General features: G+C 35.1%; 2 protein-coding genes across 2 annotated transcripts; one reads left to right on the top strand and one right to left on the bottom strand.

Annotated features, from left to right (window-relative positions):
* Positions 1 to 12,956: 12,956 nt before the first annotated feature.
* On the top strand, positions 12,957 to 17,518 carry CSN2 (casein beta). Its single transcript, XM_025922138.2, has 7 exons — positions 12,957 to 13,013; positions 13,726 to 13,752; positions 13,850 to 13,876; positions 14,923 to 14,946; positions 15,043 to 15,087; positions 16,389 to 16,910; positions 17,513 to 17,518. The coding sequence occupies exons 1-7, from the start codon at positions 12,963 to 12,965 to the stop codon at positions 17,516 to 17,518; spliced, it is 702 nt and encodes a 233-aa protein (XP_025777923.2). The 5' UTR covers positions 12,957 to 12,962.
* Positions 17,519 to 27,633: 10,115 nt separating this feature from the next.
* On the bottom strand, positions 27,634 to 42,508 carry CSN1S1 (casein alpha s1). The gene is made up of 18 exons (XM_086702924.1): positions 42,438 to 42,508; positions 40,982 to 41,044; positions 39,382 to 39,414; positions 38,893 to 38,913; positions 38,436 to 38,474; positions 37,903 to 37,926; positions 37,249 to 37,272; positions 37,121 to 37,162; positions 35,893 to 35,916; positions 34,600 to 34,632; positions 33,768 to 33,791; positions 33,583 to 33,627; positions 32,540 to 32,581; positions 31,157 to 31,174; positions 30,679 to 30,720; positions 29,521 to 29,679; positions 28,860 to 28,901; positions 27,634 to 28,024 (listed from the first exon to the last, which is right to left on the bottom strand). Exons 2-16 carry the CDS (start codon positions 41,030 to 41,032, stop codon positions 29,521 to 29,523), a joined length of 621 nt encoding a protein of 206 aa, XP_086559050.1. The 5' UTR covers positions 41,033 to 41,044; positions 42,438 to 42,508; the 3' UTR covers positions 27,634 to 28,024; positions 28,860 to 28,901.
* Between the last annotated feature and the right edge of the window lie 29,581 nt (positions 42,509 to 72,089).

The following is a 72,089-nucleotide window of genomic DNA, read 5'->3' on the forward strand; positions in this document are numbered from 1 at the left end:
AAGAGCACCAGTTCCTGCCAGGGAACTTGCTCGCTCCGCGCAAACACCCAACTCTGCGCTTCTGCGGAGCCAAACCTCCGGCAGCTGATCTGACTCCCTCCTGCTGCCACAGGGCCCCTCCTGAAGTGGAACACCTAAGGAGAAGCAAGCTAAGCCTGCCCCTCCTGCCCCCGTGCACCTTGCCTACCCACCCCAGCTAAGACGCCAGATCCCCAGCATCACAAGCCTGGCAGTGTGCAAGTAGCCCAGACAGGCCACCCCACCCCACAGTGAATCCCGCCCCTAGGAGAGGGGAAGAGAAGGCACACACCAGTCTGACTGTGGACACAGCGGTGGGCTGGGGGCAGACATCAGGTCTGACTGCGGCTCCGCCCACCAACTCCAGTTATACACCACAGCACAGGGGAAGTGCCCTGCAGGTCCTCACCACGCCAGGGACTATCCAAAATGACCAAGCGGAAGAATTCCCCTCAGAAGAATCTCCAGGAAATAACAACAGCTAATGAGCTGATCAAAAAGGATTTAAATAATATAACAGAAAGCGAATTTAGAATAATAGTCATAAAACTAATCGCTGGGCTTGAAAACAGTATAGCTGACAGCAGAGAATCTCTTGCTACAGAGATCAAGGGACTAAGGAACAGTCACGAGGAGCTGAAAAAAGCTTTAAACGAAATGCATAACAAAATGGAAACCACCACGGCTCGGATTGAAGAGGCAGAGGAGAGAATAGGTGAACTAGAAGATAAAGTTATGGAAAAAGAGGAAGCTGAGAAAAAGAGAGATAAAAAAATCCAGGAGTATGAGGGGAAAATTAGAGAACTAAGTGATACACTAAAAAGAAATAATATACGCATAATAGGTATCCCAGAGGAGGAAGAGAGAGGGAAAGGTGCTGAAGGGGTACTTGAAGAAATCATAGCTGAGAACTTCCCTGAAGTGGGGAAGGAAAAAGGCATTGAAATCCAAGAGGCACAGAGAACTCCCTTCAGACGTAACTTGAATCGATCTTCGGCACGACATATCATAGTGAAACTGGCAAAATACAAGGATAAAGAGAAAATTCTGAAAGCAGCAAGGGGTAAACGTGCCCTCACATATAAAGGGAGACCTATAAGACTCGTGACTGATCTCTCTTTTGAAACTTGGCAGGCCAGAAAGAATTGGCACGAGATTTTCAGTGTGCTAGACAGAAAAAATATGCAGCCGAGAATCCTTTATCCAGCAAGTCTGTCATTTAGGATAGAAGGAGAGATAAAGGTCTTCCCAAACAAACAAAAACTGAAGGAATTTGTCACCACTAAACCAGCCCTCCAAGAGATCCTAAGGGGGACCCTGTGAGACAAAGTACCAGAGACATCACTACAAGAATAAAACATACAGACATCACAATGACTCTAAACCCATATCTTTCTATAATAACACTGAATGTAAATGGATTAAATGCGCCAACCAAAAGACATAGGGTATCAGAATGGATAAAAAAACAAGACCCATCTATTTGCTGTCTACAAGAGACTCATTTTAGACCTGAGGACACCTTTAGATTGAGAGTGAGGGGATGGAGAACTATTTATCATGCGACTGGAAGCCAAAAGAAAGCTGGAGTAGCCATACTTCTATCAGACAAACTAGACTTTCAATTAAAGGCTGTAACAAGAGATGAAGAAGGACATTATATAATAGTGACAGGGTCTATCCATCAGGAAGAGCTAACAATTATAAATGTCTATGCGCCGAATACCGGAGCGCCCAAATATATAAAACAATTACTCATAAACATAAGCAACCTTATTGATAAGAATGTGGTAATTGCAGGGGACTTTAACACCCCACTTACAGAAATGGATAGATCATCTAGACACACGGTCAATAAAGAAACAAGGGCCCTGAATGAGACATTGGATCAGATGGACTTGACAGATATATTTAGAACTCTGCATCCCAAAGCAACAGAATATACTTTCTTCTCGAGTGCACATGGAACATTCTCCAAGATAGATCATATACTGGGTCACAAAACAGCCCTTCATAAGTTTACAAGAATTGAAATCATACCATGCATACTTTCAGACCACAATGCTATGAAGCTTGAAATCAACCACAGAAAAAAGTCTGGAAAACCTCCAAAAACATGGAGGTTAAAGAACACCCTACTAACGAATGAGTGGGTCAACCAGGCAATTAGAGAAGAAATTAAAAAATATATGGAGGGGCGCCTGGGTGGCGCAGTCGGTTAAGCGTCCGACTTCAGCCAGGTCACGATCTCGCGGTCCGTGAGTTCGAGCCCCGCGTCGGGCTCTGGGCTGATGGCTCAGAGCCTGGAGCCTGTTTCCGATTCTGTGTCTCCCTCTCTCTCTGCCCCTCCCCCGTTCATGCTCTGTCTCTCTCTGTCCCAAAAATAAATAAACGTTTGAAAAAAAAAAATTTATAAAAAATATATGGAAACAAACGAAAATGAAAACACAACAATCCAAACGCTTTGGGACGCAGCAAAGGCAGTCCTGAGAGGAAAATACATTGCAATCCAGGCCTATCTCAAGAAACAAGAAAAATCCCAAATACAAAATCTAACAGCACACCTAAAGGAAATAGAAGCAGAACAGCAAAGGCAGCCTAAACCCAGCAGAAGAAGAGAAATAATAAAGATCAGAGCAGAAATAAACAATATAGAATCTAAAAAAACTGTAGAGCAGATCAACGAAACCAAGAGTTGGTTTTTTGAAAAAATAAACAAAATTGACAAACCTCTAGCCAGGCTTCTCAAAAAGAAAAGGGAGATGACCCAAATAGATAAAATCATGAATGAAAATGGAATGATTACAACCAATCCCTCAGAGATACAAACAATTATCAGGGAATACTATGAAAAATTATATGCCAACAAATTGGACAACCTGGAAGAAATGGACAAATTCCTGAACACCCACACTCTTCCAAAAGTCAATGAGGAGGAAATAGAAAGCTTGAACAGACCCATCACCAGCGAAGAAATTGAATCGGTTATCAAAAATCTCCCAACAAATAAGAGTCCAGGACCAGATGGCTTCCCAGGGGAGTTCTACCAGACGTTTAAAGCAGAGATAATACCTATCCTTCTCAAGCTATTCCAAGAAATAGAAAGGGAAGGAAAACTTCCAGACTCATTCTATGAAGCCAGTATTACTTTGATTCCTAAACCAGACAGAGACCCAGTAAAAAAAGAGAACTACAGGCCAATATCCCTGATGAATATGGATGCAAAAATTCTCAATAAGATACTAGCAAATCGAATTCAACGGCATATAAAAAGAATTATTCGGGGCGCCTGGGTGGCGCAGTCGGTTGAGCGTCCGACTTCAGCCAGGTCACGATCTCGCGGTCCGTGAGTTCAAGCCCCGCGTCGGGCTCTGGGCTGATGGCTCAGAGCCTGGAGCCTGTTTCCGATTCTGTGTCTCCCTCTCTCTCTGCCCCTCCCCCGTTCATGCTCGGTCTCTCTCTGTCCCCAAAAAAATAAAATAAACGTTGAAAGAAAAAAAAAAAAAAAAAAGAATTATTCACCATGATCAAGTGGGATTCATTCCTGGGATGCAGGGCTGGTTCAACATTCGCAAATCAATCAACGTGATACATCACATTAACAAAAAAAAAGAGAAGAACCATATGATCCTGTCAATCGATGCAGAAAAGGCCTTTGACAAAATCCAGCACCCTTTCTTAATAAAAACTCTTGAGAAAGTCGGGATAGAAGGAACATACTTAAAGATCATAAAAGCCATTTATGAAAAGCCCACAGCTAACATCATCCTCAACGGGGAAAAACTGAGAGCTTTTTCCCTGAGATCAGGAACACGACAGGGATGCCCACTCTCACCGCTGTTGTTTAACATAGTGCTGGAAGTTCTAGCGTCAGCAAACAGACAGCAAAAGGAAATCAAAGGCATCAAAATTGGCAAAGATGAAGTCAAGCTTTCGCTTTTTGCAGATGACATGATATTATACGTGGAAAATCCGATAGACTCCACCAAAAGTCTGCTAGAACTGATACATGAATTCAGCAAAGTTGCAGGATACAAAATCAATGTACAGAAATCAGTTGCATTCTTATACACTAACAATGAAGCAACAGAAAGACAAATAAAGAAACGGATCCCATTCACAATTGCACCAAGAAGCATAAAATACCTAGGAATAAATCTAACCAAAGATGTAAAGGATCTGTATGCTGAAAACTATAGAAAGCTTATGAAGGTAATTGAAGAAGATTTAAAGAAATGGAAAGACATTCCCTGCTCATGGATTGGAAGAATAAATATTGTCAAAATGTCAATACTACCCAAAGCTATCTACACATTCAATGCAATCCCAATCAAAATTGCACCAGCATTCTTCTCGAAACTAGAACAAGCAATCCTAAAATTCATATGGAACCACAAAAGGCCCCAAATAGCCAAAGTAATTTTGAAGAAGAAGACCAAAGCAGGAGGCATCACAATCTCAGACTTTAGCCTCTACTACAAAGCTGTCATCATCAAGACAGCATGGTATTGGCACAAAAACAGACACATAGACCAATGGAATAGAATAGAAACCCCAGAACTAGACCCACAAACGTATGGCCAACTCATCTTTGACAAAGCAGGAAAGAACATCCAATGGAAAAAAGACAGTCTCTTTAACAAATGGTGCTGGGAGAACTGGACAGCAACATGCAGAAGGTTGAAACTAGACCACTTTCTCACACCATTCACAAAAATAAACTCAAAATGGATAAAGGACCTGAATGTGAGACAGGAAACCATCAAAACCCTCGAGGAGAAAGCAGGAAAAGACCTCTCTGACCTCAGCCGTAGCAATCTCTTACTCGACACATCCCCAAAGGCAAGGGAATTAAAAGCAAAAGTGAATTACTGGGACCTTATGAAGATAAAAAGCTTCTGCACAGCAAAGGAAACAACCAACAAAACTAAAAGGCAACCAACGGAATGGGAAAAGATATTTGCAAATGACATATCGGACAAAGGGCTAGTATCCAAAATCTATAAAGAGCTCACCAAACTCCACACCCGAAAAGCAAATAACCCAGTGAAGAAATGGGCAGAAAACATGAATAGACACTTCTCTAAAGAAGACATCAGGATGGCCAACAGGCACATGAAAAGATGTTCAGCGTCGCTCCTCATCAGGGAAATACAAATCAAAACCACACTCAGGTATCACCTCACGCCAGTCAGAGTGGCCAAAATGAACAAATCAGGAGACTATAGATGCTGGAGAGGATGTGGAGAAACGGGAACCCTCTTGCACTGTTGGTGGGAATGCAAATTGGTGCAGCCGCTCTGGAAAGCAGTGTGGAGGTTCCTCAGAAAATTAAAAATAGACCTACCCTATGACCCAGCAATAGCACTGCTAGGAATTTATCCAAGGGACACAGGAGTACTGATGCATAGGGGCACTTGTACCCCAATGTTCATAGCAGCACTCTCAACAATAGCCAAATTATGGAAAGAGCCTAAATGTCCATCAACGGATGAATGGATAAAGAAATTGTGGTTTATATACACAATGGAATACTACGTGGCAATGAGAAAAAATGAAATATGGCCTTTTGTAGCAACGTGGATGGAACTGGAGAGTGTGATGCTAAGTGAAATAAGCCATACAGAGAAAGACAGATACCATATGGTTTCACTCTTATGTGGATCCTGAGAAACTTAACAGGAACCCATGGGGGAGGGGAAGGAAAAAAAAAAAAGAGGTTAGAGTGGGAGAGAGCCAAAGCATAAGAGACTGTTGAGAACTGAGAACAAACTAAGGGTTGATGGGGGGTGGGAGGGAGGAGAGGGTGGGTGATGGGTATTGAGGAGGGCACCTTTTGGGATGAGCACTGGGTGTTGTATGGAAACCAATTTGACAATAAATTTCATATATAAATTAAAAAAAAAAAAAGAATTATAGCCCTAAGATAGAAAAAAAAAAAAAAGATGAAAGAAATGGCAGAAGGTTGGCAAGGATGTATCAAAGAGTGGAGAATGGGGATGCAATGCTATTTCCTTGAGTTAGTACGAGGGGTTGGTCTAGTGAGCAAGTGTAGTGTTTGGCTTTGCTAAGAGCAAGAATAACTACTCAAGAGTAACAGACAAACAGGAGAGCCCCAGTAGCTCAGTAGGTTAAGCGTCTGACTTGAATTTCGGCTCAGGTCATGCATGATATCATAGTTCCTGAGATCCAGTCCCAACGTCAGGCTCCAGCTGATAAGGCGGAGCCTGCTTGGGATCCTCTCTCTCCCTTTCACTCCGCCCCTCCTCTCTCTCTCAAAAATAAATAAATAAACTTAAGAAAAAAAAAAAAAAGAGTTATTCTGCCCAGAATGTAAAGTTAAGAGTGATTAGAATTAAGAACATGTTTCGTAAAAAAAAAGGATATGTTTTGTGAATCAGCACCTTGGGATTTATGCTTCCATGATGTCTGCCAGCTTAGAGAACATTGTTCTTATTTTATGATTCTTGAGTAACTTTTTAAAATACATTTTAATAACTATATTTCAATTAAATATCTTTTTTGTTATATTCGAATAATCTCATGGGGAGAATTAAAATACTCCATCTAAATAAATAATGCTAAGATATCTATTTTTACCTAATAAATTGTCAGGGTTAATCAATTATATGTTATATTGTGCATAAACCTGGATCATTATACAAATCTGCACTATTTATTTTATTTCCTCCCCCCATCCCCCGACCATGTTTTGGAAGTTATTAAACAGTTTCTCAAATGTTACTCAGGAAAAGGTTTTTTAGTACCAGCTCTCTCTCTAAATAGCTCTAGTATCCTCAGCAAATAATGCAAATTCTCAGATCCTGAGTATCCTTGTTTGTAAAATATATTTAAAATATCATATGAATGATATCTAGAGTCTCTCCCAGTTCTTACTTTCTGAACATTTTTGGTCCCTTTACTGTACTCTTTATCCTCTTGTTGTCGTTGTTGTTGTTGTTGATCTGCTTTCTTTCTTGAGGATGTTATTTACATGGCTTCAGCTATCGACTTTTGCACCTCACCCAGATCTCATGCTTGCATATTTCAGATTCATTGCCCAATATAGGAAAGAACTTTAGCTGAACAAATTCTGTTTATAACAAATAGTCCTAGAACATCTTGTTTTTATTATAGCTTGCTCTTCCCTCACGGTTGCTACATAAGATTTCAGTGGATGAAATTCTCATTTTACTTTAAGTAACTGGCAATTGTTAAATTATGCATTGGGAAGGCTTGGATCGCCCACATGATACTTGGCTCCTTACTTGTCCTTGTGTTCTGATGCTTACTGGCCAGTGGCATCAGGTGTTATCTTAAATCTCTGGCTTTTCAATTTTCCCTTGGGCAAGCCTCTTTCTCTAGTGTATTGTTAGTGATTTCCTTGATCACTTGCCTACTTTTCTGGTCCATCTGAGTCCATAACTATACTGACTACAGTAATTCAAAATTGGTGAGGAAGAGTTATAAGAAAATGCTGTATTTATTGCATAATATGTACAGCATATTGCTGAGAAAATAAAAAGGAAATGTTTAGTGGGTATGGCATGCTTGCTTTTTTATTCCTTTTCTTAGAAATTACACATTTTTGCCTATGGCCTTGGCAACCAAGGACTAACACATAAGGGCACCCTGGGCAGCCAAGGCCTTTTTCACTTGGACCTATGACAGTGGGGACATTTCATTATTTCTTTCCACACCTTCATCCTGGTTCAATATGAACATAATCTTAGAATGAATATTAGCTAAATAATTCCAATACACAGTAGATGTTGACTTAAGTTTTCCAAGCAATATAAAACATATATGACAATCAGGAGTATTTCCCTCCCTCGTACATGTAGCATGATATGAATGCATGTTAGAGTTATGCTTATATTCTACTTGTTCACTTTAAAAAGCATCTATCTGTGCTTAAGTCCTGATTATATCTATTGTTGGCAATGATAAGAAAACAACACTGTAAAAGTAAGTAGTGTTAAATACAATTAGACAATTACATTATGAACATCAACCACTAAAGAGGCAAAGAAATCTGAAGACTGCTCTTGTAAGTAGGTACACATTAAATACGTTTGTGCTGTGCCTCAGACTATTGCAGTGCAAACCCTGCTCCTCTCTGTGCTTCACTTTCCTTTCTGCCTTCTATTTTCTGTTCTTCCACAAACATTAGCTGACAAACATTGGCCTACTGCCAAAAATATGAACCCCAAACCTGAGCAGTCCTATTTGAATAAATGTGTGCTGTTAGTGTTTGAACTCTGGGAGTAGTTACTCTCTAAATGTTACTCTCCACCCCATTGTCTACAGAATAAAATTCATAATCCTTAGGAGCCCAGGATGTTTTGTCTTTCTTTATCTGACCTCTTCCTCTTTTTCTGTTTCATCTCCATTTATTGCCTTCCTTGGCAACACATGTACTTATGACTATACCTATGACTTCTCTGAGCATCATATTTAACTGACAATACCTCCTGGACACCTTCAAGCTTCATGTACAAGATTTAACACTCTAATTTCAGCTTGGTTTCTTATCTTGGTTTACAACGGAGCTAACTTTTCAATCACCAGGCATATTCTATTCATTTCCCTGATTTCTCACATTTCTCATATTTTAACAACACTTTTGTCTTCTCATTGCCTAAGATACCCAGTACCATCTTTCTAGTTGACATCGTCATACTGTCTGTCTTAGACTACTGTAATACCATGTTACTGTAATAACCTCCTTTAATGGTTACTGGAGATATTGTCATAAAGTTACAAAATTCAAGAAATTTTACAATTCTTCCTTGTTTCAAATATCTAGTATCTTCCCTCATTTCTTTTTTTTTTTTTTTTAATTTTTTTTTTCAACGTTTATTTATTTTTGGGACAGAGAGAGACAGAGCATGAACGGGGGAGGGGCAGACAGAGAGGGAGACACAGAATGGGAAACAGGCTCCAGGCTCCGAGCCATCAGCCCAGAGCCTGACGTGGGGCTCGAACTCATGGACCTTGAGATCGTGACCTGGCTGAAGTCGGACGCTTAACCGACTGCGCCACCCAGGCGCCCCAATCTTCCCTCATTTCTAGTGAATTGTGTCACACTGCATGATTGAAATTCAAAGACATTGTGATCTGACTCCATCAAACCCCTACAATGGTAACTTATATTCTATACCTTCTGTGTAACCTGAAGTACAGAACCTATCAAAATTGGTATTTTTCTCTTCAAACTCCTGTCTTTCCTTCAGCCAAAATACTTTATTCCCATTTTTTTAATTTTTTTTTAACGTTTATTTATTTTTGAGACAGAGAGAGACAGAGCATGAACAGGGGAGGAGCAGAGAGAGAGGGAGACACAGAATTGGAAGCAGGCTCCAGGCTCTGAGCTGTCAGCAAAGAGCCCGATGCGGGGCTCGAACTCACGGACCGTGAGATCATGACCTGAGCCAAAGTCGGACGCTTAACCGACCAAGCCACCCAGGCGCCCCTATTCCTATTTAATCTCTCTTAAAATTCTACTTATTCTTTTAAGGTCTAACTAAAATAGCAGCTCTTTAGTAACCAGATTCTCCTGTCCACACTCAGCTCCGGTGCCCCATTTCTCCAATTCAGGCATAAATAAATTCTACACATTTAACCACATATGCTACATTCATAGCTAAATTTTATTTATTTATTCAAATTTTTATATTTATTTATTTTTGAGAGAGAGAGAGAGCACAAGCAGGGGAGGGGCAAAGAGAGAGGGAGACACAGAATCTGAAGCAGGCTCCAGGCTCTGAACCATCAGCACAGAGCCCTATGCTGGTCTCGAACCCACAAACCGCAAGATCATAATTGAGCCAAAGTCCGACTTTTAACAGACTGAGCCACCCAGGAACCCCGATAGCTAAATTTTATAACAGAATTTATAAAGGGGGTTAAAACATGGGCACTACATATGATCAAATAGAAATAAATGTAGTCAGACCGATCTTAGTTTTAAATTATACCTTTGCCATTAACAAGCAATATTATTTTGAGAAAGTTACTCAATCTTTTGTTGTCTCCATTTCTTTAATCAAAATGTGAAGAGGAGAACTACCCCATGAAGCTTTTGTAGAGATTAAACAAGATAATGTCTGCAAAATGCACAGTGCCTGGACTAGGGGTGATACTAAGTATAAAAATAAAGGCTATTATTATGCCTGAAATAGAAAAAGGTAATCAATATTTATCAGGCAAATAAGTCTCCATGACATTTTGTAATATTTTTGTTAACAGATTTGCCAAGGATTTTAACTATACCAGCTGTTCAGATAGATTCTTTTTCTGAGATGTCTCATTACAGAGGAAATTTTATTCCTCTTGTGTATGGAATATTGGTTTGAAGTGAATGATTTGTTTTTCCCAAATCAAGTAGTCCTGGAGTTTGCCTTACATGACCAAGCTATCATCATGGACTTGTATCTTGTCAGTTTCTCCACTGCAGCGTAAAACACTAATAACTGTTCAGGTTAGCATGAAATTATGGCCTTTGTGAAGACCCTGAATATCTCTGATGTTCATATAGAATTCCCCTACAATTGAGATCATGAGGACCCACCAAGGGCTAAGTAGATTTAATTGCATCCACAATGACTTGTGGATTGGGCCAGAGACTCACTGTCTTCCAGTTATTGTTTCAGTTATTAGACAATTACATTTCCTGGACAGATTTCCTTTATTGAATTGTGAATTGCTCCCTTGTTAAGATGATCCCCAGAATTTCTGGGGATAGATAATAGGCAGAAATCATTTTCCAATCATGTGGACTACTTGGAATTGAAGCTCACTATTGTTTTTATCTCAAACCACAAAATTAGCATACCACTAAATACAGTATATAAGCCACCACAGAAGCAGACAGACCATCATCCACTGAGCTTCCCCTTCACTTCCTGTCCTCCACCTTGGAAAAAGGTAAGAATTTCAGATATAAATTTGATATATCCTCTTTTCACCTTTATTTCAAAGTAGGCTGAGATATATGAAGAAAATAATTGCTTAAAATTTAGTCTTTCAAATGAGCATATTTAAAGTAGTACTGGCACTATTTCCAACACTTAGGTTAAAAAAATAGAAATGTCTATAACGATTTGGTAAAAATTATGACTGCATAAGCTCTATGAGTCTAAAATAATGTAGTAATGACGATTACTATTTTTTTGGTCCAAAGCCAGTTCACAGGCTACATTAAAAAATCTATTTCTTGAATTAATAAATCTTCTAACCACAACAATAAAAGAAAATATATTTAAATTATTTTAGGGGGATCTGAATAATTAATGGGTAACCTTTATCCAACAGCAATTTTAGAGGTGGCACATTGAGTCAAGAAACTTCAGGAGTTGTTTCGGGATGTGCACTACTTGAGATGTTTATAAATCTTTTTTAGAAGTGGGTGTTCCTCAAACTTATGTAGAGTAGTCAACTTGCCCGTTGATCATTTAGTCTATAATAGTTCAAAATATTGTTAAAATAGGCATATGAAATACAGAATTAAGTAAAGAAAGAAAATGTTTTATTTTGTAAGAAAATTCTAAATGGGACAGAGATGACTTGGAAACAAAAACAAAGAGAAGATTTGAATAAGATTGGTCAAAATGAAGTTCTGGCTAAAAAATTGGTATATAAAATGTTAATTATAAAATACAGAAAATGAAATGAGATCCTTCCTATACATAATGATCTCTAATGGAGTACCATATTCTTTTTTTTGAGTCCTGAAAATTAAAAAAAAAATTATTTGGAAACTTATGGTGCTCTTAGCAAAGTAAAATTATGAAGATTTATATAGTACCCATGAGCAATATCTAGAAAAAAATATTTTTCCTGAATAAAGAGAATAATTTTCAGCCTTCAAATGTTGGAAAGGATATTTTGCAGATAAATTAGGGAATTTTTTCGTGAAATGTTTTTAGTTCAGAAGTTTAGTTTAAATAACTGAGATTGAAGATTGTATGTCAAGCTCTCTTAGTAGCACAAACATTGTTTTGTACAAGAAATTACAGAAATGCAACAAAATCAGGCATTTAGTACATTTTGGTTAAAAGTGTTAACATATATGTTGTACTATAAGAAGAGGTAGCCTGGAGTGGGGATTGGGCAAGAGGACCTAATACTTTGGTAAATCATCAGGAAATCAGGGAGAAAAAAGCATAGTGTATTGTCTCTAAAGTTGTGTGTCACAAAGGAGAGGAGGCATTATTGGATATGTAGGGATGAAGACTGAGTAGTGGGTATAAATCGGGAAGAAACAAACCAATCAGTGGAGCATCTGGATAAGTGGAGGAAATAAAGGAAATGCTCAAATGAAATCTCAGTCTTATTGGAAATGAGATATGATTAAAACAAATATTCATGGGAATGGTTTGGTTCACTGAAAAAAAGTAAAAACTAAAGTATGATCTTTGCATATATTTTCTTTGATCAGTTTCCTCCCAATGGAACTGAGGATCTATCAGGGTTGAGATCTTAATATTTTGATCACTGATACAATCCCAGCACCTAGACAGTATCTGGCAATAAAAGGTGTTAAATAAATATCTTTGAACAAATGAATCAATTAATAAATGTTTCTGTAATTACTTATAACTTTTTTCTAGTACTTATAACTTTTTTCTGTCTTTCAAAAACACAAGAAAACCATAGTACTATGAATGAGATGAAAATGAGTGAGGAAGGGTGGAGGTGATACCTGAGAAAATCTGAACAGTTAGCCATGAAGTATAAAAATAATATGTAAGAGTAAGGAGCCATGGGAGATTTTGACCTTGATAAAGTTTTTATTAGTATTTTTTCCCTAAAATGCAGAGATTTTTATTACATATTATCTTTAGTTTCATTAACAGGAAAGTAACCCTAGCTAAATAAGAAAATAGATTGACCAATCTATTACCATTCCTTCATTTCCCCATTGACAGGACTTGATAGCCATGAAGGTCCTCATCCTCGCCTGCCTGGTGGCTCTTGCTCTTGCAAGAGAGGTAAGAAAGTGTCTAAATAATTAAGATTGCAATGGACTATCTGCCTATGTGTAGAGAATAACATCAACATTTTTAAAATACGAATAAAGCAGAATTCCAACAGATTTGTTTTGACATTCACCCAGTATTTCAGCAGTGTGCAGTAGGGGCACAAATCTGGGCCAAATGCTTTCTTTATCACTGTGCCACCGCTTCCTTAGGGAAAAGCAAGTTGACTTATTAGCAAAGAGACAAAATGAAAAGAACCAGATATAAAAATGACAATAATAATATTGCACAAGTATGATGGCGTGCATGTACAACCTAGATAAATATATCTTATTCCAGTGATAAAATACGTGTAGCTCTTATCTTAGGGCACTGGGTCCACTTCTACCTGTATCTATCCAAAGACAATGATAGGATGGACTATCAGGCAATAATCATAATCGTAAATGTATTTGTAATCATAATAAAGTGTTTAAAACAAATGAAAATAACTTTTTTCTGTTGCCCATCAAAAACTGTTGATTCATGTAAAATAAAAATATGTTAACAAAGTTACTAAACATAAAAGACAAAAACAATGGCCTTCTAAGTCTCTCAATATAGCATTTTTTATTTCTCAAATTTGTGAAATAGCTGCATAAAGAAGATAAAAATTAGATAGGAAAAATGTTTAGCGATGAGTTACATATGGAAACCAAAGTAGTGTTTTATTTTTCCTTTACAGAAGGAAGAACTCACTGTATCCACTGAGGTAAGATATTTTTATTCAGAAAAAAAATTTCCAACCATAAATTATTAACATTCTGCAATAGTTATCGATTGTTTTATTTTTTGTTTTTCCTTTACAGACTGTGGAAAGTCTTTCAAGCAGTGAGGTAAGACAATGTTTTCAGAGGCAATTTCCCAGTCTTGGAACAGTAAAATGCTGTTATCTTTCTATTTTGCTACATTAGGACAGTTAGGTTAATAATGCAGCTATGTTCTGACATAAGTTTTGAAGTAAATTTCCGTTGTAAATGTTTATGGACAGAATAAATATCTGGAAAATTCAGTACCTACTAGCACTTTCTAAGTTGGCTGAGTACTTGAAATTATGTCATTGTGACCCCCTTTTTTTTTTCAATGAACTGTACAGGTTTTTTTTATGTCTTGAGCTCTTTTTACACTGACCTGATTCACTGTTCTGATATTTATTGAGCGCCTTATTCACTGTTCTGATATTTATTGATATTTATTGACTAGGAGCTGTGGTCCAAATTGAAAACAGGGATGTCCATAAAAAAGAGCTTGCAACATAGTGTGTGAGCAGACATGCAAATGGACATATTTTGTAATGTAATAGTCACTATATTAAGTAAAAGGCAGTGAGAGGTAGTGTAGTCCTAAATCTGCGTGGAGAGTCAGGTAGGTATTTACCCTGATATGTCATTACCTATTAGTTAAATAGTATATGTGGTCTCTCTACAAGGTTAACGGACACTTAAGGGGGGATATTTATTTCTTATGATTAATTTGAAGTGTAAACATAATAAGTAAATGAAGAATGATTAAAACAATTAAAAGATGAAATTCATATTATCAATGAATATGATTCTTTTAGACTCAGATAGAGTGACAGAGATCATTTGTTGTCCTAGGAAGGGAGTGTGGTGATAGAGAGAAATTAGCATCTATTAAATACCTCTTTTTGCACTATGTTCACTAATTTTCTTTTCTTATTTAACTGCATTCATCCATCTTTTATACAACAAGCTTATGCAGAACAGCAAAACATACAAGTTTCAGCAATTATCCTGAGTTTTTACTATTATCAAACAAGGTGTACATGTTAACCTATTACATGTTGTCATTTTCTGATTTGTATTGACAAATAAGAAGCATTCATGAAACTAAACCTAATTTTATTTGTATCTTTCTGAAGGAATCTATTACACACATCAACAAGGTAACACCTTCATATTTAAGTGTACTTATTTTCAAAATTTCCTACATTTAATTTTTATAGGTGGTAACATTTCTTTACATGTGATTTGGTTTCTAGCAGAAACTTGAGAATCTTAAACGTGAGGAGCAGCAGCAGAGACAGGTAATTTATTTGTGATAAGTATATTTCTAAAGTTATTATGGAATCTAATACACACAAAATATGTATGTGTTCACTCTAAAGACTGATAATAAAATAAATGCCAATGAGGAAATTAAATTCCGACAGTCAATATATTTTTAAGACATAAATTCATTTTTTCAAACTCAGAGTTAATATGCAGAGTATAGAATCAAAACCTAAGGGTAATTATTGATTTACTCATATTTCCAAGTGGGGAACTAGGTTCCCCTTAGTCTCAAGATGGATATTCGGATGAAAGAGAACAAGAAGGCAATATGACACATTTATTAGTTGTATACCCTTGGCCTCAAGTTTCTCTGTACTTAATTTTCTTATTTGTAAACCAAGAACATTCATAACCCCACAGTTTTGATGAGCTGACACACAGTGAATATTCAGTGATTTTATATAATATTTTGTATGTTTTATATTAACATTTATGAATAGTGAAGTTCTTCAAAGAATTCCCATTACACAGATGAAAGGAGTGAGGTACAGAACAATTGAGTACACAATTATCTGACAATATCACACAGTTATTAAGTAGTAGAGCTTGCTTAAAATTAAAGATTTTCCTAGACAACATAAAATTCTTCATTTAATTAAATTACATATGGTAACATATTTGGTAACATATTTATCTAATAATAATATTTCATCTTCTCTATTTTATCAGTGAAGTTGTATTGTTTGGAACTTACACCAAATATTTTTAAATCAGAATGAATTCACAAATTGATGCCTCTTGAAAGTCTCAAAATAACTACCTTCTACCAAGGGAAGTAGTGCTAGAAGGTGACTAGTGTAAGAAACTCCTTGAATTAAGCCATAAATTAAGATTCCATTTTCATTAAAACAACAGCAAATAAACATTGGAGTTATCCCTCTAAGTCTTTTTAAATAGATCTTTCATATGTGAAAACAATTTGCTGTATTTTGAACACATTATGTTGAAAAGTCCATACTTATGAAGACCAAAGTGGATAGCTATCTAGGCAATTCAGAAAAAGGTGAAACAGGTCTTGAAATCTCCAAAACTTGATTTCAGTTTGATCTGTGAATTCACCTATGAAAGGGAGTAAATGAGAAATACCTCAATGAGCGTTTTACTCAGTAGTCTTCACCTGACTGAAAATAATTTCTTAACCAAGATCAGTAAAAGATTTTCTTTCTCTTTTCACTCAGTTATGAGTGTTCAAAAGACAGGAGGTTAATTCATCATAAATGACAGTTATAGCTGAATCATGGACTCAAACAAAGATTCTTTTCCTTCTTTCCAGGAGGAACGCCAGAATAAAATCCACCCTGTTTTCCAGCCACAGCCTCTAGTCTATCCTTATGCTGAGCCCATTCCTTACCCTGTTCTTCCACAGAACATCCTTCCCCTTGCTCAGCCTGCTATGGTGCTGCCTTTCCTTCAGCCTGAAATAATGGAAATCCCCAAAGTTAAGGAGACCATCTTTCCCAGGCGCAAAGTGATGCCCATTCTGAAATCTCCAGTAGTGCCCTCTTTGGACAGCCAAATCGTGAATCTCACTGATCTTGAAAGTCTGCACTTGCCTCTGCCTCTGCCTCTGTCTCTACTCCAGCCCCTGATGCACCAGATCCCCCAGCCTCTTCCTCAGACTACCATGCTTCCTCCTCAGCCACTGCTGTCCATCCCACAGCCAAAAGTCATGCCTTTTCCCCAGCAAATTGTGCCCTACCTCCAGAGAGACGTGCCCGTGCAAACCCTACTGCTGTACCAGGATGCCACCCGTGAGGCCCAACCTGTGACTGCCCCAGTTTACAATCCCGTTATTGTAAGTCCAAACTTAATAATTCTGCTGTCTCACTTATGACCTGAATATAGTGATAGAGGAAATGAGAGCTCTACAATGAAAGAATAAATGAATAATGAATAGATCTAAACTGCACATTGTTTAGATCAATGATTCTCAACCCTAGCAACACAATAGTACTATCTGTAGGACTGTTTCTTTCCAAAATCCCAATGTCTAGGCCTACCCACAGAGATTCTGATATAATTGTTCTGATCTTCGATGTAGAAGATACCATCGGGAACAAATTATTTTGGAGATTCTGATTTAATCGATCTGTTGAGAATTTAGGTAGAGGATTAAGGTTTATTAAAGCTGGAATTAAATCTGATAATCTGATTGGGTTTGGAATAAAAAAGGTTTATTATTTTCTACAATTTTGAAGTTTTCCTTGTGCACATCTCTTCTGCAGGTGCAGAATTTTTTCACATCTTGTTTTGATATATGTACATATGATGGTAAATAATTGAGATGCTTATTTTATCTCTCCGAATTTTTAGGAAAAGCATCTGTTTCTTTGCATAAATGTGAATTTTTTATTTAATTATTTTGCTTTCTTTAATTTTTTTTTTTTAATTTTTAAGGTCTAAGAGAATTTCAAAGTTAATGTCCCCTCCTTACTTTTGGTAAGTTTTGGGAGTTTGCAGATTAGACTGATTATTTTCATTAATATCTTTTTATATTTCATTCTACTGTCTAAGTCCAAGATAGTGACAAACTTTATCAATATGCCTACTTATTTATTAATGATAAAAGCATCATGGATGTCTTAACGGTTGATCATTATCTACTGACCTGAAATTTTGTATCTTTTTTATTTCAAAGAATTTAAAAGTTTCATTATGTGCTATAGACGGATTTGACTGGTTTGTGTTCAAGTGCCTATATTCTGATGTTTGGTTGTCAGCATTTTTATAAAAACTGAAAATAATTTCTTCTACTTTTATGTGAATATATTTGAGATTTTTTTAAAGATCTCTTTCATTCTCATTTCTAACTTAGGCGTTGTAACTTCAATTGTTTTTATCTCACTTAAAATTTACATATCATCCTTTAATTCATGAATCAAAATAAAATGAATTTTTCCAGGTGTGAAGGTTTAAAAAAGGGAGAGAATATAGCTCTGGGATTCTTAAAATATGAATATTTCTGCAATCATGGTAGACTAGTCTAGTCTAGTCTAAGTATCAGTGGGCTGATATTTAATCATATCGGAATTTTTATATGCCTCCTCGGTAGGCCTCAATATTTTGCACTTGTAACAAAATTTGTCTTACAAATTAATCACACCAAAATTACAAATGAGGAGGGATGAATAGTTATGTCATATAATATAACTAGTTCTATATTTGCTTTATATTCTACAGAATTGACTGCAACTGGAAATGTGACATCCTTTCAATCTTTACATCGTTACCAAAAGTGAATAATTTTGAATCTACATGGAAAAAATGAAAATTTATTCTTTTATTTATTTATGTATTATATGTTATTCACTCTACATTTTCCAAATTTTAATTCACTAATACCATAGAAGTTTAATTTTGAGTTGAAAATACCATAAGTATGTGAAAAATATGTGTAAAAATAGTTTCTGGAATTGTGCTTGTTATTTGAGACTCTATTTCCTAACCAGTCATTTCAATAAATTAATCCTTTAGGCATATTTAAGTTTTCCTGTCTTTATTATAATTTTTCAAGCCTTAATTGCCCTTAAGATTATTATTAATTTAAGATTTTGGTGTTAAGAGGCAAGTGGGTGGCTCAGTTGGTTAAGTGTCAGACTTGATTTCAGCTCAGGTCATGATCTCATGGTTTGTGAAATTGAGCCCCCTGTCAGGCTCTGCCTTGACAGTGGAGTCGAATTGGGATTCTCTCTCTCTCTCTCTCTCTCTCTCTCTCTGCTCCTTTCCTGCTCATGAGTGCACATGCCCTCTCTCTCTTTCTCTCAAAACCAAATAAAACACAACAAAACAAGGATTATTGGTGTTAAAAATAGCCATGGGAAAATTGAAATTGAATAGAATGCTTTGAGTTGAATGGTAAAGAATATCAAAAAGTGGAGGAAAGGATAGGGTGATCATACCCTATTTTGGTTCTGGAAAGTCTTGGTTTACACCTAGTGTCCCAGTTAAACTAGTACACCTGTGACTTTCACTATCTAGAGTAACCAACATCGAATGTTAAATTTTATAGTCACTCTAAGCAAAAAAACACTTCAAATGAGAAAGCTGATTCACAGCTCTGCTGTTAATGGTAGCTAAGTGGGGCTGTGAAAGTTAGTCCTTCAGAGCTTCAATTTCCACATCTGTAAAATAGGCAACTCAAAGGTTTTTAATGAAGTTTAATCTGATCAGTGAACTGCACTGTTACAGGATAATTGTTCTGTATGGTTCCACATTACTGACTTCATTTACACCAGAGAAGCAAGAGCCAGTATCACAGTCAGAATGAGCTGGGTTACATGGTTTGGGTCAGTAATGCCCAAGAAAGTAAGACTTATATGAAGGTCTGATATCCACTTTCTCTGATTGCAGAGTAATTGTTTCATTGCAATGAATTTTTCCTTTACCAACAACTACACTTGTATGCTCAATTCCATCCCCTTTAGTTTACCCGGTGACTCATTAGCAATTGTTTTCCTTACCTAAGGATCAAATATAAGTCAAACTTATGCTATATCTTTCATTTTTAAAGAAAATTCCATCTTGTAACAATATACCTCCAAACTCCTCCCAGTTCTTTAGACTACTCTGTGACAAGTATGATAGAAGAACTATCCATACTGAATATGTTATGGTCTCATTAACCTGCCCCCGTCAAGGTTTTGTCCCTCTAGAAATCACTTTTTTCCTAGGTTGCCAACAGCTTTCTTCTTGCTACTCTTGTGTTCATTTTACCCAACCTCGCAGAGCTGTTTAGTAGAGTTGATCATTGCTTTTTTTTTTTTTAAATATCATACTTCTCTTCATTTTAAATCTTAAACTCATCAAACCCTTGCTTTCTTTCTTAACTCACTAGCCTTTATTTATGTATTTATTTATTTTTTTTTGCAGTCTCCTTTCCGGCATTTCTTTTTCCAAACTTTAAGGGTTGGAGTACCCTAAGGGTTAGCCTTAGTCTGGCTGATAGTGTTTAGTTCCATGGCTTTAAGTCCATCCATAGGTTGAAATCTTCTAAATGTACATCTTCAAAAGCATTCTTTGCTGAGCTCCAAATTCATGCACTCAACTTGACTTTTTGGTCTCCACACCTAATTTTATAATTAATATCTCAAATCTGGCATGGACAAGCATAACTCTTCATCTGGATCCAGTCTCTGACTTGCTCAAATTTCACTGGGCATATTTCAGTAAGAGAAAAAAAGTGATACACTAGTACAAAGGAAACAGACTTACTTGAATAAACACTTCACCAAAAGAAGGTTTCTTAATAGCCAATAAACATATTAATAGGTACTCAAAATCACCAGTTCTCAGGAAAATACAAATTAAAAGCTACCATGCAATATCACGATACAGCCACCAGAATGATTAAAATGAAAAAAGAAATTTGGCCATATCTAGTGTTGGCAAAAAACAAACTATAGGAATGCTAAGCAATGTTGATGTAAATGTAAACTGGCATGAGCATCTTGGAAACCTGTGTCAGTCTTTGTCAAAGATAAACATCTTTATATCTTATGACTAGAAATTTTATTCTTAAGTATATACCCAACAGAAATACATATATATGTGTGTATATATATATATATACACACACATATATATACACATATATGTGTGTGTGTGTATTTACACTAAAAATGCATATATATACATATGCACTAAAAATATGTACCCAATGTTCCTAGCACCTTGTTCTTAATATCCAAAATTCAAATCAACACTAATGGGAATCAACACTATTTTGTATAAATTGTGATATACAAAGAACGGAACATTGCAATTAACATGAATGAACTACTACTACATGGCACAACATGAATGAATTTTATATAAGGAAGACTGGATGATAGTAGACAGACACCCCATAAATATTATATATTAGAATCTATAAAATATTGATTTCTAGTGCAACAAGTTAGGATAGTAGTTATCTGAGGGGAGGCAGAACTTGATAGGGAACATTAAGTGGTGCTCTCAGATGCTTAGTGATATTCTTTTCCTTAATCTGGATGATGAGTTCTTTGTGATAATACATTTCGATGTGTGTGCTTTTCTATATGGCTGTTTGTTGCTTTAAAAATTTAAATGTATATTAAATGTAAAATCATGTATTTCTTTATTAGTGTCTTGCCTACCTTCTTTTTCCCTAAAAGTGGGGGTTTCTCTGGTGCAGAATCACCTCTTTGCCTCTGGACTTAAATACCATTCCATTCTATGGCAATAGACCTGGTTTCCTCCGAAGCTATGGAGTGGCTGCATAATGATACTGTAAAATGTGTTTTAGACCCTACTATGGTGAAATTTGAAAAATGGAATGCAGGAGATGGGAGAGAACTTGCAGATTAATTCCTGCTTTTTTTTCCTCTGTATATTATTCAGTGGTGTGGTTCTTTGCAGCCTCTGTTAATTACATAATAATCATGCGAAGTTTTTTATTGCTGAAAGGATTTAGAGGACTCAAACAGTTTCCACTGTAATAAAAACAGATTAATATTACAGGGAAAAACAGAAGACAGCAACACAGGGAAAGGATGTGCAGTGAAAAAGTGCTAAGATCTGGGGAGCAACTTTTTTGTCCTTCCACTGCTTGATACAGGATATGCTTTATCTCCAGATCTTAAACCACTAATGGAGGCTGTGCAAAGCATCTCAGTACCAGGAAGCTCAAAACCACTTGTCGTGAGGGTCTTTTACAAAAAACTTGTCCTGCAGGCACATTTTGGCTACATGACTAGTCATACCTGTTGAAAACCAGCCCCATTTCACTCCCCAACTCCTAGATTCCACTGAAACCTGGTGTAAACCATATGCAATTATTATTAAACAATCCTGACAGGCTGATGTATCCTGCCCAAAGCAACTCACAGACATATCTCTATAGTATCATTTGCCTTTCGTTATTAAATACCATAGTGTTGGCCAACAGCCAGTGACTCTAGAGATAAGCATACAGTCATCCAGACCAACTGGGATTAATCAGTGTTATACACAGTATTTCTGGAGAAAACTTTTGTGCTGATGAAGCATACCTGCTGAATAGCCTTCAACTTGTAGTGAAGTGGTGCTTGAATTGCTTTGCATCTTTATTCACCTCCATTTACTTAAGGTGCATATATTTACATAATTTATAATTGCTTCCAAGCAAACTCTTCTTATAAGAAAAGGCAAACTTGGTCACAGACATACACAGAGGAAATATAGCTGTGTGAAGATGAACACAGAAATTGGGGTTAAATAGTTACAAGATGCAGCCACAAGTTAAGGAATGCCAAGGATTGCCAACAGCCACCAGAAGCTGGAAAGAGCCAAGGAAGGATCTCCAGGGCCTTCAGAGGAAGCATGGCCATACCAACACGCATTGATTTCAGACCTCTAGACTCCAGACCAGAAGAGGATAAATTTCTGCTATTTTAAGGCACCCAGTTTGTGTTCCATTGTTATATAGCAGGAAACTAATATAATGAGGCATACAGATTTTGGTTACTTCTGTAAAGAAATTATTTGAAAAGCTTTGACAGAATTATTTCAAAAATGGAAAACCGAAAAATTTCTGCATTACTGAAATTATGGAAAGCAAAGTTTGCAAATGGGAAGACATTGGAATCGAGCCCCCCCAGGGAAGAAAAAAGTTTTTAAACAATGAAAGCCCGAAGAATGTTCGAGACTTAATTCTCAACTTCTACAATTGCAATTTGGTGTATCTTAGTGTGTAGGGAGAAGATTTCAGTAAAAAAAAAAAAAGTGAGCATAGGGGTGTCTTGGTGTCTCAGTCAGTTGAGCATCCAACTTTGGCTTAGGTCGTGATCTCACGGGCCCCACATCAGGCTCGCTGCTGTCACTGCGGAGCCCGCTTTGGATCCTCCGTCCCCTTCTCTCTGCATTTCCCCTGCTCGCGCTCACTCAAAAGTAAATAAACATTAAAAAAAAAAAAAAGTGAGGATATATTCCAAGCCAGGAGTGTCATAACACCCAAAGGGAGAGGTCCTTGTTCCAAGCAGACCCAATTAACATTCTTCTGCTGATGTGTGAATACTCAGGGAAGCTACAGTGTAGTCATTTCCAGATTTAGGACCTGAACAACCATGAATCTCTGAGATGTGAGCAAACCGTCTTTTTTATCTCCTGCAAAGTAAGTCAGTCCAAAGAAGAGTGAAAGTGAAGGACGAACAAAATGGTGAGTGACCACCTTCAAGTTCCTAAATACAACTATACTTCCCTCTTGGAATTTTTAGTTACATGAGCTAATAAATTCCTTTTTTTTTTTTTTTCATTAATTTGAGGTAATGTTTTCATATGTCACTGGCACCATGATATTCCTGACCAAACAGAACAAAATTCCTGTATGTCATGGTTCTATGATAGTGGGTCTTTTATAGTTCAGGTCTTCATAACAAAATACCATATACTGAATGGCTTAAAAAAAAAATATTGCTCACAGTTCTGGAGGCTGGGAGTTCAAGTTCAAGGTGCTAGCAGATCCTGCATCTGGTGAAGGCTGTCTTTCTGGCTTGCAGATAGCCACCTTCTTGCCATATCCTCATATGGCAGAGAGAGAGACAGAGAGCTCATCTCTCTCACATCTTTTCTTATAAGGGCATTAGTCTCACTCATGAAGTTTCCACCCTCATGACCCAGTTGCCTCCAAAGACCCCTCCTCCAACTACCATCACATTGGAGATTAGGGTTTCAACATAGGGATTTAGGGTAAACACAAACATTCAGTCTATAGTAATTAAAATAACACAAATTCACAAGCTTGTAGGTCTCATGTGAAATTTAGGAAAGTGAAATACCAATTATTAGGAAAAACATGAAATCTACTGGAAGATATGAAAGATTTAGACCCCTAACTCCTAAATGATCCTGAAGATCTCACTGTGTTTCTTTTTCATGATAAAATCGTGATTTCTTTATTTACCATAGCTGATGGTGGCCTTAATTTTCTGCTTCTCACTGTTGCTTCATCCTTGATATGGCCTGTCAGTAAGAATAAAAAAAAAACTTAGCAAGTTCTTTCCTTAATGTACAGTAGAGTACATAAACTAGTGTTGTAGGGGCTGGATGTGGTCAACAAAGAAAAGGGGACCGTGTGTTTTGCATTTAAAAAAATAAAGGGAGCCTAGGTGTCTCAGTTGGTTGAACATCCAACTCTGAGGTTTTGGTTCAGGTTATGATCCCAGGGTCATGGGATCAAGACCCACATCAGGCTTCACACTGAGCATGGAGTCTGCTTAAGATTTTCTCTTTCACTCTCTCTCTGACCCCCTCTCCAACTTGTGCTCTCTCTCTCTCTCTCTCCAAAAAGAAAAAGAAAAAAACTAGGCCATATTAAAAATCAGAAAATTTTACACAAAATTTGTATCTCTAGTTTTTCTTATGAGTCTCAATATCTGGTCACACTTGATATATGCCTGTGTGACATATATCACACAATGGATTTGAAGGAAGGGCAAAAGAAGACATATATTCAGTTCACAATTAGCATCATTTTTCCCCTAACCTTTTTTCCCACTTATTTGTGTTATCTGCAGTGTTCTAGAAGGTTTGGTAACCATATTACAAAGGGAAACATTAAAAAAATATCTGTAGATAGATATGCTTAATTCTAAGGACCTACCACTTACCCATTTCTACAGACAATGCATAGATGACTGTTTTTTAACCTTTTTCTTAAAGAATGGACTTTTATGGGGTGCCTGGGTGGCTCAGTTAGTTGAGTGTCTGACTTTTGATTTTGGCTCAGGTCGTGATCTCACAGTTGTGGGATCAAGTCCCACATTGGGCTCAGCACTGAGAGTGGAGCCCACTTAAGATTCTCTCACCCTATCTCTCTGCCCTCTGCCCCTCTCCTCCGCTTGTGTGTGCTCTCTCTTTCTAAAATAAATGTAAAATAATAAAGAAAGAATGGACTTTTATAAGTCGACCTTAAGGTAGATGAAAGGAGCCCAGTCACAAAACAAAGTGATAGTAGGTAAATTCCTGAAGCAAGGAGATAATTAACATTTTTAGAGATTTAGTCAGGAAGTGGTGGTGGTGATAATTATTGTATGAAAAATGGTCAAACCAGAAGTGATGGCTGTGTGAAGCTAATCAATATATCCCTAGGAAAAATTTAATAGCAATTTCATCAGGGTTATTTTTGATATATAAATATAAAAATATTTTGGTGAACAGAATATGTCTGGTAAACAGATTTTTGGATAAGCTACCAACAGAAAGTGATGATCCACCCCAATTTCTGAATAAGAATTAACATGGATCTATAACACTTGAAGTAAGAAAAGTCAAAGTTCTGTAGGGACTGTACTATAATATATTTCCAATCCTAGTCCTTGTCTTTGATCTATGAGTTTTGGGCACTTACATAAAAAAAAGGAACTAGTTGATCTTCTTTCAGACTCTGAGATCCATTCTGTGTCTTACCACTCATTGCTTACAATGGAGAATCTCCTGATGATCCGTGATTCATATTGAAATTTATTTGAGTCAAGTAATACTTGATGTTGCCCGCACAGTTTGTCTCCCTTCAAACCTGGTCCAAACCATTAATGGTAAGTCCTCTGCTCAGAGTGTATATTTAGAATAGATATACCTAGAAACTGGTTTAATCCCTATATTACCTCCCTGATGTATGGAGTAGTAAGGTAAAAAGTACTGAATAGAAACCATTCTAATTTCTATAATAAAATAATGATTTTGCATCTCTGGGGAAATTGCAGCAACTATTAAAGAGTAAAAAATGTGGATGGGGCACCTGGGTGGCTCAGTTGGTTAAACGTCTGACTTGATTTTGGCTCAGGTCATGATCTCATGGTTTGTGAGATGGAGTCCTGCATCTGGCTCTGCGCTGATGGTACAGAGCCTGTTTGGGATTCTCTCTCTCCCTCTCTCTCTGCCCCTGCACCACTTGCTTTCTCTCTCTCTCTCTCTCTCTCTCTCTCAAAATAAATAGATGAACTTTAAAAAAAAACTAAAAGATGTTAGGAGAGTGGATTGTTTCATTATTTGATTTCCCATTTGGCCTTTTCAATAGCTTCTTGGAAAGTAACAATGGATTATAGCAAATGTAATAAGATGGTGACAATTCATTTTTAAATTATTATTTTTTATTGAAGTACACAACATAGTGTATTTTATTCAGGTGTACAACATAGTGATTGGGCAACTTTATATGTTATGCTATGCTCACCGCAAGTATAGCTACCTCCTGTCACCATACAACACTATTACAATACCAGTTATTATATTCTCTGTGTTGCACCCTTTGATTTATTCATTCCATAAGTGGAAGCCTATATATCCCACTCCCTTTCACCCATTTTCCCATCCTCTCCACCTTCCTTATAGGTGGTATTTTAAATATGGTGTCACATAAATCCTTGATATTCACATTTTCCCCCTTCATTTTGCCTTTAAAACCAAAGAAGAAAACAATACCAGCAACAGTTTGCTTTAATCTTATAGAACAGAGGCTTCTACCTCATAGGACAATTTTAAGGACAAGTCTACTCTAGTTTTGTACTACAATTTAGCTTGCAGGAAACATGATTGTCTTATTCCATGGCTCACTGGGCATTCATTAAATTGATGACTTTATTTCTATAGGATTCATGACATGAGAAATATCAAGTATCCTTGAAGCCTTGGTAAATAACATGACGAAAGAAGCTGGGAGACACAATTTATGAAAACACAAGGGCCTGTACTCTCCACTAATTTCCTGCAGGTTCAGTAGTTGGAGTAGGTTGGCAAACCTCCAGATAAAAACAAAGTATTTCACATGTACTTCTTAACACAGAGAGAAGTCAGAAGAATCGATGCTAACTGGTTGTCTTTTCAAGGCCAAAAATTCATCTTTGGGTGTTATGCATATAAAATATATATTATTGGTAGGATGCTGAACAGTTGATGGCTTAGGGCATGCCACAAGAGGCCTTATCTCTTGTATGTTAGGATCTTATAGACACAATAGTTCTAAAAGGATCATGACGTGTTGGGTTGGCTGCAAACCTGGAATATACCCTGAAAAGTAAATCTCACCTGGGGCTTTTAGGATATCAGAGCAAGTAACAATTGTCATTTCAAGAAATAACTCCTCATTGGGCTTTGAAGGATATTGAACAGACCACCATGGCTACTAGATGACCGTGTGTACTAAGGTGACCTCTTAAATGGTCTAATCTACCTACATATAAACTCAGCTATAATCAGGTGGGTTGAGCACAAACAGGTCCTGGTGGCATAAATTAATTGCATCACCAGGTTGTTCAAGTACCCAGTTGACACACAAATGCCACACTGCTGTTCCTTTCTGCAGCCACACCTCATGGGAAATATTCTATAAACAACTGACTTCAAGTGAAAGATTTTGGACCTCGTTTAAATTTGCCAGAATCAGAAGTGACATTTTAACCTTTTTCATTAAAATGTGATTGAAAGTATCATAGAAAAATTTAGTGAAAACAAAATATTATATACATACTCTGAAAAGGATTATGTAAATGTTGCTGAATGGAATAATGACAGAAAGTATGGACTGTGCCTTAAAAGTATAATTTATTGAAAAGAAAAAGAAAAATCTCAGTCACTGCACACAATTACATGAAATGATGGCACTTACAGAAGAAGCAATTCAAAGACTTTTTAAACAAAATTTCCATCACAGAAACTTAGTAAAGACTTCAATACCCTCTGATTCAGTGGCCTTCACACCGGCATGATGTAACTGAAATTTAGACAATAAACTGTTAGGAAAACTTAGCTTAATGAAAATGATGATATTCTATCTAATGCACAGTAGAGAACTCAAGAAGAAAAGACTGCCTTCAATTTGGGATTGTCCTATTCTAAAATAACAGTCGAATCCTTTGGCTAGGATGGTTCTACACGATAGAGGCGCAATTTAGAGAATGGAATTTTCAGTCACATCTGTAAAGAGAAAAGGAAATATGTGGTTAGCCATACTACATATTTTGAGTTGAAGACACACTTTTATGGTATGCACATTTTAATTTCCATTTTTTCCATTTTAATATAAAGCTTACAATGTTATTTGTGCTTTCCTGTGGCTGACATATATATCCATTGTTCCTGATTTTTAAGTTTTGAAAATAATTTATTACTAGATAGTATTTTCTTTTGAAGTAATATAAAAGATATGGCAAGGCAACTGGAAGAAAAAGTTTTCATGTGGGTCAGAGTTTTATCATTTTCTTTAGTTTCATCTTTTGGAAAGAAAGTTGCCACCATTGTGAAGGGAAGTGCACACACACACATACACACACACATTTAAAAGCTCCAATCAAGTGGGAGAAGGTAATTAAAACAAATCTGTTGACTTTGCAGTCTGTTTGCCTATTGACAAGCAATCATTTGGTTTCACTAGGTGACTTGCTAAGGATTTCTTCTGTAGTGAGCACAAGGAACAGGATACAACTGTTGGGTTCACCTGAGTCTCAGTGTCACATCTTCATAGAACGTTAGTAACATACAAACTCCTATACTTGTATAGGATTTCCAATATTATAAATTATATTAGTTAAAGTTAAGTAACTTTTTAAGTTGCTGTTTAAATGCAGTATGAGCAGGAAACAAAAATTTGTACATTACTAAGCCAATTTAATTCTTTAAGTGCTAACGTGTTCTGAAGGAACTAGACTGCAGCAGAAAAAAAAAAAAAACTTACAACCTACAATCATATCTTCTTACCTTGTCTTCAAATGAAAATAGGATTAATGGTTAGACAGGTAATTTGCAAACTTACCAAGTACCATAATTGTGGAGTTTCTGAGAATTTTTAATTTTTCTGGAAGAATAAAAATTGTTAAAATTATGTGATCAAGGTAGTCAGCAATAAAATTTTCTTAGCCCCGCCCCCAAAATGACCACTACTTAATTGCTGTGTCTATTTTCCCAGCACTATACTTTGCAAAGATGATTATATTTAATCACATTCAGAGTTATTAAAATAAGCATTGTTATACTTATTTCAAGTAATCAAAAGTCAGAATTTGAATTTAGAACTACTGGATACCAAAATCTGTGCTGTATTGTTATGTGTATCATGGGTATAACCCAAAGGAAGGCATTTGAAGATTAGTAAAAGTGCAAAAAGAAAAAAAAAACTGAGTTCTGTATCAGAACCCTTTATAGTTTTAATTTGGAGAAAAGTTTTTTTCTACCCTTATCAAGAATGAATTTCACTTATAGAATAGATAACGCTGCTCCAAATGCTCCTGGCTTTTGGACTGTTAGCCATAGATACCAGAAAGTATTGTCAATTTTCCATTTCAGAAAATTCTCACATGAGTCACTAAACACTGATTTGCCATGAATATTCTAAATCTGTTTCTATGGTAGGTTCTGTAAGTGAATTTCTTTTATTTCCTTTGGTAGAACATCAATATTTAGGTAAATGAACTTACCTACCACTCTGGCACAACACCAACGTTTTCAGTGTTCTCAGGGGCCGTAAGTTTAGTGACGTCATAGAATGGTGTGTAAGCAATATACTGCATGACTTGTGGAGGGTAATACCACACAGCATAGGGATAAGCATCAAGTTGGTAGAATTGTTGGAAAGGCTAGAAGGAAAGACCATTGAGAAGCAACAATGTATGAACAATTGCTGTTTTGAATCTCTGAAAATGAATCATTCCAATCATTTCAGACATGGCTGTTAGCAACACAAGAGATAATTACTCGGTGAGATCTTTGAAAGAAAAAGAGAATATGAATTACAGATTCTGAATAAAACTTCAAAGGTGGAACAAGCAACCTATTTGAAATACTTTTCATGTAAGAGAGCTGGGAACTGACACTAATTTTGTCCATTGTATTTCCTAGAGGCAATTTTTTCTAAGACATATGGAACATCCTCAACGATCTTTATTAAGAATCGCTAAATGGCAAGTAGTGACTGGGGGGCTTCGTGACTGATATGGAACTGACCTTATTGTTCACAAGAATCAGAATTGTTATGGCAGCACATAGTTCATAGTATCTGGTTATTGCCTTAAAAATGAAATCAGAATCCCTAGGAAAACTGTGGAACAATGGAATTTAGGGCAGGGGGAAAGGTTGGTGTTTGCTATGTATTACTAACAACTTCATTTCACAGATGAGAAAACAGGATCAGAGAGTATTTTTACAGAGACATTCAGTATCTCTCCAGATGGTTTATTCAAAAGAAAAGTGTGTCAACTAGTTTGAGAGTTTGAGATTCCTAAATATAAATTGAATTTTAGAATCGGACTATGGGCATAAAGATATAAAATTAAGAAATATGTTAAAAGAGAAATTAATGTAACCATGGAGATTAACACTTCATAGTGCTTATGATTATAAATACAATGCCCACATCAGCTGAGACAAAAAGCAGAAAGCAGCTCCTTTTCCAAAGACTAGTGACAAGTATTGCTAATCTCCCCTGTCAATTAATATAAATTGTCCCAGAAGTTGGGAGTGAGAAATAACTTCTGAAGAAGAAAACAACCCCTTCAAAGTGTGAGGCTATTTAAAAGCACACATATTTAAACTTCACAGTATATCATTACTCTGTAATTTATTAATCAAAATATTACCAATTGGATGTTGTTGTTTTCAGTCACTCTGCGCAGTTGTTGCTGTATAAAAGGAAATATAGTACATTCTAAATTACTTAGACATCTTCTGGTACAACACGTTCATTTTTCAATGTACCAAGAATATATCATCATCCATGAAATTTAGGATAAACTGCATTATATGCCAGAATTATGAAAAAGTATAAAAACACTTTTTAATTTGTAACTTTACAAAAATAATATTCAAATGGTGCATGGGTGGCTCAGTCAGTTAAGCATCCAACTCGATTTTGGCTCAAGTCATGATCTCACAGTCATGAGATTGAGCCCTGTGTAGGGCTCAGCACAGAGCTCAAAGCCTGCTTGAGATTCTCTCTTCCCTCTCTCTTTGCCCCTTCCCAGCTTGCACATGCAAACAAGCAAGTGTATTGTCTCTCTCAAAATAAATAAACTTTAAAAAAAATTAAAATATTCTAGATTTAATAAATAATCTTACCTGGTCACGGAGAGCTTCCTAGGAAAGAGAAAATATTTTGTTTTAGTATATTGACTTTATTAATTTATGAATAACAAACATTTATTAGGTACTTTCACTCATTCAGGGATAACTATGCTAGCCACTGAGGACACAATGAACATTATGAAATACAATGAACATTATGAGCAAGACCAATATAGTAATAATATTTGTGGAGGTAACAGCTTAGTCATATACCTAAAATAATAAAACATATTATTCCTGTAATTTCTCAGATCAGTAATGGTGAATTCCGGGGAGGGGGGGTGGTTAGTGATATATTTAAATTTATTTGGACTTTATTTTAAACATAAGCAACTTAGACACCAAATAAGAGTAACAATTGGGCCCAAATTAAATTCATTATTGACTATCCTCTTCCTACACCGATAACAGAAGAAAACGAAAAATATAATTTTACTAAATTACAACAGGGCCTTTTCCCTAAAGTCTTAATTAAGTTGATTTGTTGCAACTAAAAGTAAAGGTTTTTGGTTTTTTTTTTCCTCCCAAGCGAATGACTTTATAAAAATCAAAAGGATCAAAACGAAATAGTGTTAAGAAGGTTGTGCTGATGGGTATATTTTTGATCTATTGATATGCTTTAGCATAAAAGTAATTTATGGCATTATAGTTCGAATGTACATCTTGATAAGAGACCTTCATAATGTTGTTAGAAGTCTCATGAGCAAAGCAAATTTTATAGAGTCTGAAGGGTCAGGGCAGTAATTGGACTTGCTACAAGCCAGATTTAGGGCTCGCTGAGTAGGAGATTGATAATCCAATATTCAAAATAACACCAGGAAGAATGTTCCCATTTCACACGTAAGGAAACAGGTCCAGGGACAGTGAGTTCAACTTGACAATTCTTAGAGAGATTTGACAAAAACAATTTGAAGGTTTAGGACTCCTGATTCCTTCTACAGAGTTTATACTGTTTCCTTAAATGGAAAGTTTATTTGGCATATCTGTGCTTTCATGAGCAGGAATAGGAATGTCTCTGGAATCTCCATACAGCACTGAATTTGGGAAAATAAATACATGATAAAGTCCTAAATATAATGTATCATCAGAGACTATAAGAGGATTTGATGTAGAATTTACTCAAGGTAAATTTCTCCTTGGTTAGTAATTATGGATAAAATAGACAGCATTAGTATAGGCATAAATAGAAAGAAATGGCTTTGACAGTAAATATACAGGCAGTCATATGAATAATTTTTCAATTATTGTTAACTACCAAGGCTAGAATAGTTTCCTGAGAAAAAAATGAATACATCTTTAGAAGTGCACCCAACATAAAATTTAATGTATTTTAATTCTGCAGAATACAATTTTGTATTATAATAAATAAACTATTACCAGTTGCAGTTGGTTGTATTTGCTCAGTCTATGAAGCTGTTCCTATTCAAAAGAAAAAATACTCTCAGTTGCTTGGATACCATTCAGTCCAACCCCATCATTCTTAAGTAATGAAGCTAGAATCCTAAAATGCTTTTTCTAGAAGTAAAGAATGAGGAACTATTAATCTTACTTTAGTGTTATTTCTACAACAGATAATTTGGATTAATTGAATTATTTCTTTTTAAAATATTAGAAAACTGCTTTCTTAACTTTTTTTTATTTTTTTAATTTTTAATTTAATTAAATTAATTAATTAATTATTATTTTTGAGATCCCACGACCTGGGATCGTGACCTGAGCTGATATCAAAAGTCAGGTACTTAACTGACTGAGACACCCAAGTGCCTCTTAAGTTCTTTTTAAGTTAAAATAAATTAAAATACAATCAGATATGAGTATTCAGGCAATTTTACTTATATAATATCTTGTGTCAGAATACTAAGAAAATTAAAAATGATTTCTGCTTTCTGACCAAAGCTTTTAAACTTGGTCAAATGAACTCAAAGTATTAGATGAAGTGGGGGAAAAAATGATGATGCTTCTGACATTAGCCACATTTAGTGATCATTTACTTTGAACTATGGATTATATTAGCTGCTTTTATATCATTTAATATTTATTATCATTGTCATTTTAGAAATTAGATTATAGACTTATAGCAGATAAATAAACTAACATCACATGCTGGTAAAAGGCAAAGCTTAGGGGCAAACTCAAGTCTGGCCAAATCTATGGACTGTCATTTAAATACTAGGCTATTCAGATCCAAAGCAGACTATACAGTACAAATATTCAACTTAAAGCATGTATTAAAAACCTGGAATTAAAAAACTCATTAATTTTATTTTCAGAGAGGAAGCAGTCATTATCTAGAATCCATCAGACTACTTACTATGGATTACATTTTAGCAGATAATGAGAAAGAGAACAATTTATCAATATAACATTCTTACTCATTTCTTGGTACATTTGCCTTTGATAAGCTCATAATGAAATTTTACCAGATAGCGTTGAGAGAGTATATCTTCCTTTGAAATGTGCTTCTGCTAAAAAACAAAAACAATAACAAACATATATATGTGTGTGTGTGTGTGTGTGTGTGTATACATACACATATATGTATATGCATATTGTAGCATATCTTGGGTAATATTACTATATTTTAAATTTGACGAATAACTCTTACCTGAGTGTTATTGGGAACAACTTCCTTTGAAAAAATAGAAACAAGCACACTTTTAATTTTATGACATTAATTTACATTTAAGGTAAGAATACTAATTAACCAAACACTACTACTAAATAACTGTGGTTAACTGATTTTAACAACAAATTTTTGCATAACTGAGACAAGGTGAATAATTTGAGGTACATGCTGTATTCAAGATTCCCTTTCTTCTCACTGCTTTCAGCAGGGAGATTATTCAGAATGTTGAAGGTGGATATAAAATATTCACCTTTAGTGAATTCACAGAAACTTGGGTTGGTCTTATTTTGTAGTTTGGATGAAGGTCTCCCAAAGTTAAGAGAAAGACCTCATCACCTTCAATGCCTGCTATTTTTTCTTTCTTTAGGTTAACAAGGGGCAAAGAATGTGTAATTAATTAACCCCGAATGGGTTGATTTCTACACAGAATATGACATGTTAACATAATTGATTTAGAAACATAGCCACCATTGTAATTTTTAATGACAAGATTGAGTTCTACTAATATGGGTAGATTTCAATAAATATGAAATCTGGGAAGGGCAAAATAACCAGGGAAAAAATGTTTGGGCACCACAGATAGCCAGATACCATTGTTTGCCAACAACAATCTTGTCATTTTGTCTCTGACAAAGAGTTGTTTTCTTACATCTGTTGGGGTGATATTCACATCTTAATATTGGAATAGAGTTACATATATGGCACCTTGTACAATGAGACCTTATGAAATATGTAACCTTCATGGTTCAACAAGCTTTCATAAATGTTTTCTAACTAATTGGGATATTGAATTAACATCAAAATCACTTACCTCGCTTGATGAACTGCTGCTAGTTTCCCTTTGCTAAGAGAAAGGAAACCAGTGTCATTGACCCTGGTATTTTTAGAGTTGTAAGGAAACTAGGTCTACACTTTCCTCTTGGGTTGCTAACTCCCGGTTTCAGATTTGAAATGAGTGATATGAAAAGCTTCAGGGCCAATATAATGTATTTTCTGAAGTGTCAATTTTATTTAAAATATATGGAGAGAAGAGGATAATAACTTACCCAATAACTTAAAAAAACATTTTTTAGTAAACCAAACACAGGTATATGATTGAGTAGAATGCAAAATGTATATGGATATTTTTTGTGTGTGATAAATATGAAATTTGAAGAAAAAGCCCCATTGAGCTGACCTACCCAGAGTTAAGCATTTATTCTCGTGCACCTTTGGGGCTATTTTGAAGTGAATAAACTGGAAACACTAAAATACAATGACCAATTGGGGCGCATGGGTGGCTCAGTCGCTTGGCTGTCTGACTTCGGCTCAGGTCATGATCTCACAGCTTGTGAGTTCATGCCCCGTGATGGGCTCTGTGCTGACAGCTCGGAGCCTGAAGCCTGCTTCAATTCTGTGTCTCCCTCTCTCTCTCTGCCCCTACCCTGCTTGTGCTCTCTGTCTCTCATATATGAACAAATGTTAAAAAAAAATTTTTAAATAAAAAAAAATGCAACAACCAATTTCAGCATGGACCTAAAATTATATTAGCTTTTAAAACATCTACCCCTTGAAATATGTAGTTTCCTTTTAAGGCATGTATGTTTATATTTATATATGGATATAACTTTTGTATTGAAGTGCAAATTTTAAAAGACTGATTCTAATATTCAAAAGACTATTCATCTCTTCAGAGAGTTGATTAACTATATATTAGGGACTTACATGTTTTTCCCACATTTTTAGATTGGGTAGCAGAGCCAATCCCCAGTGATCCCCGGTGATTGCTGCAATTAATTCTTTCTACCCAAGGACTGCCCTCAACATTGAGAAAGCTCATACTCCAAGATGGCAGAGGTAAGACTTTTGTTGGAGCCTCATGTTCCATTTGTTAACAGTCATGCACATTTTGCTTTTTACTCTTTATTTTAATAAATAAGCAATGTTTTCACTGATCATCATACAAAGGACATATTCCCTCTTCCAATTTTAACTTTATCTGGCACGACATTGTACATTCTTGGACTTGAGAAGTTTAACCTTGCTCACTTTGAGAAGATAGTTTTGCATGAAACAAAGCATACAGTGTGTACTACGTGTGATATAAAAGTGTAGAATGTCTTACCTCAGGGTCTTCCATAACATGTCCCTTAGGAAAAGAAAAAAGAATTAATTTTATGTTTCAAATGTAAAATAACAATTGCTGAATAAAAATAGACAGCAAAGAAAATAGAAAATTGAGGCAATAGACAAGTTATAAGGAAAATAAAAAGGCCTGCCTACCCTGGCCTGAGCTAACCAAAGGATTTACCTCCCTAATCTGAATTTCAGAGTTTAATAAAAATTATTTTGGATTCTTATATGTTGTGATAAACCAATGTAAATAATTCTACATTTTACTTTAACCAGTATACGTTCTTTTTTCTTTAATTTGGCTTTTTCAAGGTAAAGAGCAGCACCGGATTAAAGATCATGTGGTAAATAAAAGTGCACAAACCATTGGCTCAATGACACATACATACTTAAGCAAAATGGATTTTCTCCCTCTATGTTCCATAGCAATATAGTGACATTATCAATAACATTTAAGCTGAAAATATGAGTGCTGATGTAATTATCCAGCTAATTCTGGCCAATGTGTGATATATCTTTTTTTTTTTCTTGAATTAGAAATATCTGTCTTTGTTTTGACTTAGAATTATTTACTTTGTGTGGGTATGTAAAAGGAATGTTTTTACTTCTTCATTTTCCTTATATTAGCTTTAACAGCTTTAAAACAAAAGATCATACATCAGTTGATTTATTCTGCCAAGAAAAGATAATCATTCAGGTATGAAGGATAGTTAGATATATTTATCTCATAAATTTTGAGCACCTGTGTGGTCTCTTTATACCAAATCTATTAAAAATCTAGTAGACAACTCATATTTTAAAAATCATGTTTAAATAAAGCAAATCATCAACTGTGACTATGTAAAACATCCTTGGAGCAGATATATTGCTATATATAGTACCCTGAATGAAGCATTTCTTCAGCTTTGGTGATAAGTTCAAACAATTGGCCAGTCCACAATCACATCCATGCAAGCACACCTTCCTTCCTTCCTTCCTCCATCCATCCATTCATTCATACTAATGTTTCATCTCCCCATAGGTGTAAAGTAACATCAATAAAATCAGTATTCTTTAGAATTCTCAGCAGAAGTCACATTTTGAATATCTGAAAAGTTCTAAGAAACTATAAATGCCATAGAAAAACTTCTTTTTTCTAAACTTAAATAATTTTCCCACTGCAAGAATACATTTTTTTTTTTTTTTTTTTGGCCACACTATTGAAAGAAAAATTTTGGTACCTTGGGTTCATCATTCTGCGTTTCTCTCAGAAGTTCTCTTTGCTGAAATCAATAAAGGGTAGCATGTAAAATATATCTTTGAAAGGACAAACTTTTAAAATAATTTAAATACCATTGGTGTTCCTTACCCTGCTCAGTTCACTGAGGTGTTCCTTAGGGATAGAAAAGAAAAGAGAAACAACATTAGTGAATAGGGATGTAAGTGAGTGAACATCTGTAAGAAAGTGTACCTTGCATTGTGCTGCTGCAAATTAAAAAATAAATATGTTTCTCATGAATGCACTAATATTTCTTGATATATCATTTTTAACATCAGTTTCTTTTTGCTAAGCTTTCTTTGCTTAAGCTGTATGGCAATATGCACTTAATATAATAAAAAATGAGTCACCGCTTGATTTCAGCTCAGGTCATGATCTCGCATTTGGTGAGATCAAGCCCTGCCTCAGGCTCTGTGCTGACAGTGTGGGGTCTGCTTGGGATTTTTTCTCTCCCTCTCTCTCTCCCCCTTGCCCCTACTTGCACTCATGGGTGCGCTTTCCCCCTCTCTCTCTCTCCTCTCAAAATAAATAAATAAAAATTTAAAAAAAAATAAAAAGTTGTCCCACTATATTTTATTGTTATCTTTTATCTTATTTCAGTCATAGTTCTGAATTCTCTTGATCTCACTTGTCTGGTTCAATAAACCTAGTGTCTATTTCCATAAGAGGCAATAAAGAAGTGGACAGCACAACACTTGCATCCGTTTGTTAACTTTATGGTGTATCTTGTGGAGATCTCCTTACCTGTCTTAATTCTCTTGGTGTAAGCTACAAAAGAAAGGAAGGAAGGAAGGGAGGGAGGGAAGGAGGGATGGAGGAAGAGAGGAAGAAGAAAAGTCATGTTAAAAACCATTCAGGCAAAGTTGGGTTGCCTATCAACTTTTTAAATAGTGGTCATGAAGTCAAATTTCTATTTGTGTTTTATTTGACAATTAAGTCACTAAATTATAGAAAATACAATACATAAAGGAGTATTGTTTAGAGACAAAATGTTCCATCCATAATACGTATGGAAATTGTATATTCTACCTAGGTTATGCAAAGGAAAGCTTAAGTGTTTTACAAAGAGGCAAATGCATAGGAACAAATTAAAATTTAATTTAGCTTTTTAATATTTGAACATCTGGCTTTAATATTCTTTGTGGGTGCCTGGGTGACTGAATGAAGGGAATATTTGGTCAAGCTAAGTGAAAAAAAACATTTATAAACTAAAATTAAAATACATTTCCCAGAAAAATGTGTTTGTCTTTTAAGAAAAATAAATGGATAACACTTACGAGAGCAAACCTGAGAGCCTGTCTTTCTTTGAGAAGCTCCTATAGAATTAAAGTGTGAATGATTAAAAAAAAATGAAAAATGTACCAAAAAAAGGAGCATGTTTGTCCATTTGAACACAAGTTCTCAATTTTAATTAGGTAAGCCAGCATATTTCTTAGGTAGAAGAAAAGATAATTAGTTTTAATTTTATAACCTAATTTTTAAAACTAAAGGAGACACCCTATTTGGTTGTTTCTTTTTGCTAGGCTTAGAGACTTAGTAAGTCTGTGCTTAACAAAATGTCGAAGGAAGAGTTGAATAAGGATTTAGTCAAAACAGAGATTTGAGAGAGTAATCCAAGTAGCTGAGTACTTGGATACATTTGAAGGCAAATGAAAAGTGGAGCAGGAAGACATTCATCATTCATCATAGCTAACAGAAAAGAGTTGGGAGCCGGGGGTAGAGAAAGAGCCTTACCTCTCTGCTGTCTGGTTCATTCTGCAAAGAATAAAAAAATCAATTAAAAGGTATTATTAGTTCAATTAGTGGGCAGAGTGGAGGTGTAATGACTCTTGCAAAAACGTGAGGTACAGGTATCTAATTGAAGATCCAGTGTGTAAATGAGACCAAATTATAAATCACATGTTGGAGTTCAAGTAGAAGAGAAAGAAGCAGGAATACATTAAAATAGATCATGTTAACATATTCTGTTTAATTATTTCTCTTGAATATTAAGATTTTTATTAACCATAAATATTTATGTAAGTTCATGTGCCCACCTCTCTAAGAAAGTTTGTGAAAACAAATAAAAATTTCTCAGCACTTGAACTGAGTTTATTATATCACAGTGAATGTGAAACTGTTTTATAGAGAAGAGAACAGGTGTAGAGTCTGTGTGTTATCAAGACATCATCACTTACATTATATAATTAGAGGGAGTTCTTGAATACAGAATAGAATACTCACTCGAACGAGTTCTAGCTGTCTATGAGGATGTTTCTGTGAAAAACAATAGTGAATTGTAAACAAAACAAAAGAAAAAGTAATCAAAATAAAATAATAATAATTTCACAATAAATATGTACTATGAATTTAAACATTACTACTTAAGCAAGGCTTTTATTTTAATAGCTAAATTTATCTGAAACCACGTTTCCCTGGTAGCAAAATGGGGGAAAAAAGTAACTATAACTATTTAATAAATATCAAAACAAAGTAGGTTAATTATGTTCTCTCTTTGGAATATGACACAAAATTGGGAAAAGTATGTAAAAAGACTAAAAAAAAAGTTCTTAGTTTAAATTAATCCAGAATGATAAATAAGTTATTTAGTTTTCTAAACTACTATTACATGATCGTTCTAAAGGTCATTTTAAAGCATTACAAATTTGTGGAGCAAAATGTATGCTTTCCTAATTAAATGTTGTTTGTCTGGATTTTATTTTTATCATCAATTTAATTACACAAAAGATTTTCTCAATCTGAACCTTGACTCTGGAGACAAGGCTAAGTTTGATTAAATGATAGCATAAACATTTCTGATGTTTTCTTGGGAATAGAGATGTAGAATCTGTTTTCTGAGGAACTTGCATTCATTTCATTTGTAAGGACAAGATAAGAACTACTCCCACAACGCATTCCTGGGGACTTGGATCTTTCTTTGTAACTCAAAGTCAGAGATTTCTTTCTGTTGGTGCTTAGAGTGTAGCATAAACAATATTCTCTTGGTTAAGAAGTTGAGTTACTGGTGATTACTCATTATCCTTATAAGGATTTAGAGAATAAGAGTCTCATCAATAGAATAATGTGCCAGCACTTCAGAAACTTTTGCTTCCATATTTATTTGATGGTTGTGATGTCCAAATATCTCAAATCATTACTTGATGAGTTTCCCTCCAGGTCATCTTTGTTTATTCCTCCCTCCTTCATTAGCTACACATCACAAGAAAACAGAATAACATTTGCTTCACGTAACTAACAGAATAGCATTTCTTTTTATTTTTGAGAAGAAAAATAATTTACATTATCTAGTTTCATGGTCTATAGTGACCACAGTAACTTGATTTCTGAATCAGAAGAATCAGCCTTGTTTTCTATACCTTGGGCAAATATTTATTGCCACACCTATCTCAAATGAAGGTTGACTTCATTTCCAAAAGTAAAATACACTGGAATATGTGACTTTATGTTATATTTGATAAGGAAATACAGCACCTATTATATGTCTACAAATACGCTAATTCTATAATGGACCAAGGGAAAGAGCCTAATTACATTCTTTGATGCTATTTATTATGTTGTACAATAACTAATTTTTTGTTCTTTTTGTTCTTTTTTTTTACTTTTTATTAATTTTTTTTTATTGAATAGTGCTAATATTTCAAGTCAGACATTGGATTTGGACTTAAGACTTGTGAAATATTACCATAGTTTTAATATCAAGACTTTACTAGTTAGAGATCATCCCATGTTTTAAGATTATTATTCTCCGTATTTCATGTTTGATAAGATATAAGATCCTTTCTGACAAGAATCTTCAACTTTCTAAATTCTCTACTGTACTCACAGGTCTGGCAAGAGCAATAGCCACAAGGCAGGTAAGGATGAGGAGCTTCATGGTGGTCAAGGCCTAGGTAAGAGAACAAAATAAAAACGAGTTAGGTCTTATAATAAAATTTATTTCATGAAAAAGAAATCCTTGATTTTCCAAAAAAGGAAAATTTATGATAAAATAGGTCCATTTGAGGAGTGGTATTTTAATTAACATTATCTTTAATTTTTCTATTTAACATAAATTTAGTTTATGATTCTAGTTATCTTGCTCAGTGCTTATTTTAAGAAATATCAATTTCTGACCAATATTTTCATCTACTAGCATTCTAAAAGAAAAAATTTGATTTTGGGGTATGGTATATGGTTTTGTCTGAGGAATAAAGGATTATCAATATTTACATACAATTTTTAAAAAACCCAAACTTTTCCTCTTAGATCATCAGATTTCTTAAATGAGTAATAAACTAATTTAATTTTATCTGAATTTTTTTGAAAATCTCTCCTTTAAGTCTATTTTAGAGCATTCTGTTCTTTTGGAATCTTTGTGAAAAATGATATCAGTGCATTTGTAGAAATTATTAATCTCCATCAGTTATTAAAAAAATCTAGCTATCACTTCATGTTTGACTACACTGATCTATCCATGACATGACTGTATGAAGATGATTGGACAGATTCATAAGATTCAGATGTCTTGTTATGTTTGATTTCCAGAGTTCTATCAAACTGCAAGAATCTGTAAGTACTGACATTTATATGTAGTAGAAAAATGGTTTCTGGGGAAATTATTTTTAAAAATCATGTTATACATGTTATGCCTTAGTCAACAAACTAATACTGACATTTTTATATATACTGCTTCAGTTGAATCTAAAAACAAACTGTTGAATCTAAACACATTAGTAAAGAAGGCATATTTATAAGCCCAAAATGAGTTTACTATCTTTACCCATTTGTATCCTTCCAAATAGCCAAATTTAAACATCTTTACAAAAGTAGTCATTTATGTGTCTAACATTGATGTACTCTTTATATAATTAGTTTTATTAGTCACGTGACATGAAATAAAAATGGTCGTGAAACATTCTGCCAGAAATGTTACAGTAATTAAAAAGATCAGAAATTATTTTGCATAGCAACTTTCCACGGAATTGGACAAAATAATTCAAACTGCGTCATCAAAAGTGTCTTGAAATTATGTACCTACTTTTTCAATATATAAGATTTTAGTTACCAAGTCTTAAAAAAATGATTTGATCTTTATAAAGCTATAGTAAGTTTTCACCAAAATCTCTGAGATCAATGGTGTCAAAATTTGCAAATGCATTCTAAACTACCATTAAATCATAAGAAGGTATCAATATTTGCAAACACATAGAAAAGTTACAAATGCATCTTAATGAAAATGAAGGAAAGAAAGATTAGACAGTGTGAAATCATAGTAAGTTTGTGATATGTAAACACAATACCTTGAACTCAAGCCTGGGAAGAAGAAGCAACCTGGGTTGATGATCAAGGTGATGGCAGATGTCTTTGCTCCACAGCTATTTAAACCAAGTGATTAGTAAAATGCTAATTTTGTGGTTTCAGTTCAACCAATAGGTTATTTAAATTCTAAGAATTCTCTCAAATAGGAAATTCATTTTCAGTTCAATTTCTCTCCCAAGAAATTCTGTGGAGAGCTTCCAACAAAGGAGTGATTCATGCTCTGATAACAGATTATAGAGGAAATGGAATATCATTACTCAAAATTAAAATACAAACATATCCAACTTTATGGTTATTATAGGAACATGATTGTCTGTTAAGTGAATAATTGGAAAGACTAATATATAAGTAAAATTCTCTTTTTATCTTTTGAAAAATCCAATGCCTATAAAGAAAATTCTCGGGATGAATTAGAGTCTTCAAAAATTTTCAACTTCTGTTAACGTGCTAGGTCATGGCAAGAATTCATGATTTACTTCACCTTTTAAAACTCAATTTGTCATACATTAGTTATTTTAATTATTCACTTTGTGGGGTACTTACATTGTATATGCTCTGATTTTTTTTTTTCCAAAAAGGAAATGTAATTATCTTATAAATTTTGGTGGCATGTTAACTTCATCACATCATTTTTTATTTGCTTTGCTTTGGAAGTTCTAGTTGTGATATCATACATTAATTTAGTTACTAGATTGTTTAACTAAAAGTAATAATTATTGAAGAATTAAATTTTTAAATGTTGCAAAAAATAAATCATACTTCTGATTTTCCATCTTTTAAAGTAAATAAAACTAAAAAAAAAAAAAACAAAGTCCCTCTCTCCAATCCCCAATTTTACTCCTAGAATGAACTTGCATCACACATTTTAGAAAAAAATATTATATGTTGAAGAAAATTTCCATACATAGAGAAGGTTTTTTAAAAATACTGTTAATTATAACTGCATTTTTATAAGGAAAAAACATACCATATATTAAAAAAAATTTTAAATACTATAATGATATTTACATCTTATTCACAATCATGTGACAGGAACATTATTCTGTATTAAAAAGAAATTCCAGAGTGGGTCAGGCTTTCTACAATGGGAATCAGAGAGATTGGTTTTCCATATTGAACCTCTCTACATAGTATCTTCCTTGCTGACTACATCATATCAATTTTAACAGCTTACTAGTGTTTTCTATTCACAGGCATACCTTGGAGATATTATAGGTTGGATTCCAAACCACCCCAATTAACTGAGTATTGTAAAAAAGTGAATCAAATGAATTTTTGATTTTACAGTATATATAGAAGTTGTGGTCTTTTAAGTGTGTAATAGCATTATGTTTAAAAACCAATGTACATACCTTAATTTAAAAAGAAAATACTTAATTGCTAAAAAATACTAACCATCACCTGACCTTTCAGTGAATCATCATCCTTTCACTGGGGGAGGGTCTTGCCTGGATAGTGATGGTTGCTGACGTATTAAGGTGGTGATTGCCAAAGGTTCGAGTGGCTGTAGCAGTTTGTCAAAATAAGAAAACAATGACATTTGCCACTTCGATTGACTCTTGCTTTCATATGTGATTTTTCTGTAGTGTGTAGTGCTGTTTGATAGCATTTTATCCACAGTAGAACTTCTTTCAAAATTGGAATCAATATTCTCAAACCCTGCTGTTGTTTCACCAGCTAAGTTTATTAATATTCTAAATCCTTTGTTTTCATTTCAACAATCTTCATAGTATCTTCCCCATGAGCAGATCCCATCTCAAGAAACCACTTTCTTTGCTTATCCATAAGAAGCGACTCTTCATCTGTTTAAGCTTTATCTCTAAATTGCAGCAATTAAATATAATAATAATTAAAAAGTTTGACATATTGCAAGAATTACCAAAATGTGACACAGAGACATGAAGTGAGCAAATGCTGTTTGAAAAATGGCGCTGATAGACTTGCTCAAGTCAGGGGTGCCACAAACCTTCAATATGTAAAAAAAAAATGCAATATCTTCAACATACAGTAAGGTGAAATGCAATAAAATGGGCTATGCCTCTACTCCGATTCATGCAAGCATCTTTAACTGCATTATAGTGCCTTGTTTTTGTCTTTTCTAGATAGCATATCCAGAATGATTGACTTATTTTACCCCTTAGAATTACACTATATAAAAATCTACTGTAATTTATAAAAAACTACTGTATCTTCATTTGTTTATTTATTTTTTGTTCACTTATTTATTCACAGAGATGAAGGAACTGGACAAGGTACTATGGATATAAAAGTTGAGCAAGATAAGGGACTCCTAGGTGGCTCAGTTGGTTGAGCGTCCAACTCTTAATTTTGGCTCAGCTCATGATCTCATGGTTTGTGAGATAAAGCCCCACCTTGGGCTGTGTTCTGAGATCATGGAGCCTGACTGAAATCCTCCCTTTCCCTCTCTCTCTGCCCCTCCCCTGCCCCTGCTTGTTCTCTCTCTCTCTCTTTCTCAAAATAATTTAAAAAAAAATTTTTTTTTAAGTGTTGAGGAAGACAAAAATCCCTGGCCTAGTACTATGGTGGGTACTCAACACACAAAAAGCAAATAATTTTAATATTTTTGATAGTCCAAAAATAGAGATTTGAACAGGATCTCCAGAGTACCTATGAACACTTGAGACTGGGAACATACTTTTTAGAAATGTTTGATGATAATAAGACTTGTCATCAAAAGGAGACAATCAAGCTTTTAGAAGTGTCTAATCTGCATCATTAAACAAGCCATCTCTTAGTGAACTTGTGTATCTATCATGAGATTTCTCACAAACTCAAAATCCCAATTTTTCTATCTATAATCCTCTATAGATAAAGATTAATCTCCACTTCATATGAATTAGGTATTGAAGAAAGTTATTAGGTTGTAGTTTTTATTTTTTATTTTTTAAATGTGTATTTATTTTGAGAGAGAGAACATGAGTTGCAGAGGGGCAGAGAGAGGGACAGAAGAGAATCCCAAGCAAGTTCCATGCTCAGTGCAGAGCCCAACACTGAGCTTGATCTCATGACCCTGAGATCATGACCTGAGCCAAAATCAAGAGTTGGACACTCAATTGACTGAGCCACCCCTCCTCGGTGCCCTGGTTGTAATTTTTAATAAATCATTCTTATCATTGTAAAATATAACTGTTTCCTATAACTTGAGAAAAGATGGTTTCATGTTTCGTACATTTGTGCAATGCCAAGTCCTACAAAATTTTAGCCTAAGTTCATTTGCTTTATATTGATATTTTTCATTTCCTTTACCAGTTAAATTTGTTCAGTTCCAGCCATTAAAACAAAGCTCAAATTTGAAACACATATTTAGGTCATTTATAGTCAGATAAGCCTTTGCCCCACGAGTAAAGAAATGAGATTATTACCTGGTTATCAATTTTCTATTGCAATAGAGTCACATGGACGGTGAAAATGTAATTGATCATTCAACAAGGAACATTCATAATAATGAAAAGTTATGCTCTCGGTAATTATAATAGAAAAAGAGACATAAACTAGGACTATTTTAGGCACACCGTGGCATGACCACTCTAACGATATCACACAACTGGTTTTGAAATTCCAACAGAATCCCTAAACAAAAGAAAATGGAAATAGGTAGATGAGGGGCAACTAAATAGAAAGCTTTCTTGTTTTCTAGTTTTTTGATAATGGAAAAATTATTTCCTTCTTGAATTCATACTTATTAGAAACACTAATTAGCATAAAAATGAAGAGAAATGCCAGTAGCCATTAAATGACACAGATTTTGAAAAATTAAAGTTAAGTGGTAAACTTTACTATGCAAGGCTTTGTATATTGTTGCAGCATGTCGTAGTCCAGACTCACACCTTCTTTGAAGGACTCACTTTGTATGAGACTGTCAATAATTCAGAACATAAAGTTTCAAAATTAGTTTGTCATAATTCTTTCAGGAACGTTTGGTTTTATGGCTGGTGACTCTTCTAGGAAAGTGTCCTTTAATTATGTGACTAACAGCTAACCTTCCAGAAGGAAACCTACCGAGAAATGTGAAAGATACTTTTTTTTTTTTTCTCTGGAAACCCACACATCATTTGGAACCTAACAGAAGATTCACAATGGATGCTTGGTAACTACTGTCAGGTATTGTATGAATAGAATCTTGGAATTCAGAAATAAAATAAGAGTCCTTTTCAGGGAGTTGTTGTCTATTATGAATATATGACATTATTGGAAATATGGAATCTATGTTTACTTTTGTGTTCATATCTAGAAAAAATCTCCTTTTTAATTCTTTAGTATGTTCTGAAATAAAACACACAACTGGAGTAAAGTGCTTTAATGCGGTGGTTGCAAACAAGGCCCTGGGGTCACACTGTCAATTTAAATCCTGGCACTCATTAATCTGCTACTATCTTGGGTAAATCATTGTGCCTCAATGTTCTCACCTGTTTAAAAACATCCACTTCCTACGTGAGAAAAAAATGAGATTACATACCTGCAGTACCTGAAGCAAGGTGCTCATTTAAAATTATCATTATTAGAATATGATTTTACAAAAGCCTCAACTATTTTGTGCCCAAATTATCCTCTTACTTCATAGATTTGTAAACTTTGTGAATTTATGAATGACATCTTTATGTTTATATGTGCATAGAAAATGTATGAAAAGGTAAAGACAAAACTTCTAATAGTGACCACAACTAAAGAACTTTTGGGATGGGATATGAAAAGGGAATAGAGAAGAGAGCTTAGAATTTTTATTAATGAAATGCTGTACTATTGTATATTTTCACAGAACACAGTGAATTAGAAGGTGCTTCTCAACTTTTAATGTACTTATGAATCACTAGGGTATCTTGTTAAATTTCAAATTCATGCTCAGTAGATCTGAAATGGATCCTGAGATCCTGTATTCTTAACAAATTTTCGGGTAGTGTTATTGCTGGTGATCCATGGGATACACTTTGACCAGCAAGGAACTAGGAGATTTGAAAATGTAATATATAGTCTCCTCCTTTAAACTTACCAATGATGAAATTTTGCATATAAAAAAATTAAAAAGTACCTAACATCATGTAAAGGCATGTAACATATATAGCAAAAACAGATGCTAAATAATTCTGAATCGTATTTCCATGAGATTTTTACCTTCATAACAATGTGTAGAATAAAGAATTTTCTCACCTCACCCTAGATTCTTTGTGTAGGTAGGATGCTCTATTAGCAACAGTTTGTCTGTGTAATACCAATTCTACCACCTTCTGGATACCTCCAACCTAAATTCATTCATTTTGCCACTAATGACACTTTTACTTACTCAAGACATATGGGAAAATTAAGCTAACATTTAACTAAATGCTACCTAGTGAGTTCTTTCTAAAAGACTGTGAAATCTGATGTGTAAAGGGAGTTTTGCCTATCAGAAATATACCTTCCTCTGACTTGACAGAACATAGTTTTCATAATTGATACACCTTCCTGGGTCTAATCATTGTATGTCCTTGTCTAACAATGTTTTTATGGGGATATATAATGTATTTAACAGACATTGTCACCTAGCAGAACCATAATTTCCCAAACAGATTAGTAAGCCATCCATCAGTAAAATGGAATATATTCATAGAATTGAAAAATTTTAAAGATAAAGAAGCTCTTGCTAATGACAATAAGAAGCTAATGAGTGAAGTGAGGTAAAGTCATTTTTTATCATTTATTATTGAAATATAGTTGACATATAATGTGATAGCAGTTTCAGGTGTACAACATCGTGTTTTGACACATCTACACCTTACTCAGTGCTCACCACCATAAGCATAGTCGCCATCTGCCATCATACAACCTTATTATGATATTATTGACTATATTTCCTATGCTGTACTTTTCATCTCTATCACTTCATCTTATAACTAAAAGTTTGTGCTTCTTAATCCCCTTCATCTATTTCATCCATCTCTCTACTTCCCTCCCCTCTGGCAACCACCAGTTTGTTCTCTGTTAAGAGTATAGGTAAATCATATGGTATTCGTCTTTCTCTGTCAGACCTATTTTTAGGTAAAGTCTTTTAAAGAGGTCAGGAGTTTGATTGGACTATTTGTGTGGGCACTAATATAGGCCACCCAGGATCATGACAGGTTTAAAGAGGGAAAGAAGAACCCTCTGCACAAGGATAGCATTAGGGACTCTGATGGACAGTAGATGGCAGCAGTGAGATGAAGAAGAGGTCCAACTGGAGACTAACAGGACTTCCAGGTAACAAGGCCCCTAGAATACAGTCCCTGCAGAAAGTCCTCAGGAAATGGAAGTGGTGGTGGAATGACCATTCCTTCTCCTCTTGTGGACCTCCAGATACAGGTGGCAACAGGGAAGGGACACCTTCCCCAACTTGCAGGAGTTAGAGGGTATTTTTATGTGAGAAGATTCGGATTCAAACTTCTGTCTTTTTTGGAAGTAAAGGAGATGAAGGGGTTTCTAGTAATATTACTGAATTTTTGTAGACACAGCGAAAGAGACTGTGAGGAGGCTGTGGAGCTGGAGCGTTTCCAAGAGAGAGAACTCTGAGGGAAGTGAAGAAGAAGAGATAGCAAGCTGGGGATTGTTGACATGGCCAATGATTAAATTACAACAATGAAGGATGTACTATAGTGGAAAAGATCCACAGAGGCACATGGAAAGTCATAAAAATTTAAGAAGTAGAAATTATCTTAGGAATTAACCTCTAGACGGCTGATACAATAAGTACAATAGAAATCCAGAGGACAGATGGCACCTAATGGGTTGAGCTAGTCAAGAATTTGAAATTACTATTAACATTTGGGTAAGATTTGGAAAGTGAGAAGCGAGAAGGAAGTTTACAGATGAGGGAAGTGCTAATAACAAGTGGATGCAGGAATTCAAACTCTAAAATAATTCTGTTGGGATTACGAATCTATACGTTTTTTAAAATGTTATTATATTTTTTAAGTGTATTTTTATTTATTTATTTTGAGAGAGACAGAGACAGTGCAAGCAGGGGAGGGGCAGATAGAGATAGATCGCAAGCAGGCTTCAAACTGCCAGAGCAGAGTCCCACATGGGGCTCAAACTCAGGAATGGTGAGATCATGACCTGACTCGAGATCAAGAGTCAGATGCCTAACCGAATGAACCACCCAGGTGCCTCAAATCTATACATCAATAAAGTTTATATATTGAAAAATGCTACAGTTGTTGAGGAATACAAGAACTTTGAAGGCATAAAAAAGGAGGTGCTACCTTCAACATGAAAAGATTAGGAAAGGAGTCTTGGAAGATGAGTAGAAGTGTGTGAGCCGAGGAAGTGGGGAAGTGAGAAAAGAGGGGAAGTGAATTACAGATGAAGGTGGGGAGGTGTGTTGAACTGTCTGTGCCGCAAGCACAACATGGAAGGCTATGTAGTACAAAGAGAAATTTGGATTTGATATTGAGAACTGGAAATTCTTCTTCTGATGAGGAAGGCAGAAGCCTGAAGGGCTGGCACTCTCTCCCTGGGCCTGGCTATGAAGCTCTGTAATGTTCTTCACCTTTGCCCGCCCTACCCACCCCAGCTCTTTCCTGGATGTCATCACCTCCTCTTGTTTCAGATCAGGATGGTTATGGATTGTTCCAGCCCAAGTGCCTCCGGGGCCTTCCTCTTCCTCTGCCTACAAGCTCTCTGAGGACACAGGAGTTGGGTGCCTCCCTGTTCCAACAATTCACATGCCCTGTTTCTGGCCTTTAGGTTCTTTCTTTTCCAAGCACGTTGCTGAGGAGACAAGGAAGAACATTCACTACTGTGTACTGTTAATTGTAGTGCCAGTCTTCTAATGCAGTTAGATCCTTCCAACAGTGATACAGCCTGACATTTGTTGAGCACTTTTAATAAGCCAGGGTTCAGGCACTGTGTTAGCACTTTAAAAAAAAAAATTAAATCTTTTATTTAAATTCCAGTTAGTTAACATACAGTGTGTGTTAGCACTTTTTAAAGATTTCCTCCTTATAAAGATTTTTTCATGACAACCCAAAGAAGTAATTTTTTTTATTTCAATTTTAGAGATGGAGGAACTAGGGATAACAATAGTTACACAACTTATTGGGCTAAGACAAAAATGGTGTATCTGGCTTGAACCAGGCTATGTTATTCCAAAGTGCCCCCTCCTATTTATTTTTTTAAATATAGCCCCCAAAGACTTTCTGTGCTCTAGATAAGAATCCAACAAAGAGCTTTATGGTTATTCTGTGTTTTGTTTTCTAAATTCTCATAAGCAAGTAGATTAATGAAACCCTGAAGTCAGTTTTACAGGTTTCTGATATTCAGCTTGTAAGCTGAGATACAGAGTTTGAGTCAGAGCCTTCATTTATTGTAGGACAGTTGCAGATTTGAGTTTAGTGGCTATTTGAGTTTAGTGGCTATATTTACAAAATTTTATTTTGTTTTTTAAAGTTTATTTACTTTGAGAGAGGCAGACAGCACTTATTTCACAAGTGGGAGAGGGACAGAGAGGAAGTGTGAGAGAGAATCCCAAGCAGGTTCCATGCTGCCAGCACAGAGCCTGATGCAGGGCATGAACCCAGGAAGTTGTGAGATTATGACCTGAACCAAAACCAAGAGTCAGATGCTTAAAGGACTGAGCCACCCAGGTGACCCTATATTTACAAAATTTTTAAGAAATCAATAAGAGAGAAAAGAAAAAGATAAACAATTCATTAACCCACATGCCAAAGATACCTAATCATTGGCAAAAAATGTGAAGCATGTTTTTAGCTATATATATATCTAAATATCTAATATATATCTGACAATATCAAGAGTCAGATGCTCAACCAACTGAACCACCCAAGTGCCCCCAGGCCAGGAGTTTATATCAAATATTTTTAATTTAATTTTGGGGTTAATGACTTTGCTAATTTATTAAATTGATGGGCAAAAGTTGTATATTAATATTAATTTGAATTTCTTTTATTATAAGGAAAGTTGGCTATTTCCAAATGCATATTGTCCATGTCTACTCATTTGAATTATTTCATGTCCTTTGTCTTTCCCTTGGGGAATACTTTTATATTTTTGTAGGTTTTTATTTAATCATAACTATATCTTTTATCATTAATTTTGTGGACATGTTTTCACAAATACAATTTGCCTTTTAATATTACAATAGGTTTAATGTTGAGATGTTTTCAGTGCTTATTCAAACAAATCAAAATTTTGTTGAATGGTGCTTCTTTTTTCTAATTTTGTTGTCTTTAAAATTAAAAAATATGTATTTTTTATTTCATAGTGTTATATTTACTGAGTTATATAATAAATGTAGATTATTGTAATGGATTTAAAAAAACTCACGTTTTTGTGGTTGAAAACTCATACCTTTTCTTGAATCCAAGGGGAAAAATCCTAAGCACCTAAACCTTCAGAGGCAGTGGGTTTGGCCTCACACCCAGTTCTAATCCTAGCTTTCTTATTTTTAAATTTATGCTTGTAATATCAGTTTCTTTTCCATGTTTTCCTTCTTTACATTTAATTCTGTGTTACTAATTTTGAGGACAAAACCGAAGTCAAAATAGTCAGCTCTATTTTTGTTTAACACTAAAGACATAGGTCAAGGACATTTCATTTGCCCTGAAATTATTGTGTCATCTTGGAGAGTATTAAGATATGTCACTGAAAATAAGAGAAACATCCATCATCTATAAAACAATGGCTTTTCTGATGAACAGTGAGAAATGTCTAGAATGGTTGAATCATTATATTGTATACCTGAAACTAATAAAACACTGTATGTTAATCATACTTCGGTTAAAAAACAAAAACCATGGCTCTTCTGTGGTACATCCAATATGAGTCTTAAAAATGCCTTCATCTCAGATAGGTTGCATAGTTTGCCAGAGTTCTTCGAAACAATGAAATATCTGTTTTATGATATAAAATTAGAATAGTGTCTTTTTATTTAACTCAGAAAAGCAGTAACTACCAAAGTTCTCTAGCACAACATATAAATTTGATAAAAAACATCAAACAATTTTGGGCAATTTTTACCTAAATTATCATTCATATACAACATGTGACATATGAATCTTTATCTTAAAATTAGAACTGTATATATTATTTAAACTTATTAAATATTAATTTTTTTAAGCATAATAGTTGTTTCCAAAGGCTTATTTTAATGTCATGTTCACATTTTAGGGAGAGGGCAATATAGGATGTAATCTTTACTTTGTGGAAAAATGAAAAACCATCGGCCCATGATGGGGTGATGGGGTTACTTAAGTTAAGGCACCACGTCCACAAACCAAGACTTATATGTAATGTAACTGCAGTTTCAACCGTCAACCAGGAACGTAACCACTAACCAGTCAACATGGAATTTCCTGGTCAGTACTAAGAAATTTACTGATAGACTCCTTCCTGTCACTGCCAATCAATTTATTTTCTTTCTTTCTTTCTTTCTTTCTTTCTTTCTTTCTTTCTTTCTTTCTTTCTTTCTTTTGCCCTCTCCTTACCTTTAAAAACCTCTCTTTTGTTTAGTTCAGCAGAGGTCCTCTCTGCTTGCTAGAAGGAATACTGCCCATTGACAAATCTTATCTCATTAAGTCAATTAGATTTTCAAATCTATTCGGTTGAATTTTGTTTTTTAGCAATTTATACAAATATAAGGACAATGATTTTTCCATGCTTTCATTTCTTTGCTCTTAAAAAAAAAGCAACACTCTTTATTTCTTTACATTATCTTTTTATTTATTTTTTTTTTTTTTTACCCTTCTTATATAATAGAAGAAAGGTTGAGAGTAAGGGCTATATGTATAACAAAATAATTCCCTTTAAATATTTGTCGCCAATCAGTATTAAAATTTAGATTTCATTTTGGAAAGAAGATATAAAGTTAAAAATAAAGACTAATTAAAAAATGAGGAAAAATCAGAATGAGTATCTTCCCAGAAGCATTTGATCACTCCCTGTGGGTATTTACCAAATACTGAGAGACAGTACCCCCTGGATCTCTTGCTTTTCTGAATGTCTTGCAAATAGAGACACTGGCTGCCTTTATTCTGAACTATCTTTTCAAGAATGTTTTTATAGCAAACATCTTAGGAAGTCTTCTTTCAGAATAAAGGGCAGGCTTGTATACTGTCCAGTTATAATAAATATAATGGCTCTTTCCAGGGTAAATATCAGGCTCATTATAAAAAAAAAAATTGAGTTCCTAAAATTTGGAATTCCTCCCCTGTAACACACCTACTGTGTATGCAGATATCACTCGCCCCTCTTCACAAAGCACTGTAAAAACTGGGGAAGACCCAGTGTAGATGTTTAGACTCTATTGTGATTGTTGTGTGTACAGGAGTCTAGTCTTCTGCCAGTATCTCTGTAGCTGGCTGTCTCCTTATTTTACAAGTAAGATAAAATCATAAGACCCTTCAAAATTTCTGAAAAATTTTGAAGTACTTAAGAGTCCACTCAGGGAAACTTTTTAAGCAAGCTAACTTTGTAAATCTTGTTTCGGGCTCTTGATTTTGGGAAAGAAGAAAACGAGGAAGGAGATGAATATCAGAAAAACCATCAGAAATGAGATCAAGCTTTTCCCTGATGAACCACTCTGGAAAAAAAAATAAAGGAAAAATAATGAGAGAAGTAGCAAAACACAAGACTGAAGGCACCACCTGACTAGAATGCCAAAGCTCGTTTTCACTGACTAAAGGATATTTACCTTGGAAAATGATTAACTGTCGTAAATAATTTTCTATGGTGTTTTGAAATATTATTGATATTACACCACCAAATCAATAATGGAGTAAAGAGGTTTTACTGCTTCTTTTTTTTTTCTTTCTTAGTTCCTTTTTTTTTTTTTTTTTTTTTTAAGTAGGTTTCATGCCCAGCACAGGGCTTGAACTCATGATCCTGAAATCAAGACCTGAGCTGAGATCAAGAGTCAGACACTTAACCAACTAAGCCACCCAGGTACCCTTTAAGGGGGTTTTTCAATACAATTCAGGAAATTGTCAATCTCTTGGCATCTAGAAATCAACATGGCAAGTTTGACAATTTGATGATATTTAATAAAACGTTTAAATAGGAAATCACTCAAAAAAGTCATCAAAACTCTTAAAAAGTTGTGAATCAAGGCCTTCAGTTTTATTGATAATTTTATCACATTTTGGTCAGTTAGAAGTCAAGTTTTGGGGGACCACATGGCCTTTGGATTTACATTAATTGTTTTGTACATTAATATGAATAAAAATGAGATAGGAAAATTCCCAAAATGAAGAAAGAAGCGATAAAAGAAAATAGGGATAGAAATAAACAAAGGAGATTTTTTAAAAAGGATTAAATGGGCAATGAACTTATATTTGTGAAAAGGCTCTCCTTTATTTTTTTTACCTTCTTTAGTTCTGGTTTTTTTTCCCCTCTTATTCTATCATCACATTTGGTTAGCCTATAGTCTTTTTTTTTGTTCTTTTTTTTTTTTTTGCATTACTTTCAGTTGTTTTAATTTTGTGACTTTACTCTCTTCCATCCAAAATTCTGAATGAAGGAATCTATAAATATAGAAATGTTAAGATTAGTACTGAAAATACATAAAAATCTCAAATTTATGATACAAACAAAAGATGTATAATAAATAAGCAAGTCCTATGTTTCTATGATTTTGTGGCATAATAAGGGACTCCCTCCTCCCCCATCACAACTTTACCTGTTTTTTTTTTTTAATTTAATTTAATTTTATTATTTTTTTAGAGAGAGCATGCGAACAGGGGAGAGACAGGGAAAGAGTCTTTTTCAAATTTTTAAAAAATTTATGTATTTATTTATTCAGAGAGAGAGAGAGAGAGACAGAAAGAGAGAGAGAGAAAGACAGCAGTGGAGGGGCAGAGAGAGAGGGAGAGAGAGAATCCCAAGCAGACTTGGAGCTGTCAGTGCATGGAGACTGACGTGGGGCTTAAAGTCACAAACTGTGAGATCATGACCTGAGCTGAAACCAAAAGTCAGACACTTAACCAACTGAGCCACCCAGGTGCCTCACAACTTTACCTGTTTTAAATTCTGTATCTTGGTAAAGATAGTATGTTTCAACTAATCACTCCTATCAAGATATAGATTAATTGTCTGTATGCAGTTAACTTTGTTTTGTTTTTTACAATAAGCAATTTAGAAAAGATTAGAATTATGCCAATGAGAGCCTTAGGGCACCTAGAATGTGGTGGGCAGGGAAAGGTTTTGACAGGTTAGTAGCAGAAGAAAGTGGTTGGATTGTGTGGGTTTGTAGGGGGGTATACTGTTATGGGACATCCTGGCATAATGAAGTTAGTCAGTGTTTGGTGGTATTGACAAAATAATGCCACCTGTGTGATCAGAGAAAGACTAGAAATGTGTCTAACTTGAAGTTTCATCATTTTGTCTAATTCCAGGACCATAGTCATGGTCTCTGCATCTAACTTTCCCTGTGTTTGTTATAGAACTAGGGAGCCAGAAAGTTTTCAAACACCAGAAGATTTGATTCTTGGTTACAAATCCCTGAAACTGACTCTGGCTACATTGAAAATAAGGTTATTGAAGAGGAGGATTCAGAATTAAAGGATAATTTAATGTTAAGTGATCAAGTAGCTCTAAGGTGGAAGATAGTACAGCAAGGCCATCTAGTGGAATAGTCTGACCCCTGTACAGCAGTTGGACCAAAATGTATAAACTTATCACTTTTGGGTTATTCAATCAAGATTCACAATTCCAGGTAAGAAGTTCTGATTATCCAGCTTGGGTCATGTTGGCTATAACAAAGCATGAAGAATTAGGATCTTGTTCTTTGAGCTTCCATAGTGAGAAAATCAAGTATGTGCACATGCTTTCACACTAAGAGTACACACAATAGAGGAAAGAAATATCTCCAAAAGGAATTCAGAGAGCTATTTAAAACTGGAAGTTTGATGGTTTACACAATATAAGCCCTACTCAAACATAGAAGGAGATTATCTCAACTGTACTAAGAAATAAAATAATTAGTAGTTTTATATTTGTAATCTATAAATCAAGCCTGGATTCAGGGCTTGATCCCATCATCCTGGGATCATGATCTGAGCCTCAGAAGAGTAACCGACTGAGACATTCAGGTGTCCTATGGCTTTTGATTTCAAAAGAAACATTGCTCAGGAAGTGCTTTGATTTGAATAAATGTGGCTCCTTTTCAAATCTATGAAAAGAAATCACTTAAAACAGTATTTATATATTACATTTATTATGGAAAGTTGTTCTTATCCTTGTAACTGTGAGAGTAATTTTTGTAACATGGGGTTTTCTTCAAATTCCATGAAGATTAAATGAGAAACTAAATATAATCTTTAAGAAACTTACAAGTTTTGCCACAAGAAGGGCCTTCTTTCCCTGGTAGTCAGGGTTATTTCATTCTAAAAATCCTGCTTAAAAAAGTTAAAAGTGTGGAACAATCAGTGGTTTTCTAACCATCTTGAGGAAGTTACTTTTATTTTTCTCTGCAGAATTCAATTGATAACTCTGAATATACACTTTTTAAACTAAATAACACTTTGTAAAATGTTACCAGGTAAAGTTAAAAATAAATCTGTGATCAAATATATTTGGTAAGTGTTGGTTAAAGATGACTATCAAAGTCTTTTTTTTTTTAACTGAAAAAGTTTTCAGATCCTTTAATTCACTAATCTGCTTTACAAATCTCAAAGAGAAAAGCTATACAATGTAGTATTTCCAAAACATATTTGAGAAAGGAACTCTTTTTTTTATTTTGACCTACCAATTATAGGTTCTTGAAAATTTGGGGAAATACCAGTACAAATAGTTAGAAAGAGACCTTGTTGATGCATCATAGTTTTTAAAATAAATTATTTACTTTGATTATTACATCATTTCATCTGTTGTTACAAGTTCGGCCCAGACTTCTGTTTTTATACTGATTTCCCAGCTCCTCAGTGGTTTACACTGTCCATTCCCCTGTGGTCAAATACATTTTAACTGACTATTCTGAAATAAAATGATGAATCCCCCAGTGGGCTAAAAAAAGTTTTAGTTAGCAAGTTGAGGGTTTCCAAGACATAGAGTATTCTTTGGCCATGCTATAATCCAAATGTAGTATAGACTACAGAGAATTTGAGAATTTGTAAGATATGGCCTAGAACTTTACTTTTCCAGGATCTGTTTAGTCTATAGACTGTATTATCTCATAGCTGAGAGAAATTGTAATTCTGATGGTAATAAAAACAAATCAGTAATTGGTCAACAAATGTCAATGACTATACAAGTAGATTCAACTAATATGTTACTGTTGACTGAATGAACAAACACCTGAATATACGACTAGTTAAAATACTCAGATCATAGTCCCTGAGAACAGGTCAAAAGACTATATCTGATAAAATTGACTGCTTATAGAAATTTAATGTCCTAAGACTCATATTTTGTCCCTTAAATTTAGTATTCAGAAGACCATTCCAGCTGTAATATTCTAACAGTAATAGAATTTTATATGATATTATCATAGTAGTATAATTATTCTGCATTATATTTATATAATATAGCAATAAAATTATGTTACATAGACAAAAATTGTAGATTAGAAGTATGAATCCCTTTTATGGAAAATTTTTTAACTTGTAAAACAAAGTTTTGTGGCAAATATTATAGAGATAATGCTGATCTTCCTTGTGAAAGTAATACCTGCAAACTTACACAATACAAAAAACATTGTATAGTGATCATACTTTTCTTAGAAAAAAATTTGTGATCTACCAAATGTACCTGGGTTGCCAAAATACTAAATTTTGCACCATTAGAAAATTCAGACTCCACAAATTTTGAGTTAATTTTTTTAATTTGGAATTTAGTTAATAATTTTTGATATCTTGAAATTGGGAAATCTTATGAAAACCAAGGACCAAAAGCATACATGTCTAGGCTGGATGGTACGGTCCTAATACTTCCCTTTTCACAAAGAACACTGAGGAAAAAAAAAAATATATATATATATATATATACACATATACACACATATATTCTCATATATACATTAGAAAGCTATATTGTCATATATACATTAGAAAGGTAATTTAACAATACCTGAATCTAATATGGATTTTTTTATACTATCGGTGTTTTCTTTTTTCTTAAAGCAGCCTACTCCTGAAACCAATACTACACTGTATGTTAACTATCTTGAATTTAATAAATAATTTTTTTAGTTTAACAAAAAAAAAAAAAAATAGGCAGCAATGGCAGAGGCTTCATTGAAGTTTTGAGTATTTAAGACAAAGACCACATTGTTGGCATATACTTGGGAAGAGTAAAGTATAAAAGTTAAACCTGACTTTTTGTGTTCTTGTGTACATTATGCTGAATTAAAAGAATACAATTTCATCTCCAAATCTTGGTGTTATAAGTAAGGGGAGAGAGAGAGAGAGAGAGAGAGAGAGAATGGAGCCCAACAAATGGCTCAATTCCACAATCCTGGGATTATGAGCTGAGCTGAAATCAAGAGTAGGGCGCTCAACCGACTGAGCCACCCAGGTGCCCTGAAAAGTTGTCTTTAATATAAATTAAGTGCAGACATTTCTTCGTTTTTTGTCATTCCTAAAAACATGTTTAGTTTTGTAAAATCTTAGCAAAATCTTGAATAATAGAGTTTAGGTTAAAGAGGTGTTTAATTGTTTTGTAAAATGATGTAAAAGAATATCTGTTACTGGTGAAAAACATAGGTCCCTTAGGACCTTGAATCTAGCTAGATATGATAGGGTATCAGCAATTCTGGTTTCGAAAGAGGCAAACTATAACATATGACAGACAGTTGGGGTCAAGAAGAATGAAGTCTTGTGAAAGACTTTCCATTGGCAGTTACTAATGGATGTCGGGTTAATTTATGATGATTTACTTTCAAAGTTTTTTTGTTTGTTTTTCTTTCTCCTGTACTGTAGTCCCCTCTGATATTATTAAGTGGTGAGGAAATTCTGACTAAATCAACAGCCTTGTGTAATTTACATCTTGAGGAGCAGAGGAAGCATGTGTTTGTGCTTGGACAAAAATAACATAGTAAGAAGAATCCAACGTAAAGAAGTTTTGATGCAATCAGCAGGGTTGATGCCAGGAGCAGCAGTTCAGAATGAGGATTTAAAAAGGTTTAGAAAAACCATTAACAATATTCTGGAGGGGTCTCAATTTCCTATGGTGACACAGGTTGTGATTTTATGGTGTCTTCTTAAGATACTTTGAGAAAATAATAGACTCTGAAAGGAGAAAACTTACTATGTGACTTTGGGGACTTAGATTTCATGAATCTCCACTGAGAAGTAGAGATCAAGGATAAAGACTCCTAGCGTTGTTATAAAGATGAAGGGAAATAAAATAAAATGAAAGATCTGGAAATATATCACCAATTCAGAGGTGCTCAGTGACTTTTAATTCATTATTCCTCACTCCTCCTTTCCTCTTGAAGAATGCAGTGGTCTCATTTACAAAACCGTCCCTGATTACTTCAGTAGGAAGTAGCTTATTCTCACTTTCAACTTTTATAGTACAATGGACTTCTATTAAGGTATTTAAGGAATTGTAGCATCTGTAATGATATACTTTATGTAGCCTCACTTCATAATACCCCTTGTCTTTCCTCCCTCCCTCCCTCCCTCTCTTCCTCCTCCTCCTTCTTCTTCTCTTCTCTCTTTCTTTCCCTGAAAGGTTAAACATTATTATTTATGCTTGTAACCCTCAAAGTATGTTACATCTAACAGAGACGCAATATTTCTAAAAAATATATGGAAATAAATATATTAAAAACTTCGAAGTACACTACCATGGTATTTATTTAATGACTGTATTTTCAGTAGCAACTTTTTTTCATCAGTAGAAGGAGAAAATATTCAAACACAAAGCTATTACAACTGAACTACTCAAGGACACATACTTTTCTTATCCAGTTTGTTAATAGACATTGACCCTTCTTCTTAGAAATGAATAGTACTCCCCCCAACCCCCCTGAATTATTGGGTGACTGTGCTAAAAAACATACCAGACTTTGAAACATTCTGGGAACTATTCTGCCAAATATTAAATTATTCACTTGAAATAAAAGGAATTGCATCTTAATACAACTATATGGAGTGTTAAATAAATGGGAATTTAAGGAAGAAATAATGTATTATATTTATCAACTGGGTTAGCAAAACTGTATCTATTATGATACTATTATTAAAATTTTTATTTATTTATTTTAAGTAGTCTCTATACCCAATGGGGTTTGAATTCATGTCCCTGAAATCAAGAGTCACATGTTACTCCCACTGAGCCAGTCAGGCGACCCCTTTATGATACTCTTGTTAACAATGAATGTTCCCAGGGGTCTAGGCCAAGGTGTATTTGATTCATCATGTTTTGGTAACCCTTACATTCCATTAAGTGCAAGTTATATCAGAGCTACTTTTTTAGTCTTGCAAATCAGTCTCCTCTCCATTCTCTTCAATGTAATCTTCACACCCATTCCATCTCCCTCCATTTGCTGGACTAACCTTGACTTTTTCATACTGCAGCTACAGTGAAGTTTCTAATCTTAAATATGAAACTGTCACTCTCCTGCCTAAACCCCTAAACCATCCATAATCCCTAAGGCTATTTAGGTGCCTCTCCTCTGTATTCTTAACGTCTCATGCTTCCTTATCACGACACTTACCTCACTACATTGGCCATTTACTTATTTTTTCCAGAACCATAAATTCTTTGGAAGAAACAATAAAAACAAAGGTTTCTTTATTCCATATTCTACTGCTAGGCCTTCAACAGTTTATTGAAATAATGTCCTACACTTACTCTGTTTACATTCTTATCTCCCACTCAGTTTTTTATGTACCATAATTTGCACTTTGCCTCATTATCCCCCAAAACTGCCTTCTCCAGGGTCACTAATGACCTCCTTCTGGCCAATTCCCAGTGGATACTCCTAGTCTATCCTGCTACTTTTCTGTGCAACATTTGATGCCACTGGTTCTCTTATTTTCAAAGAGCACTCTCTTCATATGTTATCCTTAAGAAAACATCCTTTTGATTTTCCTCTTCTCTCGCTGGTTTCTTTTGCTAGCTCTATTTCCTTAACCGTCCCTTATATATTGATATTTTCAGGGTTTTTTTCTGAGCCATTATAGTAGATATTTCTTGTGTGTGAGTGGTACTCAACTTCTTTGGAATGCTACCTCTGTATTTTGCTGATTTCTCATATTATGACTCCTCATCTTCTGAAGGTAGAAACCTAAACCTAAAAATTTACTCTTGCTACTACAGTGAAGCCTCCCTTGCTACTACAGTGAAGCGTGTGACCTAGGTTCTGCCCATCACATCCACTCTCAAGGTACTATAATTGGAAATTCAGTGAACATGAAGAAGCAGGTATCTGGGGGAATTAACTTCTTAATATGATAGCTGAGGGCTCTAGCTCTTTGCTGGCAGACCTTCTGGTGTTTATTCTCCAGCATCATGTATACAAACTACCAGTGCTCAGGGGACTGGCATGATCTGTGTTAGCTTCAGTATTTCCTTACAAATACCATGATTGTAGGTTTTAGCACTGCTCTGTCTAGTGCCGGGCCTGGATCTCTAAACCAAATTCTGTAAATTACTAAAAATCTTTCAGGGTGCTTGGGTGGCTCAGTCGGTTAAGCATCTGACTTCAGCTCAGGTCATGATCTCATGGTTTGTGGGTTCTAGCCCTGCATCAGGCCCTGTGCTGAGAGCTCAGAGCCTGGAACCTGCTTCAGAGTCTGCGTCTCCTTCTCTCTCTGCCCCTCCCCCACTCACACTCTGTCTCTTTCTCTCTCTCTCTCTCTTAGAAATGAATAAACATTTAAAAAGTTAAAAAAAAATCTTTCGGTGTATGTATCCCTTTCCTGTTTAATGTCAGCAACTGAGAATAGGTTTTTATGTCAGCAACTGAGAATAGTGATCAATACAGTCTTGGTTTTCTTTCTTCCTTCTTTCCTCCCTTCCTATCTTTCTTTCTTTCTTTTCCACCCTGCAATTACTCTAAAATGATCCCATGACTGCAATTTTTATGTTAAAGACACCTGAATCATATGACCATGCAGACTTGTTTCGTAAGCTCCATATCTGTATCTAAATTATGCTCTGTACCTCTCTGCTTCATTTGTTCATTCCACAAGTAAGAAATATGTGTTCACCACATGCCAACATCAGCCTAGGCTCTAGAAAGCGAAAGATGAGTTAAAATCAGACTCAGTCTTGTCCTCATGAAACCTGACACTTAGTGGATCAGGAGACATTATCAGCATATACGTGGCAAAGTGCAATTTGGACAAGTGCCACAAAGGAGAAGTGCATTGTGCTCTGGGTGCTGTGAAAGAAGTGCTTGATGTAGACAGGCCAGTAAAAGCATCTTTCCTTGACGAACTCATTTTTAAAGCTGCAGTCAAGAGAATGGGAGAGCTGAAATGAGTATCGAAGAGCATTTCTGGCAAAAACAGAGCATGACATGCAGAACCTGTTGAGGGAAGATCAAGATGCAGTTGAGGACTGAAACAACCTGCTGTTTGTTGAAGTGGAGCAGAAGGGGAGATGGGAAACAGGAAGGTGATATATGATATATGAACTTGGCCATTAAGAGATTTGTAGGCCAGTTTAAAGATCTGCACTTAAACCTGGGAACAGCAGGAAGCTATTGAAAGGTTTTAAGGAGGATTATGGTGGGAGGTGACAAGATCAGACGTATGTACTAAAAAGCTCACTCTGACTTCAGAGAAGAGAATGCAGTAGCGGAGGAGTGAAAGCAGGTAGACCAGAAGTTACCCAAATAGGATATGATAAGGTTAAATAAGAGGGTTGGTGGAGATGGAAAGAACTGGACAGATTAAAGAGACTTCATTATGTGTATTGAACTTTGCAGCATGGATATAGAGGGTAAGGAAAATAACACATGCATGGATGTTAGTGCCCTTCACTGACACCGTGAACTCTGTGGAAAAGATCAGGAAAGCCTTATAGGCATGTCAAACCCAGTAAGTCTAAAAGAGCGTATCGCCTTCTGCCTGATACTAGCTCTTGTTTCTCTGGATCATTCCCTCGATTGCTCAGTTCAGACACACCTCTGTCTCTTTTCCAGCCACCAATCTAGCATTAAATGGTTTTGAGTCTACCTACCAAATGTTCCATTTCTAGGTGAGCTGCCATCATCTCACTAGAACAGTCATCTCTTCACTCTTGTCACCGCCTTGAATATTGTTTCTATCTGCTCTGTGTTCCACACATTAGCCCAACAAGTCTCAGAAATGCAAAGCTGATCGTGGTGTCTTATTAAAACCCTTCTTTCCAATGGCTCCCCATTGTTTATAGGAAAATCATTAATCACCTAAACTCACCTATAAATCCCTGCATGATATAAGTGTTGCTGCCTTCTTTAGCCCCACCTCTCACCAACCAGCACACTCATCCTTTTCTGAAGAATACAACCACTGAAAACTTCTTTTGTTTTCAAGAATGCATGAAGCTCTTACCCCTCCATCCCTATGAATGTTATTTCTTTCACCTGGAATATTTCCATGTTATATACTTCAATACATCCCTGCTCTTCCTGGCCTATCCCTGCTTTGTCACCACTTCCCCTCCACTGTTCAAGTGACTTTTCTTTGAGGTCTTTTGGACAGTGTTTAATTTCCACATAATCAGCATTGTATTATATTGGCACCATGTTTTAAATTTCTACTTACACATTTATCTTCCCTTCTTGATTATGAATTGAGGACAAGGACAGACATCATTGTTTCATCAGCAACTTACAGCACTTAAAATATAAATGGAACTGCAATTGAATTAGCTATTCATCCCTAACTCCATAGCCTTGACATAAACTCAAGGAAACAAATAAGGACATGTATGTAGGTAATAAATTTATTTGAGTATTTTGAGGTCTAGTACCTAATGATTTTAAATATCTAGGATCTGACCCATTGATACAAATGTCTAGACAAATAAAATTAGTAATATTTTTTTCAGCAAAGATAAAATAATTCTTATGATAAAGTCATTTATTTGATTGTATGTATTCATGTATTTGATTATGTGTATTAAAGTATTTTGCTATGATCTTTAGTGTTTGACATGTTGCTTTTCAGAAAATTTTAATAAGTCTGCTTAATATTATTTCAGTCCAGATATCGAGTCCCTGCCTGCCCAATTAAAGATAATTTATTGCAGGACCTATTTAGTTTTTCCCTTTTATTTTATTTATTTATCTAAGCATATTATGTTGCTCTTTGGTGCCACCTAACAATCAAAGGTGATATCCTTCTGAAAAGAAAGGAATCAAAATAAAAATAGATCTATTGTCCTTTCTCAAATCTATAGGGTAGAGAGGGGATTTAGTCTCCCTGGGTTGTGTGTGTGTGTGTGTGTGTGTGTGTGTGTGTGTGTGTGTGCGACAGAGACAGAGAAAGAGAAGAGGAAGATAAGGAAGTGGAAGGGAGAAGTGGCAGTACTTTGTAGTTCCCCTAGTCCATTAATTTATTTTTTTAAGTTATTTATTTATTTATTTAGAGAGAGCATGAGTGGAGGAGAGGCAGAGCGAGGAGAGAGAGAGAATCTCAAGCAGGCTCCGCACTATCAGTGCAGAGCTCCACGAGGAGCTCAAACTCACAAACCTCGAGATCATGACCTGAGCCAAAACCAAGAGTCAGACACTTAACTGATTAAGCCACTCAGGTGCCCCAGTCCATTTATTTAACGTTGGTTTGCTACCACAACTCTTTCCCAGACACAAAATTTAAATATTTTCATTTAGAATGGTTGGAAAACACCTAACCTGAAAAGCAAAACTTGGAACCTCTTCAAGACTTGTAGCATCTTTCACAAAAGTGTGTGGAGTTAAAATAAATCTTGAAGTCTGGGTTTCCTCTTAGCTTTCAATGTTTCTTCTCCGATGTTTCCATTAAGAATCCTTAAGTTTTACCTCCTCCTACTGGAACTAAAGAGAATATCACTTGTAACACCATCAGAAATTGAAACATCAGGGTGCCTGGTGGCCCAGTCAGGTAAGTCTTGAACTCTTAGTTTCAGCTCAGGTCATGATCTCAGAGGCATTGGATTGAGTCCTGCATTGGGATCTGTGCTGACAGCATGGAACTTGCTTAGGATTCTTTCTCTCTCTTTCTCTCTGCCCCTCCTCCACTTTCTCTCTCCCTCTTTCTCAAAAATAAATAAAGTTAAAAAAGAAATTAAAACATTAGCAATTATTTTTTCTTTGAATATTTAATAGACCTCTGAAACTGTCAAATCTGATACTTATTTTCTCTAAAGTACTAAATAGCTTAAGTTTAAAGACTATAGTCATATTTAATTGCTTATTAAATTATTACATTTCTTAATATTATAATATAGCATTCAATAATCATTAATGAAATGTAGTCAAAATCATGTTATTGATGTTTTCTTTTTATTTCTTGCTGATTAGAATCATATTTGTCAGAGATGTCTCCATTTCATGTATTTTTTAATTTACTGGCAAAAACAAAGGTGTTTGTAGATGTCTTCATCACTTTCATTTTATAAATCAGTTGTTCTCATTTGCAATATGGTTTATATATGTGATACTTTTATCTTAGTTCATTTTGCTTTGATTTCTTCAATTTTAATCTTTATTTTTTTAAAAAAAAAAGTTGTTTGCTTTTGTTTTTCTGCTCTAACTACTCTTTCATTTTCTGCTTTTACTTGTATTTGAGTTCTGCATATGCAGAGTTTATTCTGATATATTATTCTTTTTCTAACTTTTAAGTTGAATTATTATGTCATTAATTGTCTAATAGCCTTTTACTCTTAGAACAGAAAATTCATATTTATGGAAAAATTGTGAACATAGATTTCTCATATACTGTAAGCCCAATTTTCTCTTCTATTAACATCTTGTGTTCGTATCATGCATTTGTTACAGTGAATAAACTAGTATTGATACATTATTATTAACTGAAGCCCACGTTTGATTCAGATTTTCTTAGTTTTTACTTCGTGTGTTTTTTTCTGTTCCAGAATTCTATCTAAGGTCCCAGATTACATTTAGTTCTTATGTCCTATGTCTATGGAAGAGCTGTTCTGACAGCTCTTCTTGGCTGTAACAGTTTTTTCCTTTTTGATGACCTTGACAATTTTGAGGAGTAACTCTCAAGCTGTTTGGAGAATGTCTCTCAATTGGCATTTGTCTGATGTTTCCTCATCATTAGAGTGGAGTCACGAGTTTTGGGAAGGAGCAGCACACAGGTCAAGTGCCATTTCATTTCAGCATTTCAAGGATGTACACTACTATCATGATTTATCACTGTTGATGTTAACGTTAGCAAATATGACAACATGCTTTGGATCTCATCCCCTCCTGAGTTTCTGATTCAGTAAGACTAGGGAAGACCAACAAGTTCCCAGGTGACACTGACACTGCTAGTCGGGGGATCCCACTTTGAGAAATTTGTAAAGGAAAAGAATGAATTAAGGGCAGCACCTGGCCCATAAAAGATAGTGAATTTTACTCCCTATACATTATGCCTCAATAAGCCTGATTTAAGCAAACAAAATAAAAAGAATTTTAGAATATTATTTAGTAAAACAACTAGTATGAATTCTGGGACAATCATCATGGCTGTCTTACCTTCTAGGTGAAGGATGTTGCGTGCATTCCTATCATTACCGTGACTCTATTTCCTTACATACCAAATGTAGATGATAATTCTGTTTACTTTATAGAGTTTTCCGAGGGTTGAAATAGTACTTGGCATATGGTAACATTCAATCTATGTTAGCTAGTAATATAAATCGGTGGTTATGTCTCATAAAAATGAGAGGGAAAACTATTAGGTGAGTATGTTTTCCTAGTAAACCTCAGAAAAAGAATAAATCTGATATCTTTTTATTTTTCAAAGACAATCAGGGCTAGCAAAATGATAGGCCAGATTATTAACAATGATTCTATTCTTAATGGAATGAGAGATCGTGATCTGAGGCAAAGTCAGACGCTTAACCAACTGAGCCACCTAGGTGCTCCTATTCTACATATTTTATTATATAGAATAATTTTATTACATAGAGTACAAATATTTCCTTAAAAATACTGAGTTCTCTGTGTTTGATAACATGATTGAGATACTTATTTTTTATATTCAAGTCTTATGATCTGATAATATTTTGTTTTAGTGTATCCTAGAAATGAAAATAAACAAAACAGTTTTAGGAAACATGTATTTCCACCTACTAATAGAGCACTAATATATTTCTAAATCATACAACATACATATCTTCAACGAAACCAGTTCATCACATTTTTACTAAGGTAATCCAAGAAATCTTTGATGGAAAAATAAAAAATGAACGGGAAAATTACATTTAACTTATATTTCTAATGTCTTAAAAATAACATCAACTCTACAAATCACACTGTTCCCTTTCTAATCAGTCATCTAATAATAAAACATAGAAATGGCTCTGAACATGATAAATTGATTTATTGCATTTTAAACCATTTTCTTAAAATAAAGTGTAATTTAAATCCTATTTTACATCTTTACTTAAGATTATATTGCATTAAAATGAATTTGCATGAAAGATTAGTTATATCATGGCAGAATGTCTAAGAAACATTCTTTTACATTCATATAACATGTTATCAGTATTTCAAAATTCAGTTACATCTTCTAGTATATACCAAGCCTTCCAATAAGAAGGACAAAATTTGGGGGAGGAGCCAAGATGGCGGAACAGCATGGAAGCTTTTTGTGTGTCTCCCATCCGTGAAATACACCCAGACCAACACTAAACCATCCTACACACCTAGAAAACCAATTGGAAGATTAACACAACAAACTGCACAACCTGAACCACAGAATTCAGCAGGTACATGACACGAAGAGCTGAACTTGGGAAGCAAGAAGCCCCAAAAGTTAGGGAACCACTTTGCGGGAGGAGGGAGGACCGAGACTGAGGAGGGGGGGAGCATACGGGAAAAGCACCCTTCCCCAAAAGCAGTTGGAGAGAAAGTGGAAAATTGGAAACAGCCACAGGGACTAAACTAAAAAGGGAGAAAGGAGAAAGGACAGGGTTTAAATTCCATTAAGACTGTAAACAAAGGGAGCACAAAGGCTGCAACCCCGCAGCTCGATACCTGGTGGTGCTCTGGTAGGAAAGGTGAATCCCCAGGAACAGAGTGGGGTCCGGGCGGTTCTCGGCCCACACGGGGAAAAGCGGTTCCACTGCTGGAAGGACATTTGGTAGAGACTGTTGAAGCCACCTGGTCCCAGCAGACCCCAGAAGGCAGCCACATACTCTGGTCCTGGGGCAAGGTTGTTGAGGGTGAAGCCTGGTGTCAGATGTGTGTTGCGATTTTCCATGGTCCCTGGAACACTGAGGCTACACTGTCTCGCGATGTTTTTGGGGGGCGGGCTGGCACCTGGCTGCAGTCTCGGGGCACCGGCAACAGCAGGATCCAGCAGGCGTTCCTGGGTGCAGCTGACATTCGGCCATTGCTCATTCAGCCATCACCCGGTGAGACCCTCCCGCAGAGGGGCGTAGCAGGTCAAAGCCGCAGTCCTTCTGAAGTAAGGGGCCGGGGAAAACAGCCGCATCTGAGACAAAACTTGGGAGAGAGGTACTGTCGGGCCCTAGTCACGGAGAATGGAAAAGCAGGGAGTGGACGAGAGCTGAAGATGGAGGACCAGTGCACGACTGCTCTTCTGGGAGAACAGACTGGATGGCTGCATGGCACCATTTTTCACCGCTCCCGCGCATGCGCATGCGCACGCGCACGCGCATGCGCACGCGCACGGAAGAACACTGCAACAATCCACCCCAGTAGGCTAGGATCGCCATCTAGGGGAGAGCGGAGCTGTTACACCGAGCCCTGACCAACTAGGCCAACTTCACTCTTCAAGAACGAACCTCACCGCCGGCTTAATCTATGGACTATAAAGAGCTACAAGGACTAACCTCTAGGGGAAAACAAAGCAATTTCAGTCCTACTTCAATCTATTAGCAGGTCCATCTATTCAATTTTTTTTCTTTCTTTCTCCTTTTCTCTTTTAAAATTCTTTTCTTTTTCTTGAATACAGAAAGAGAAAAAACTCATTTTTATTTTCAATTTTAATTAAAAATGTCTTTTATTTTTATTACTATATTTTTTACTTTGTGTAAATTTTTTCAAATTCTACTTTACTTCCATCATTTTATTTTAGTCTGCTTCAGTGTACTCACCTTTTCAAATTTTCAAACAATTTCCTTTTTTTTCTTTTTCTTTTTTTCTCTTTTTCATTTTTTCTTTTTCTTGAATGCAGAAAGAGAAAAACTTCATTTTTACTTTCAATTTCTTTTAAAAATATTTTTATTTAATTTTTATTACTTTATTTTTTGCTTTTATGTAAATTTTTTCAAATTCTATCTTATTCCCATCATTTTGTTTCAGTCTACTACAGTGTACTCACTTTTTCAAATTTTCAAACGATTTCTTTTTTTTGTTTTTTCCTTTTTTCTTTTTTTATCTTTTTTCTCTTTTTTGTTTCTTTTCTTTTTTCTTAAATACAGAAAATGAAAAAAATCATATTTCTTTTTAATTTTTATTAAAAATATTTTCTATAATTTTTTTCTACTATATTCTCTACTTTTCTGTATTTTAGTCTACTTTAGTGTATTCATTTTTTCAAATTCTCAAATGATTTCCTTTTTTAGTTTTCTCTCCCCCCACATTTTTTTTGGTTTGTTTGTTTCCCTAATCTGTCAAACCACTTTCTACACCCAAACCAAAACACACCTAGGATCTGACATCATCTATTCAATTTTTGTGTGGGTGTGTTTTTAATTTCTAATTTTAATATTTTTTAATTTTAATTTTTTAATTTCAATTTCTCTACCTCATTAATTCCTTTTCTCCCTTCAAAATGACAAAACAAAGGAATTCACCCCAAAAGAAAGAGCACAAAAAAATGACAGCCAGGGATTTAACTAACACAGACACAAGCAAGATGTCTGAACCAGAATTTAGAATCATGAAAATAAGAATACTAGCTGGAGTCAGAAATAGATTAGAATCCCTTTCTTCAGAGATAAAAGAAGTAAAAAATAGCCAGAATGAAATTGAAAATACTATAAATGAGATGCAATAACGGATGGATGCAGTGGCGGCAAGGATGGACGAGGCAGAATAGAATAAGCGATAACACAGGACAAACTTATAGAGAATAATGAAGCAGAGAAAAAGAGGGAGATTAAGACAAAAGAGCACAATTTAAGAATTAGAGAAATCAGTGACTCATTAAAAAGGAAAACATCAGAATCATAGGGGTCCCAGAGGAGGAAGAGAGAGAAATAGGTGTAGAAGGGTTATGTGAGCAAATCATAGTGGAAAACTTTTCTAACCTGGGGAAAGACACAGACATCAAAATCCAGGAAGCACAGAGGACTCACATTAGATTCAACAAAAACCGACCATGAACAAGGCATAGCATAGTCAAATTCAGAAAATACTCAGGCAAGGAGAGAATCATGAAAGCAGCAAGGGAAAAAAAGTCCCTAACCTACAAGTGAAGACAGATCAGGTTTGCAGCAGACCTATCCACAGAAACCTGGCAGACCAGAAAGGAGTGGCAGGATATATTCAGTGTGCTGAATCAGAAAAATATGCAGCCAAGAATTCTTTATCCAGCAAGGCTGTCATTCGAAATAGAAGGAAAGATGAAAGGTTTCCCAGACAAACAAAAATTAAAGGAGTTTGTGACCACTAAACCAGCCCTGCAAGAAATATTAAGGGGGACTCTCTGAGGGGACAAAAGATGAAAAAAAAAAAATATATATATATATACATATATGTAATATGTAATATATGTATGTGTGTGTGTGTATATATATGTATATATATACATATATGTATGTGTGTGTGTGTGTGTATATATGTATATATATACATATGTATATATGTATATATATACATATATACATATATACATATGTATATATATACATATATACACACACACACACATACATATATGTATATATATACATATATATATATACACATATATATACATATATATATATATATATATATATATAGCAACAAAAGATTATAAAGGACCAGAGAACACCACCAGAAACTCCAACTCTACAAGCATCATAATGGCAATAAATTCATATCTTTCAGTACTCACTGTAAACATCAATGGACTCAATGCTCCAATCAAAAGACATAAGGTAACAGAATGGATAAGAAAACAAGACCCATCTATATGCTGTTAACAAGAGACCCACTTTAGACCTAAAGACACCTACAGATTGAAAATAAGGGGATCTATCTATCTATCATGCTAATGGTCAACAAAAGAAAGCCGGAGTAGCCATACTTACATCAGACAATCTAGACTTTAAAATGAAGACTGTATCAAGAGATGCATAACGGCATTATATCATAATCAAGGGGTCTATAGACCAAGAAGACTTAACAATTTTAAACATTTATGTGCCAAATGTGAAAGCACCCAAATATATAAATCAATTAATCACAAACATCAAGAAACTCATGGATGGTAATACCATAATAGTAGGAGACACCCCACTCACAGCAATGGACAGGTCACCTAATCAAAAAATCAACAAGGAAACAATGGCTTTGAAGGACACACTGGACCAGATGGACT

Source organism: Puma concolor, chromosome B1 (assembly GCF_028749965.1).
Source record: "Puma concolor isolate L17-30 chromosome B1, mPumCon1.1.hap2, whole genome shotgun sequence".
In the NCBI taxonomy this organism is placed as follows: domain Eukaryota; kingdom Metazoa; phylum Chordata; class Mammalia; order Carnivora; family Felidae; genus Puma; species Puma concolor.

What these genes read in the sequence shown, in the direction of transcription:
- CSN1S1 (XM_086702924.1), bottom strand. Translation starts at nt 41,032, where the DNA reads ATGAAGCTCCTCATCCTTACCTGCCTTGTGGCTATTGCTCTTGCCAGA. An exon ending in CGCAGAATGATGAACCCAAG is followed by an intron (nt 35,917 to 37,120) that starts GTACCAAAATTT and finishes TCTTTTCCTAAG; the next exon opens with GGACATGTTATGGAAGACCC. An exon ending in GCAGCAGTTCATCAAGCGAG is followed by an intron (nt 33,792 to 34,599) that starts GTAAGTGATTTT and finishes ATTTTTTCAAAG; the next exon opens with GAAGTTGTTCCCAATAACAC.
- CSN2 (XM_025922138.2), top strand. Translation starts at nt 12,963, where the DNA reads ATGAAGGTCCTCATCCTCGCCTGCCTGGTGGCTCTTGCTCTTGCAAGA. An exon ending in AACTCACTGTATCCACTGAG is followed by an intron (nt 13,753 to 13,849) that starts GTAAGATATTTT and finishes TTTCCTTTACAG; the next exon opens with ACTGTGGAAAGTCTTTCAAG. An exon ending in CTATTACACACATCAACAAG is followed by an intron (nt 14,947 to 15,042) that starts GTAACACCTTCA and finishes TTTGGTTTCTAG; the next exon opens with CAGAAACTTGAGAATCTTAA.